This window comes from Bufo gargarizans, chromosome 4, assembly GCF_014858855.1.
Source record: "Bufo gargarizans isolate SCDJY-AF-19 chromosome 4, ASM1485885v1, whole genome shotgun sequence".
Lineage (NCBI taxonomy): Eukaryota > Metazoa > Chordata > Amphibia > Anura > Bufonidae > Bufo > Bufo gargarizans.
This window is the reverse complement of record NC_058083.1, coordinates 388551081-388623169: the sequence shown is the minus strand read 5'-3', so window position 1 is coordinate 388623169 and position 72089 is coordinate 388551081. Positions and strand designations below refer to the sequence as shown.

Genomic DNA, 72089 nt, shown 5'->3' with positions numbered 1-72089 from the left:
CCTTTGGGCAGTCAAGAGTTGTGTGGACAGATTTTTTAAAGGTGAAGGACAGAGTGTGATGTGTAAAGTGTGGTATCATGTCCCAGTGTGATCGAGCTTGTCAACTCCACAGTCATTGCACATGCTGCCAGGGTCCTGAGACATGGTGGCATGCCCTGCACAGTGACTGGGAGTAGCTTGGATATATAGGTAACAGGCCTCAACCGTCCTCCGTGGTCTTGGGCTAACACTGCAGCTATGGCTTTACAATTTTATTATGATTCTCATGTGTGCTTATTTATAGGAACAATGTCATTATCTCTAGCGGTTGATCAGGCGCACTAGAGACAACAAACACACGCTCCTTTCATATATTGTTCTCTTAACAAATGCATCCACGCCAAGCCAATAAATCTGAGTCTTGCGCAGGGGCCCTAGCCGGCGTCCATACATTCACCAAGAAAACACTGCTCCACCGAACATATCAGTTTTGCCCGGCCTACAGCCCAGCGCATAGCACATGGACCGTTTGCCAACGGAGACCTCTGCGCCCGGCAGCTGTGTATTAACCATGCTGCGGATGCCAGTTTACAAGACTTGCTGGAGAGCAGTGGAGAAAACTGCAGGTGCATCAATTATACCTTATGGCAATCTGCACCATGTCATTTGATGGCCTTTGAAGACAAATGCCATCATTGGCTGTGTCTTCTCATCGAACGGTACGCTAAAATATGCATTGGAGAGATCGACCACGCTGAAATATTGTGTTGCGGCTGGGATCTGGTTTTTTAGTGTAGTCATATCAGGCATCACAGGTGAAATGGGGAGGATGATTTTGTTTATTGCTCTGAGATCTTGGGTGAATCTGTAAGAGCCATCTGGCTTGATTACAGGATTCACTGGTGTATTGTATAGAGAGGTGATGAATTATAGCACGTTATGTTTGAGGAGTTCCTCAATCATTGGTGCTAGGGCCTTTTCCTTTGCTTTTTGGATGGGATACTGTTTCAGGTACACAGGCTTATGTGGCTTAACAGTAGCCTTATACAGTGTGCATGGGAGAAACCCAACATCAAATGAATCTTGTGCCCATGTCTCTTGTGGAATTTCCTCAAGAGAACTGGGAACAATTGCCTGCTCATAAGTGAGAGTATGTACACAGTCAATAGAGATTTTCCCTTCCTTGTTTTACAGGAGAGAGATGCCTAAATCTATCATTAAATCTCTTCCCAATAAATTTGAGGGACATGTCAGCAAAATAGCAAAAGAGTGATCTGTTAAAAGTTCCCTCCACTGATTATACACCTGAATGGGTGGGGTACGTCTGGTGGGTGTTAACACTCCGTTTATTCCCACAGAAGGTTCACCAGGATAAGTTTCTTTACCTGTCCATTGCCTGATGATTGAGATTGTTGCTCCACTATATCAATGAATCATCTGTTAAAATAAGTTTGACCATGGGCTTTTCTTCTGCAGTGCAGGTTAAATCATACATGGCGACGGAGTTTGGGCACCTTCATTGTGGGTTTGCTGTATTCATTCCCCACTGGATGGGATATTTAATCTGTGTGTGCCGAGTCTGTGTAGGCATTTGCTGGGCCTGGTCTGGGGGTGGGTAACTGCAGTCTCTAATAAAGTGCCCTGGTTTCCTACATCTGAAACACACACATGGGGTTTATCTAGGCCCTGTGTGCTGCTGAAAACCGCGCTTGTCTGTATATCTACCCCTATTGTCATGGTGAGGGCGGGGCTGGGAGAAATGTATACCATGAGCAGATTTGGTGATCTGTTTTTGGACCTCAAAACATCCTGCTGAATCATTTGCTGTGGCTTGCTTCATGGTTTGTGTTGGGGTTAGCGACTTCTGGCAGTAAATTTGCAACAAATGTCTGTGTGTACACCAATCCCATATCATCTGCAGTTGCCAAACCTGCCTCCCATGGATTGAAAGATGAAAAACAGCATGGGTTTACTTCAGGGAGATCATGTCAAACTAATCTTATATTTTTTTTTCTGATTGGGAGACTAAAATAATAGATGGCGGAGGTGCAGTAGACATCGCTTATCTAGACTTTAGTAAGGCTTTTGATACTGTCCCACATAAAAGGCTTATCAATAAATTGCAGTCTTTGTGCTTGGACTCCCATATTGTTGAATGGATTAGGGTTGTAGTCAATGGAGTATATTTAGACCATGGCCTAGTTACCAGTGGGGTACCTCAGGGATCTGTTCTGGGACCATATTGTTTAATATCTTTATCAGTGAAATTGCAGAAGGCCTCAATGGTAAGGTGTGTCGTTTTGCTGATGTCACAAAGATTTGTAACAGGGTTGATGTTCCTGGAGGGATACACCAAATGGAAAAGGATTTAAGGAAATGAGAGGAATGGTCAAAAATCTGGCAACTAAAATTTAATGTTGATAAGTGCAAGATAATGCACCTGGGGCGTAAAAACCCGAAAGCAGAATATAACATCAGTGATACAGTACTAACCTCAGTATCTGAGGAAATGGATTTAGAGTAATTATTTCAGAAGACTTAAAGGTATGCAGACAATGTCATAGAGCAGCAGGAAATGCTAGCAGAATGCTAGGGTGTATAGGGAGAGGCATTGCCAGTAGAAAGAGGGAGGTGCTCATGCCGCTCTACAGAGCACTAGTGAGACCTCATTAGGAGTATTGTGCTCAGTACTGGAGACCATATCTCCAGAAGGATATTGATACGTTGGAGAGAGTTCAGAGAAGAGCTACTAAACTAGTACATGGATTGCAGGATAAAACTTACCAGGAAAGATTAAAGGACCTTAACATGTATAGCTTGGAAGAAAGACGAGACAGAGGGGATATGATAGAAACTTTTAAATACATAAAGGGAATCAACAAGGTAAAAGAGGAGAGAATATTAAAAAGAAGAAAAACTGCTACAAGAGGATATCGTTTTAAATTAGAGGGGCAAAGGTTTAAAAGTAATATCAGGAGTTTTAAGAATGATAGAGGGAGGAAAAACCTTGGAATTAAAAATGAGCCACTGTTTAACAAATCTCCCACCTCCCTCAGTTCCACTCCCAACTCTTAGGATTAAATACGCAGCTCAGCAGACAGCATCACACATGATAGAATTAGATACATAGCTTAGCAGACAGTATCACACGGGATAGGATTAGATACAAAGCTCAGCAGACAGTATCACACAGGATAGGATTAGATACATAGCTCAACAGACAGTATCACATATGATAGGATTAGATGCATGGATCAGCAGGCAGTATCACACATGATAGGGTTAGATACACAGCTCAGCAGACAGTATCACACATGATGTGATAGATACACAGCTGAGCAGACAGTATCACACATGATTTGATTAGATACACAGCTCAGCAGATAGTATCACACATAATAGGATTATTTATGCAGCTCAGCAGACATTGTCACACAGGATAGGATTAGATACATAGCTCAGCAGACAGTATCACACATGATAGAATTAGATACACGGATCAGCAGGCAGTATCACACATGATAAGATTAGATACATGGCTCAGAAGGCAGTATCACACATAGAAGGATTAGATACACAGCTCAGCAGATAGTATCACACATGATAGGATTAGATACATGGCTCAGCAGACAGTATCACACAGAATAGGATTAGATACAAAGCTTAGCAGACAGTATCACACATGATAGGATTAGATACACAGCTCTGTAGGCAGTATCACACAGAATAGGTTTAGATAGAGAGCTCAGCAGAGAGTATCACACATGATAGGATTCGATACACAGCTTAGCAGGCAGCATCACACATAATAGGATTCGATACACAGCTCAGCAGACAGTATCACACATGATAGGATTAGATACAAAGCTCAGCAAGCAGTATCACACATGATAGGATTAGATGCATGGATCAGCAGGCAGTATCACACATGATAGTATTAGATACCCAGCTCAGCAGACACTATCACACATGATGTTTGGATTCTGGATTTAGTGTTCCTTTATTCTCATGTGTTTGACTTTCGCACACTTAATGTTCTGAATAGATCTCACCAAATCTTATAAATGTCTCATATCTGAGGCCAGCTTCTTTGTTATCTAAACAGAAGAAAAAGCAGCTTGAGCAATAAGCTAAATGTGGAGCACTCACCACCCAGTGGTTGTGATGTGTATTACAGTCATTTAGAGTTTAGTTACAGTCTTGCGATATTATGATGTTTTGCTGTCAGGACAAAATTGACACCACTTTCAGTTTGGAGATCAGGTAAGAGTGGACGCATCTGTAAATATATATATTTATATGTGTGTATATATATATATATATATATATACACCCTGTATACCCCTGTATGTACAGGTATATATATTTACTTATTTATTGTTATTGTTTATGAAAGCAGAGAAAACTGAGCTTTCCTATACAGTGGGCCCTTGCAAAAAAATATATACATATTGCAGTGCAGGGCAAAATCCTAAGGCTCCCAACAGCCTCCGAGCATAGTCTTTAGACCCCTGACCAGGGGTGTACATAGAAATCATGGGGCACCCATGCCCCATTCATAGCCCCTCCCGCTGCCCATTCCTGGCACGTCCTCTTGCTCCATGAACTGTACTTGCTGCTGCATGTTATATAGTATGTCATTAGGGCTGGACTGGGATTATATAACAGCCCTGACACACAAACCCCACCAGGCCACATATGATATTGTATAATAATGTTACAGTATGCAATGCACACTGCGGAGGTGAATTTTGTTTTACTTGGTCATGCCCATATGTAAACCATCAATACGAGAAAATAAAAGTGGAACACAAAAATGCCAGTCATGTCCCCAGGTTTATAGGAATGACGAGTGGTGTGGTGGGGCCCTAATAGTTTCTGTGCGTGTCACCGTGCTCCTACCTGGATACCGTCGATGTCCAGGGTTAGGCTCCAGAGCAATAAAGGGGAGAGTTGTAGGAGGTAGAGAACAAGTCGAGTTCAGACTTTGTGAAAGTTCAACAGCTTTACTTGAATAAGCTTGCACCCAGACAATATTCGTTCTTTCTCTTGGTTCCAGCAGGTTTTGGGATGAACTGGCAGGCAAACTAATATTCAGCTTTATCCTTCTGCTATGCTAAATTCAGGTTACCATTTGATTACTGGACTCTGTAACGGTTCTGGTACCTTTGGAGTGGGGTGTTGACCCCCTCGTGATACTGTCTTTTAATCTGTAATGATTCAAGGTGCTCTATGAGCTGCTTACTTTGGGAGACTCCTGCTGCAGGAGTGGGGCCTTCCACTCACTGCTCCATCTTGACTCAGAATGACTAAATACTTCCTGCAGCCCCTCTCGTGGTAAGAAGCAGGTGTAGCCCACTTCTGCCCAAACAGGGGGACAATGGAATAGTAAGTTTCATAGCAGTTACATAGCAATATTATGAATGCACAGTGTAGCAGGACCTGGAATAAATACACAGATTACATTATTCTTAGCCATTAGAGGCAGTAGCAGGGTGAAGAAATGGTAGTGCCACTCTGGGGTACTATACATTACCCTCAGCAACACATACCATTATAAAGCTCAAAATACCTCTTAGCAGCAGAAGTGCGAATATGAATATGCCTCTGATCATTTGGAATCCATTGGGTCTGATAAAATATCTTGACCTTTGTATGAAAGGAATATTTGTCTTAAAGGGTTTATCCAACACCTGAAATGCCCCCCATATGCCCGGGCCCCTCACACACAATTTACTTACCTCGCTTTTCGGCACCCCTGTCGTTTCTGGTCCCTGCACGGCCGCCGCTGCATCTTCCTGTCACCCAGATGAAAACATCAGGCATCACGGGGCAGCCAATGGCAGGCGGTGATGGGGACGAGCCTCCCTAGCCCATTGCCACCCCAAACACCCAGTGCCATAACATATTTACATTTTCATTTGGCTGCTGTCAGGGTCAAATAGGAGCCTCAGCTCTGCTTACTGTAGTGCATATGTATTCTTTCACATGGGACCTGAGGCATGTGCTGGATGCTCCAGATAGATTACCTCTGAGGTAAAAGGATAGGACATTACTAAAATTGCTCAGCTCTGCTCCCTGTTAATAACAAAGGGAGAAGTTGAGCTGTGAGACAGAGATCTAACGCTGTGGAGCTACACAAGATCTGTCCCAGGGGCCACATTGACCAGTGTGCACAGTCCTGCTGCAGTAATTAACCCTATAGGCTCTCCTCTGCTTTACACCTATCTAACAATAAATAAGACTTAAAGGGTAAGGCCGAGTTCATATCCCGTTTTTGCTATCCGTTTTTAATGCATACATACAGTGGCATCCTTCATCATAGAGTTTGAAAGAAAAATGTATATGTTAACGTTTAGGTTTTTTCTACTGGACTCTGCAGGATAGAAAAGCGTTGGGTGCTGTACTTTTCCCTCCCCCCCCCCAACATATACGTAAAAACATATGGCAACAACTGAACACTGAACACTGTGAACACTGTCACGTACCGGCAGGACAGGTAGTGGATCCTCTGGACCAGAGAGGCGATGGCGCGGGTTGTACTAAAGGACCGGTTCTAAGCAGTTACTGGTCTTTACCAGAACCTGCCGCAAGGCGGGATGGATTTGCTGCGGCGGTAACTACCAGGTCGTGTCCCCTAGTAACAACTCGACCTCTCTGGCAGCTGATAAGGCGTGGTACACAGGGAGAAGGCAAGAGCGTAGTCGGACGTAGCAGAGGTCAGGGCAGGCGGCAAAGGTTCAAAGGTGAGTAGACGGTAGCAACGGGTTCGGCAACAGGCAAGGCAAACAAACACAGTGGAACGCTTTCTCTGAGGCACAAGGCACAAAGATCCGGCAGGAAGCTGTGGGAGGAGAAGGTATAAATGGGCAGTGCACAGGTGCAGCCTAATTAAGTCAGCACTGCCTCTCACAAACCTTAACCCTTAATAACCCTTTTGGACCAGGCACCAATCACTGGTGCACTGGCCCTTTGAATCTAAGAGTCCCGGCGCACGCGCGCCCTAGAGAGCGAGGACGCACACGCCGAGACACTGGAGTGCTGCCTGGGGGCATACGCTGTGAGCGCTCCGAGGCCAGCAGGGGACCCGGAGCGCTCAGCGTAACAAACACAGCCTAACCTTTTATTTAACCCCTAATGTACCCCTCACCCTCACTAATTAGCTTTAATAATTTGACTTTTTATTGGGGGGGGCCCAATTCTGAGTTTTGCGATGGGGCCCCATGATTTCTATGTACGTCCCTGTCTGCAGAGTTTGTCTTGGGATTCAGATTTATTGTGGATCTGAGAACTGTCCACTCCAAGGTCCGAAATAATAACAGAAAAAAAAAGATATGCACAGTGACCATCATGGATTGCATCATCTCGTTACATTCCATTAGGGGGTGAAGTTCATTGGAAAAAATAGTATAAAAGCTGGACCTTTTCAGTTCAAAATTCACAGTTCATCTATGAGATAGACCAATCTGCGTAGAAAAATTTCTTCCCAATCAAGACTCTTACATTCGCTAAAATGGACTCCCCAGCTTGTGTGTTGCTGTCAGATGATGCTAACTCAATCGCAGATATAAGTACCTTCATTCTGGATGTAGTCAGGACTCTAGATGAAGTGTGGTTGTAATTATGTAATTAGCAGTTGTGTTTTGTCTTTTGTCTAACCTTTATTGTTTGTATGTTTTCTATTTGGTGTTGGTGTATTTACCGCATTTTGCTAAAAAAATAAAAAAAGAATATACATTTGCCTAGTTATCCTTATTCCTTTAATACATTTACTTACTAATTTTTACTATTCTTAAAGTGGTGTGTGTAGTCTCTCTTTAAGGCCTCATGCACACGACCGTTGTGTGCATCCGTGGCCGTTGTGCCGTTTTCCGTTTTTTTTCACGGACCCATTGACTTTCAATGGGTCCGTGGAAAAATCGGAAAATGCACCGTTTGGCAGCCGCATCCGTGAGCCGTGTTTCCTGGCCGTGAAAAAAATATGACCTGTCCTATTTTTTTCACGGCCAACGGTTCACAGGCCCATTCAAGTCAATGGGTCCGTGAAAGAACACGGATGCACACAAGATTGGCATCCGTGTCCGTGATCCGTGGCCGTAGGTTTTAGTTTCATACAGACGGATCCGAAGATCCGTCTGCATACAAGCTTTTTCAGAGCTGAGTTTTCACTTCGTGAAAACTCAGATCCGACAGTATATTCTAACACAGAGGCGTTCCCATGGTGATGGGACGCTTCTAGTTAGAATACACTACAAACTGTGTACAAGACTGCCCCCTGCTGCCTGGCAGCACCCGATCTCTTACAGGGGGATATGATAGTACAATTAACCCCATCAGGTGCGGCACCTGAAGGGGGTAATTGTACTATCATATCCCCCTGTAAGAGATCAGGGCTGCCAGGCAGCAGGGGGCAGACCCCCCCCCCTCCCCAGTTTGAATATCATTGTGCGGCCCCCCCTCCCCTGTTGTTAACTCGTTGGTGGCCAGTGTGCGCACCCCCTTCCCTCCCTCCCTCTATTGTTTTAATACATTGGGGCCAGTGTGCGCGCGCCCCCCCCCCCCCCTCCCTCCCTCTATTGTTTTAATACATTGGGGCCAGTGTGCGCACCCCCCCCCCTCCCTCCCTCTATTGTAATAATAGCATTGGGGCCAGTGTGCGCACCACCCCCCCCGATCATCGGTGGCAGCGGAGTAGAAGATTTTCATACTTACCTGGCTGCTGGCTGCTGCGATGTCTGCGTCCGGCCGGGAGCTCCTCCTACTGGTAAGTGACAGCAATGCGCCGCACAGACCTGTCACTTACCAGTAGGAGGAGCTCCCGGCCGGACACAGAGATCGCAGCAGCCAGCAGCCAGGTAAGTATGAATCTTCTACTCCGCTGGCACCGATGATCGGGGGGGGGGGGGGCACACTGGCCCCAATGCTATTATTACAATAGAGGGAGGGAGGGGGGGGGTTGGGGGGGCGCGCACACTGGCCCCAATGCTATTATTACAATAGAGGGAGGGAGGGGGGGGGGTTGGGGGGGCGCGCACACTGGCCCCAATGCTATTATTACAATAGAGGGAGGGAGGGAGGGGGGTGCGCACACTGGCCACCAACAAGTTAACAACAGGGGAGGGGGGGCCCACTGGCCACCAATGAGTTAAAAACAGGGGGGGGGGGTCTGCCCCCTGCTGCCTGGCAGCACCTGCCAGGCAGCAGGGGACAGTCATGTACACAGTTTTTTTGTATATTCTAACCTGAAGCGTCTCCATCACCATGGGAACGCCTCTGTGTTAGAATATACTGTCGGAAATGAGTTTCACGATGTAGCTCATATCCGACAGTATATTCTAACATAGAGGCGTTCCCATGGTGATGGGGACGCTACAAGTTAAAATATACCATCGGATTGGAGAAAACTCCAATCCGATGGTATAACAGAACTCCAGACTTTACATTGAAAGTCAATGGGGACGGATCCGTTTGAAATGGCACCATATTGTGTCAACATCAAACGGATCCGTCCCCATTGACTTGCATTGTAATTCAGGACGGATCCGTTTGGCTCCGCACGGCCAGGCGGACACCAAAATGACTTTTTTTTCATGTCCGTGGATCCTCCAAAAATCAAGGAAGACCCACGGACGGAAAAACGGTCACGGATCACGGACCCACGGACCCCGTTTTTGCGGGCCGTGAAAAAAAACTGTCGTGTGCATGAGGCCTAAAGAGTATCTGAACCTGAAATGGTATATTTGTTAGCAAGTTACCCAATTTGTTAGCAATACAGCAGCATCTGATACCAGTGTGTATTGCCAAATTACAGTACCTGGCCAACTCCACCATATAAATACAACATTGCAGCACAAAGTATCTCCTCACCATTACCAAATAAATGCCACCATGAAATCAAAATACTGCGCATTAATGTCCCCTGACAACTCCTCCCCCGTTGACAGCAGTATTGTCCCCATTTAAATGTTTCACCTCTGTGAAACAGAAGTAGTGAGGCTGAAGTTGGAGCTCTAGTAAAAGGTAGAATGGAATGGATAAAAGGAGTTGTGACGCGACAGGTCACATGTTGCCGACGGTCAGATAGTAAGAGATATAATAGGTGCAGTGTGGATAGATATATAGTATATACAGCAGTGTACTGATATCTGAAGTATGAGGTATAAATTAAACCTAATACCTCATATATCAGTGTACTGGTGTATATTATATATCTGTACACACTGCATCTATTATTCCTAATATCGTACATATCAGTTTACTGCTGTATATATTACATATATATAGCCACTGCATCTATTATACCTTGTACCTCACATATCAGTACACTGCTGGATAAACTATATATCTGTACCCACTGCATCTATTATACCTCCTTCCTCTAACAAATTACTGTATGTAACCCAGGAAAGGAATAGATGTCTTCTCGAAGAGGCATTTCTCAAATTTAGCATTTAGTCTGTTCTCTCGCTGATGTTGGAAGACGGTGTGGAAATGTCTCCAGTGTGATGTCAAGTCAAATGAGTAGAATCGTCAAGGTATACCACCACAGAGACATAAAGAAAGTCTTAAAAGATGTTACTGACAAGTTCTCGGAATACAGCAGGGGCACTAAGGGAGGCCAAAGGGCATGACAAGGTACCCAAAATGGCCATCGCAAGTGTTAAAAGCAGTATTCCACTCGTCACTCTCTTGAATGCAGATCAAGTTGAAGGATTCCCAAAGATCCAATTTCATAAAGAAAAGTTCTTTAAAAATATGTTTACCATAAAAATGTATTTTTATTGGAACCCGTCACCATGAAAATGCAGTGGAATCTGCAGACAGCATGTTATACAGTAGGAGGAGCTGCGCAGATTGATATATAGTTTTACAGGAAGATTCAACAAAACTTGTATATTTTTTTCATTTAAATCTCTGCTCATTCTGCGATTAGGGTCGTGTGGGTGGTGCTGGGGGAAACAGTAATAGCTGTCAATACCTGATTAGGACTACGCACATGACTCCAGAGATTTAAATCAATAAATTACAAGTTTTGCTGAATCCTTTCTCATAAAACTGTATATCAATCTGCTCGGCGACATCTGCTCTGTAATTCTCTGCCTGTAGATTGCACTACATTTTGCCGCTGTTCCAGCTTCCTTAACTCCTTCAACCACTGTAACGTTCCATGGTTGAGGGAATGTATGGAGCGGTCTGCTGTGGTAAGCCTGGTCCATACACGGCAGGTGCTGGCTGTATAATACTGATGAGGAACGGCAATCGTGCCAAACCCCGTCATTTAACCTCTCAGATGCCGCGATAAACACCAATCATAGCATCTGTGAGGCAAGGCAGAGGGATGCAGCTCCCTCTGCCTTCCGATCGCAGGTCCTGCAGTAAGATTGTAGGCCTCCTATCGGTTAACATAGCAGCCTGGACGCTTCTGAAGCTTCCTAGGCTGCCATGGTAAGCTTCCTACTAAGGGTTCTTTCACATCTGCGTTCTTTTCTTCCGGCATAGAGTTCCGTCGTCGGGGCTCTATGCCGGAAGAATCCTGATCAGTTTTATCCTAATGCATTCTGAATGGAGTGAAATCCGTTCAGGATGCATCAGGATGTCTTCAGTTCCGGAACGGAACGTTTTTTGGCCGGAGAAAATAGCGCAGCATGCTGCGCTTTTTACTCCAGCCAAAAATCCTGAAGACTTGCCACAAGGCCGGATCCGGAATTAATGCCCATTGAAAGGCATTGATCCGGATCCGGCCTTAAGCTAAACGTAGTTTCGGCGCATTGCCGACGTTTAGCATTTTTAGAGTGGTTACCATGGCTGCCGGGACGCTAAAGTCCTGGCAGCTATGGTAAAGTGTAGCGGTGAGCGGGGGAGCAGCATACTTACCGTCCGTGCGGCTCCCGGGGCGCTCCGAAGTGACGTCAGGGCGCCCCAAGCGCATGGATCACGTGATCGCATGGCACGTCATCCATGCGCATGGGGCGCTCTGACGTCACTCTGGAGCGCCCCGGGAGCCGCGCGGACTGTAAGTATACCGCTCCCCGCTCCTACTATGGCAACCAGGACTTTAATAGCTGCCATAGTAACACTGAAAGCATTTTGAAGACGGATCCGTCTTCAAATGCTTTCAGTACACTTGCGTTTTTCCGGATCCGGCGTGTAATTCCGGCAAGTGGAGTACACGCCGGATCCGGACAATGCAAGTGTGAAAGAGGCCTAAACTGTGCACGAGGCACAGCTCAGCATGGAGCGAGTATTTACCCTAATAGATCTCTATTAGAATTGGACAAGCACTCATAAGATCCCAGGTTGTAGCCCGCTAAGGGGGTGAAAAGTTTATTGTAAAAGTAAAAAATAAATTTAAAAAACATGAATATATTTAATGTTTAAATCACCCCCTTTTCCAATTTTACATATCAAAATATATTAACAATAAAAAAACATATCAGGAATCACTGAACTATTAAAATATTTTTTTTTTATTCCTGTGTGGTGAACGCCATAACAGAAAAAAAAATGAAAAACATATGATTCACCATTTTTTTGTCAACTTATTCTCCATAAAAAATTGAATAACAGGGATCAAAAAGTTATATCTACCACAAAAATGGTACTAATAAAAACTAGAGTTTATTCTGCAAAAAAGCCTTCATACAGCTCTCCAGACCAAGATATTAAAAAAGTTTTGGCGGTCAGAAAATGGCCATTCAAAGAAAATGTTTACTTTTTCAAAGGTTTTTATATTTTTATAAAGTAGTCAGACCTTCGTGAGGATGGGCAATGTCACACATAGACAGTGGCCAACTGACTACATAGGATGAACTTTAGCAGACACTGGCAGGCTCAAGGACTGGCCCACCTTCTGTTCAACTTATGTATGCAAGGCTGGTATGGCCTTTTTGGAGAAATGATGGCTTGGGACTCTCCACCTTGGCTCGGCACAAGCCATCAATTCTCTGAAAGTTGCAGAGTCCACCACATGGAGGGACTGTAGTACCAGCAACTTGGCCAGGAGCACGTTCAGCGCAATTGGATGAGTGCATGCATACTGATGTCCTTTTGCAATTGCTTTAGTGATCGATTGCTGACAAAACGAGTGACAAGGAGGAGCAGGAGCATCAGGACCAGTAGATGATAGGAAGAAAACACAGCCCCCTGCTGCTGGCCATGCTTCCCCTTCTGACCACAGAGTCTACAAATGGCCATGCTGACGTACTCCGGCAGCTTGATGAAAATTTCCCACTCAGCCGAATATGGAATTTTCCAACCAGCACTCTGTGCTGACTGCCTGCTAAAGCTGCCTCCATGACCATGATGGTCTACCACGGGCATGTTTGGCTCCAGACCTCACACTGCTGCCACCCTGCTAACTCAGCCACTGCCTCACACGTAAGCTGCGACCCTCTTCTCTGATGATTATGATGAAACCCCCCTCACCAGTCTCAGGGCCAAGTGCCTGACCGCTCGCAACACCAGCTTCCATGTGACTCTCATTGCCGCTACTTGCCTGCCTACCTGAGGAAGCAGCAGATCTCTCCTACACATCTTGGCTGGGCAGTAGCTCCTGACTGTCCTCGCTGAAAAGTGGAGCCGAGCCAACAGCATACAATACTTCCCAAGCAGAAGGAACAGAAAATAAAAGAGTTAGGTTCAGCACAGGTGGGAGCACAAAGCTTGTTCCCGGGCCATTGCAACAAGCGTGGTGTCAGAGGAACCCACTGACTCCTGGCTACGGGTGTCTGATGTCACTTGAGATGAAGTAGAAGTAGCTTGTCAAAACACGGCCGCTAGATGACACTGGCAGCTCTGGCTGGCTTGTCGCTTTGGCTGCTGCTACCACCCCCCCAACCCCCCCCCCCCCCCCGCCTGTCATGTCACCTGTCTGTCGGACATACTGTACTGTAACAGTCACTGTAAGTGTAAAAGAGCAGTAGTGTAAGGCAGCAATTTCACCCCCAAAACAAGGATGAATGGATGTACTTATATATGAGAACGTATGTACCCTAAAAAGTGTACTATCAGGCTGCAATTTTACATCAATTATACAATTAAGGATTAACAGATCGAATTATATATATTATATATATATATGTATAAAAGAATGCAAACAACCTAAAATCTGTAGTATTAGAACACTTTGTATACCCAATTAGAATAGCTCCTATTACCCAGGCTTTACACTGTGCAATTGTCCGTGCTATCTCCATATAGTGTGGATAATGCCTCCCTATCCTTTCCCTACACTTATGAATAATCTTTCCCTGAACTGCTCAATAGTAATTTTTGGTGAATATAGGCTTTCCTAACAGCTGTCCCTAGTGCCTATAACGTCTCTCCCTGCACTAAGTTCACTGTAAAAATACCAAGCAGGAGGAGACTTTTTATAGGGCTGTGACATCGCAGGGACTGGCTAGCTGCTGATTGGCTGTCTGCGTGGTATTATGGTTGATCCCTCGTTCCTGGTCTTCTTACTTCCTCTTTCTAAAATGTGCAGCAGCCATTTTAGAAGGAAGACGATTCGTTACCACGAAGCATAAGGAAATTCGACTTCGGGACGAATATAATGTTCCCTAAAAGTCGGATCGATTTCCACTTCGTCAACTTCAATTAGCTCATCTCTACTGTTCACTATACAGGGAACATTTCCCGAATAATGGGAAGGGGGGGACACCAGAATAACAACAGAAGGTGAGAGACAAATAACCAGACCTCAAGGCTAGGGAGAGGGGTACCATCAACTCCTAGGAAACCCCTAAAATTGGCCCTGACTCCTGTCAGTATGTATAGATCCTGAAGGTGGGAAAATACATACGCCGGAACCTAAACCCTAGGAGCCCAGAAATGCCCTAAAGGCAGTGACAGGGAATGAGACAACTGGTTCCTTCCCTAGTGAATGAACCAGTGTCTCCCTGAGGCCTAGTAAACAACAAGAACAAGGGAACAACCAAATACAAAGAGCAGTACAACTTATCTTTTAGAAAATGGATTAGCAGGAACACAGGAAAGGTCCACACACCAACTCTTCCAAATCCAAGCAGAAAATATTAACCGCATGAAATAAAGTGTGAGACCAAACTAAATAGGGAATGCAGTAACATAGTAACATAGTACATAAGGCCGAAAAAAGACATTTGTCCATCCAGTTCGGCCTGTCATCCTGCAAGTTGATCCAGAGGAAGGCAAAAAAAAACTGTGAGGTAGAAGGTAGGTTTCCTCACTTTAGGGAAATAAAAATTTGCATCCGTTTTGGCCATTTACATCTCTGACGGCAGTGACACAAACTGATGCTCAAAATAATGGATCCTTCTTGGATCTCTTCTGTGTTTTGGACCCACTCCTGCTTTTGGCTTACAAATATTGATCAAATAATGATGCAAAATACTGACCATGTGAAAGAGGCCTTATGCTCACTTTGCATCCGTTTTGGCCATTTACATCTGAAATCTTTTTTTTTAAAGGAAATAAAGGTTCTGCTTACAGGACTTTAATGGTCTCTATAACAAGGTCAGTATTTGGTCAGTATTTTGCATCAGTTTCTGATCAGTATTTGTAAGCCAAAAGCAGGAGTAGATCCAAAACAGAGATAAAATGTAATGGAAATATTTGCACCTCTTTTGTGTTTTGGACCCACTCCTGCTTTCAGCTTACAAATTCTGATCAAATAGTTATGCTAAATACTGACCAAATACCAGGCAAAAGAGGCCTTATGCTCCCTTTGCATCCATTTTGGCTATTTACATCTGAAAACAGAAAAAAAGGAAAAAAGCTTCTGAATAGAGGACTTTAATGGCCTTTATAACAAGGGCAGTATTTGGTCAGTATTTTGCATCAGCATTTGTAAGCCAAAAACAGGAGTGGGTCCAAAACAGGGATAAAATGTAATGGAAATATTTGCATCTCTTCTTTTCTCTTTTTTTTTTCCTGTTCTGTTCTCCTGACGGATCAGAAGAACTGAAATATAAACGGTGATGTGAACACGGACAATAGTGGCCCCATAAAATAGTGGGGTTAGGGGCCAACAGCTGTCGGCAGTAACAGGGACAATCATCGCCCCATGACAGAGTGGGAATAGGGGCCAACAGCAGGGGCAGTAACAGGGACAATCATGGCCCCATGACAGAGTGGGGAGGGGACGGCAGCAGTGGCAGTAACAAAGACAATAGTAGCCCCATAACAGAGTGGGGATACGGGCTAACAGCAGTGGCAGTAACAGGGACAATAGTTGCCCCATAGCAGAGTGTGGAGGGGGGCGTCAACAGTGGCAGTAACAGTGGAAGTACCAATACCCTGCTGTCCTGAAGGGGGCGCCAGAGCAGTCTCACCTCACTCTATCCCTCCTCAGGCTGTACTAGAAAGCTGTAATGGCTCCTGCGCTCCCCTTCCACTCCATTGTGAGGAGAGGCAGGACGTGCTTCCTCTCATGGGATTGTTGGGAGCCCTTGCTGACAGATCCCTGGGGGGTTAGTATTGGGGGTTACACTTCACCTGGAGCTGCCCCTCCCCTTCCTATACACAGAAGAAGAAGTCACTGAAGAGGCTGCAGATGATGAGTGTCCTGTCCTGTGCCAGTCAGTGTCAGGAAGAACATGGACTCCCAGTCTCCACCTGTCCCCTGTATGTCCGTCTACTATCTGTTTGTCTATCTATCTAATATCTAGCTATGTATCTATTTATCTATCTATCTATCTATCTATCTATCTATCTATCTCTCTCATATCTATCACGAGGCTGAAGGTTTCCTATTCATCAGGTCCTTATTGACATAGCTATTTATTTTTAATTTTTAAAGACACCTTATCTACAGTAATATTGCAGTAAGCAGTCCTTAATGTAATTCAATTGAAAGCGGCATTAAAATAAAAAAGATGGGCATCTAAGTGAGCACAAAAAAGGAATTAAATGAATTGGGGCCTCTGCCAACATACAGAGGGTGATACCCTGCATCAGATATAGTGGTGATCAGCCTTGCCCTGAAGAGGCCAGGCTGATCTCCACTATAGCTGATGCTAGGCATCACCCTCTGTATGTTGCCAGTGGCCCCAATTCATTTAATTCCTTTTTTGTGCTCACTTAGATGCCCATTGTGTGCTCATCTTATGTATTTTAATGCCACTTTCAACGCCTCACTGCAACCTTTGCAGTTACTATTGATAAGGTGTGCTCAAAATTCTTTTTAAAAAAAAATTATATGAATAAGAAACTGACTTCAGCCTTCAATTATCTAAGATAACCTGACAATTACAGCTATCACAAATCGTTTTCTTTTCTATGCCGGTCATCTACTGCCCCCTACCGACGAGTCGCCGTTATGCATACTGCAGCAACATTAAAACTTTCCCAAAGTAAAGATGGCTTCCGGCCACGTAGCTAAAATAGTCACGTGACTTGACGCTGACCTGACGCTTTCTTTCCAACCAACCAATGAATGTCAAGCCGGTCTCCATGCCAACGTGGTCCGCCCACCGGTCAGTGGCTTTTCCGGCCCCGGGTTCCTAAACATGGTAAGTGTTGTGTGTCCTGGTATGGAGACAGGGGGTTGGGATGCGGACGGATGTCGGCGACAGTATATGGAATAAATAGTAGAGCAGTTATTTTCATGCATAGACTCTTGAATTGCAGGCGTCACGTGGTGGAGTATACTTTCCCTTTAAGCTTCTGTATGACTGTCAGTGGCCCTTTAAAAGGACATCTGCTGAGACATGCTGTGATGTGTGATGTCCTTGAGTGTCCCTTATGTTTGTAAGGAGTTATCGTCCTGGCACTGGACATGGGTGGCTGGGGCAGTTTACAGTGCACAGCACCCCTGAGGGCCACCCCTGGTGCTTTGTGATCAGCCACCTCCAGGCTTCATCATGGCTGTGCATGTAATGCATGGATGTAGCAGCACTGAAGGGAACAGTGATATAGATTGGGGGGACATTAGCTCAGGTGGTAATGTTGTGGGACATCCTCATTAATGCATAATCACCTATAGTAAGTTGTCTCAATCATGAATGTAGGGATCCACACGTCTACGTCCGCTTATAAGATCGGGGGGGGGGGGGATCAAACTGTTGTAAAGGAAAACTGGCTTAGTTGCCCATGGCCACCAATCAGATTCCACCTTTTATTTTCCAAAGGAGCTCTGAAAAATGAAAGGTGGAATCTTGTTGTTATGGGCAACTAAGCCGGTGTGGTTTTCATAAATCTACCCCCGGGTTTTCATATAAATTCTATGCTGCCCGGAGGACGACTCCATCAGTATGTCCTATTAGGATATCACAGAGGCGAGCCCCCGATTGTGACTAGCCTCTCTTGGGGAAGGCAGCGGACTCCACCCTCCCCTATTACAAAGGGTGAAATCCACTGGGGAGAAGCACGGCATGCTGCAGATATCAAATCCTCACCGCAGGTCAATATAGGGTACTTTCACACTAGCGTTTTTTCTTTTCTGGCATAGAGTTCCGTCACAGGGGCTCAATACCGGAAAAGAACTGATCGGGTATATCCCCATGCATTCTGAATGGAGAGTAATCCGTTCCGGATGTCTTCAGTTCTGTCGTTTTCACTCATCAGGCAAAAGAGAAAACCGTAGCATGCTACAGTTTTTATCTCCGGCGAAGAAAGCTGAAGACTTGCCAGCATTTTACCCCATAGGAATGTATTAGTGCCAGATCTGGCATTCAAAATACCCGAATGCCAGATCAGTCCTTCCGGCCTGCGCATGCGCAGACCGGTAAAAATGTGGAAAAAAAATGCAAGACCGATCCGTCTGTCCGCATGACAAGCGGAGAGACGGATCCGTTCTTGCAATGCATTTGTGAGATGGATCCGGATCGGTCTCACAAATGCTTTCAGTCACACTCAGATCGGCGGATCCGGCGGGCAGTTCCGGCCCACCGGATCACACTGCCCTAAGTGTGAAAGTAGCCTTACACCGCGGTTTTTGTACATATCATGTGGTGCGATTCCTTGCCGATACTGTGCAAAACTGCGAGTATCCGCAACAGCAACAAATTGGCTTTGAAGCACATGTTGACAGTGTTGGGCCTGAGCGAATAAGATAAGACCCAGTGGTAGGGAGCAGGTTAGTATGCTTCTCTTTGCAGGTCTGGCCAGGTAGGGTCTGCCCAAGCACCCCCAAAAGGTGAAGAACCCCTTTACACAGAGAGCGGCTCCTAGTCTGTAGGACTTGGTGGGAGCACATTTATTTGGCTGGGGAGAGGAAGATAAACTTTTGGTAGACCTTGATGGGAGCTGCATATGTCTTGTAGAAAGTATCTGCTATTGAGGACAGAGGGGCTGCTGTCACCCACATTAGATTGTCCTTTGACCTGGACCTCATCTGTATGGCAATCGTAATGCCACTGTATGACCATAGTAAAAGTTCACCTAATGGAGATGCCCAGATTTAGGGTTGGAGAAGTCTGCCAACTTTCAGCTTAGTTTTGAACAATGCCCATGACCTTCTCATTCAGCTCAGCATGTTGATGGTCACAAGTTTCATATTAGCCATTGAACTCACAGCAGGGTCTTGTCTCCCCCATCCTCCCCATAGTAGTCACATCCAAGATTTGTTTCCACCAGTCCTCCATAGTGGTCTCAACAATGTGTTTTCAGCCTCCTCCATGGTGCTTAGCGGCCGCTGTAGGGAGACTATATGGTCAGACGTGGCAATAACAGCTTACAGAAGGCACTTTCCTTGCTAGGGCGCAGCCGTGCTTAGTTTTTAGAGGACAGGGCAAATTTTTGGCCATGTAAAAAAACATAAAAGAGTTTTTTGGGCCGTTGTTTTTTTTAGTCAGTTTACTTGCTTTTTTTTTCATGTAGAGAAGTCTGTATGAAAACGCCTGAAAAAAGGCCACACCAAGAGCATGCTGCGATTGGAAAAAAGAACACCAGTAAACTGTATAAAACGCCACACAAAAATGCCGTGTTTGGCCTCATCCACATTTGTGGACCCATTCATTTCTATGGGGCCGTATAAGATTCCATCCATGTGCTGACCGCAACCGTTTGGCCGCATGTCAAAAAGTATTATAGAACATGTTCTATTATTGTCCGCTTTACGGAGTAGATATTTTGAATGCAGGATGGGAAATTGCAGGGCGCACGCGTTCTGTATCTGTTTTTCAGATCTGCGCTTTGCAAAACACATACGGTCTTGTGCATGAGGCCTTTGCAGGACGTTTTAGGGTTTTGTATTGGCCCACGTGTAACAGCAGGTTTTTATGGTCTGAAAAAAAAAAAACATTTGTCAATCTTCTTAGTGGATTTTATATACCCACCCAGTGGGACCTGTCAAGGGGAGCGTACTTACCTGCCCCCCAACACTCTCTGTAGGTCCACTACTGTCTTTACTGTGCTACGGTTCCAGCACAGACTGGGGTCATGTACGCTGCTAAAGTCAATAACTGGCTGCAGCAGGTTACTTGCAGGGACTAAAGCACAGTGAAGACAAAGATGGACCCATGGAGCAGGTGAGCATGCTTTCCTTGACAGGTCCCTCTGGGTGAGAGGGTTATTTAAAATCCACGTAGAAGTTGTCTAACCCCTTTGCGCAGTGGTTTCTTTAGTTTAGACAGTCCAGGTAGTTACCAAATTTGCGGCATATGCACCCCATAACTGGATTACATGCACCAACATCATAGACTTAGTTCCTCAGATTGAGGAATTTGTGATATGAAAATATTCTCCCTTTTTTCTTTTCAGAACCTCAGACGGGTTGGTACTTGGTGACAGTAGACCTGTGAAGGAATAGCTTAGATATGTTGTAGCCTACAGCTGTGGGTTGTATTACTGTATTTTTTGCTCTATAAGACGCACCGGCCCATGAGATGCACATAGGTTTTAGAGGAGGACAATAAGAAAGAAATACTTTTTTATTAGCTCTCAGATCAGACCAGCAATCAGACCCCAATGTGAAGGACCGCCATGGCTCATATATCAGCCCTCAGCCTCATTGCAGCAGCCCCCAGCCTCATTAGTACCATACGCCTTACTGGACCACATACATCCAGGAGACCAGATTGTGCTTTATTCTGGATGCTTTATGTCATTGATCTTTCTGCAGCATATTCATCTGTTTTGTGTCTCTCACCCTATTCAGAAGACACTTTTATGCTTTTTTTTCCATAAAGGGGACCATCCATCTTTTCCGGAAGACACAGCGCTCACTTTTTGGCAAATTAACGCAGGAGTTTCGATTAGTGACATCTGATCGGAGGGTAAGTAGCTGGTAAGGGTAGAACATTTATAATTAGTGTTGCGCAAACTTGCGTTTTAAGTTCAGCGTCTAAAGTTCGGGTCATCCAAGTATCCCGTTATGGATTCTAAATTCTGTTATGGTCCATGGTAGCGGAATCCATAACGGGATAACGGAATTTAGAATCCATAACGGGATTCGTCGATAACCTGAACTCGAACTTTAGACGCCGAACTTAAAACACAAGTTCGCTCAACACTATTTATAATCACATTTTGCCTGTTCTCACTTTCCAATCATTTATTTAATGCATCTAGTACAGGGTTCCTCACCTCCGGTCCTCAGGGCCCACCTGCCGGTCATGTTTTCAGGATTTCCTTAGTATTGAGCAGGTGATTATAATTAGTGTCAGCGCATCAGGACTTACCACAGGTATTCATTCTGTGGGATGTTCTCATGACCGGTAGGTGGGTCCTGAGGACTGGAGTTGAGAAACCCTGATATAAGGCTAAGGGCTCATTCACACAACCGTGGTTTGGTTTCACATCCGAGCCACATTTTTTGCGGCTCAGCTGTGGACCCATTCACTTCAATGGGGCCGCAAAAGATGCGGATAGCACTCCGTGTGCTGTCCACATCTGTTGCTCTGTTCCGTGGCCCTGCAAAAATTAAATGCACAAAAAAATGCACAATTTTTCCGCACAAGTGCAAAACGTTTTAATGAGTTTTGCACGCGCGTGAGAAAAGTCTGCATGCTTGGTACCCGAACCCGGACTTCTTCACAGAAGTTCGGGTTGGGGTTAGGTGTTCTGTAGATTTTATTATTTTCCCTTATAACATGGTTGTAAGGGAAAATAATAGCATTCTTAATACAGAATGCATAGTACAATAGCGCTGGAGGGGTTAAAAAATTTTTTTTTAACTCACCTCATCAACTTGTTCACGCAGCCCGGCTTCTCTTCTGTCGTCTTCTTTGACGCCCAGGAGGAAAAGGACCTGTGGTGACGTCACTGCGCTCATCACATGGTCCATCACATAATCCATCACCATGGATGAGCGCAGTGACGTCACCACAGGTCCTTTTCCTCTTGGGCATCAAAGAAGAAGACAGAAGGGAAGCAGGGCTGCGCGAACAAGTGGATTGAGGTGAGATAAATTATTATTATTTTATTTTTTTTAACCCCTCTCCAGCGCTATTTTACTATGCATTCTGTATAGTAAAATAATAATGATCTGGTCCCCATCCCGATCGTCTTCTAGCAACCGTGCATGAAAATCGCACCGCATCCGCACTTGCTTGCGGATCCTTGCGATTTTCACGCAGCCCCATTCACTTCTATGGGGCCTGTGTTTGTGTGAAAAACGCACAATATAGAGAATGCTGCGATTTTCACGCAACACATAAGTGATGCATGAAAATCACAGCTCATGTGCACAGCCCCATAGTAGTGAATGGGTCTGGATTCAGTGCGGGTGCAATACGTTCACCTCACGCATTGCACCCGCGCGGAAAACTCGCCCGTGTGAAAGAGGCCTAAGGCTACACAGCTTTTATATGGCACGATCAATCCATTGGAGATGTGGATGAATGCAGCTCTGACAACGGATCCACCAAAGGTGCTGTACATTGTCTTGCGTGACTGCTTCTTCATTTCACTTGGCTACGTGCATATTTTCTGTTGGAACATGTAACTTCTAGTCATTTTCAGCATGGATATAAAAAAGTTGAAAAGAAAAATATGCATGAAAGCTATCCATGTAAGCTAACCTAAGAAGAAGGCACAGATGCCAGACAGTTGCACTTGTCACATGTATGGTCATAATTTACTTTGATATTTGGGTGTTCAGAGCTTCCAGATTGTGAGTCTCTCTGCAGAAGATATGCATATTGCATATTCAGGTTGTGAATGACTTGGTTGACTGGGTTTCCGTTTTAACAGTTTTGTCATCAGGTGATGGTTAAACTTTTGTTACTCAGTGGTATCGGACATAATAATGTACCTCAGCTGTTGAGGCCCCTATACACCCCCTGCTGAGAACGGCAGGTTCAGCTGACAATCTAATGTGTATGGGGAGAGAGAAGTTTTGGGAAAGCTGAAGTTTTTTTTGCCTGATAATTTTGATTTCCAAGGAGTGACCACTGCCGGATGCCTCTTCCCATTGACTGCTCTTCCCCTGTCCCACCTAACCCCATCCTGCTGGTCACTGCGTCCAGCATGTAAGCTGGCTGAGTTTATGGAAATGTCAAAGCTCGCTGTGCAACGCTGTTACGTGAATGCGAGTTATGGAAACCCAGGGAGCTAAGCTGTTTGTGGAACCTGTGAGATGCTTTTTGTGTAACTCCCATTCATTCAGTGAGCTCAGCTCTATCCTTAAACCCAGCCACCCCTGGCAGCCATGATGCTGCAGCCGGTGGGTTGGGCTCAAGGGACCCCCATTCTAGAGATAACAGGGACCCACACTTTTCAGACACGGTATCTGGGTTTTGCGAATCCACAATTTGCGGACTGCAAAACAGGCTACGGTTGTGTGCAGGCGCCCCGAGAGTTGCTCCCTCTCTTTCAGACCCTGCAGGTTGTTATTTGAATGGGTGGCAGGGGGAATGCATGGTCAGGCATAACTCCCCCTGGCCATAATAGCTGCTTGCCTGGTCTGCTTCTATTAGAAGGGATTGTCTTCATGAGACATCCCTTCAATGCCATGATTTTTCCCACTGAAGGCAGCAGTAAATACTGTCAACTACACACTTAATACAGTAAAAATAAAAGGTATACTGACATATATCGCCCGAGCATACGCCAGAAGATCACACTTGTGCTATATGTCAGCCTCTTTTACTTTCGTCATCCATTGCTTTTGTGTATTGTATCTATCCATTTAGAAATGACAATGTTGCAGTTGTCACATTGGCCATTAGATGGCGCATCAGTCTAAGGCCCCATGCACACGGCTGTGTTTCACGGCCGTGTGCGGGCCGTGGAACCGCGGCCTGGATCCCTCCTGAGAGCAGGAGCGCACGGCGTCACTGGTTGCTATGACGCCGTGCGCTCCCTGCTGCCGCCGCAATACAGTAATACACTGGTATGATCTATACCAGTGTATTACTGTACTGTGCCGGCAGCAGGGAGCGCACGGCGTCATAGCAACCAGTGACGCCGTGCGCTCCTGCTCTCAGGAGGGATCCAGGCCGCGGTTCCACGGCCCGCACATGGCCGTGAAACACGGCCGTGTGCATGGGGCCTAAACTTTAGAACAGTAAGTAAACCAGAGAGAACTTTACAGTAAAGTAAGACATATTATCGCTAGCAGTCGGAGGGGCAGTGACAGAATGACTGTTGTATTGGTTAACGCAGAATTTCTGAATGAATTGAAACCTTCCTGTACTAGTTATACTGGTTTAAATCATTTTGGACTTTCTAATTGCAGTCTTGGAAGATCTTGCTGTTTGGTGCCATAAATGTGGTTTGCACAGGATTCTTGCTCACATGGTGCAGCTCTACAAACAGTATGGGTATGTAATTACATGTAATTGTCTGTCATCCCATCGGATGGTAGTCGCATATAATATTAAAGGGGGCTGAGCTGCAGTATGCCACCACAGTGGACAGGGTCTTCATCTTCACAGTCCGTCCACTGTTATGTTTCTAGAATTGGTGGCTGCTGCAAGCAGCTGATCTGTACGGGTGATAACCGCCGAACCCGACCAATCTGATATTGACGATCTATTCAGAGGACAGGTCTTCCATATCTAATTCTGAAATGTTTTAGTGCCCTGAAGTAGTAAGGAAGTCACATAATGGATCAGTCTGCTGTCATCTTGTAGAGGAAGCTGTGGATTTATGTATTCTATATGTTAGAATCCTTGAAGGGTCACTCGGGTTCACAAAGCATTTGAGATGTCACAGATTTTTATCTGTGGAGGTCTGAGTGGTGAGATCCCCACCTTCCCCGCAACGGAAGTGAAATGGGCCCATAAACTTTCTATTGAGTCTGTCTCGTTCTTCCCCTGCAGTGCGAGGAGAACAGCGTGCTTTGCGAGCTCTTCTCTCTCTTCATTCTAGAGATCAGCGGGGTCTCGAAACCTTTACTATATCGGTATGACATATCAAAAGCTTTGTGAAACCTCTTTGACCATTTAAAGGCTATTTAACCTTTGGGGGCATTTTTATATTATTGCATTGTACCTATTTTGAGCTAAAATCGTTTTTTTTTCAATTGGTCTTTATTACAAATATGGAGCCCTTTTTTCTGTACAGAGCTGACATGCTCTAATAGAGGGATCTGAATTTCCTGTCTGCTGTCAGCCAACTAATCAGGCTCCTTATCTCTGCTCTCTGACATTATAGCTGTGTTCTTATCTTACTGATAAGAATGTGGCTTGAAGTGTTTATGACCTCTCAGTAGTGTAAAGATGAGGATTATTAGATTACCGGAACAAAGTGAAAGTACCAGTCACACAGTTAGAAAAACAGTTAACCCTTTGTGACAGAATGGCTCAATATTAATAAGGGCCATTTGAAAATATGATTTTTAGACAAAAATGAGTAAAAGGCAATCATAAACAAAAATTGCCTTTAATGACTATTAATGAGTGACCGTTGTGATTAAGGGTCATTACAGTGTGATGTATAGGAAGACTATTACCTTCTCATAGTTCACAATATATTTTATCATTCTGACATGATTTGTGCTAAAATAAAAATAAAATAAAAAAGGATTTTGGTTAAATAAAAAAAGCTTTAAACTAAACCAGCCCATTGTGATACTCTATTTATTTTTCAGCTTTGACCGCTTATACCTACCTTACAATTTTTGACCTCTTCAGGTAAGTCTTTAATGAACTTGGGGCTGCGTGAATTTACATATTGCATCAAAAGTCTGACAGTCTTGTATCTGGAGTATGGACAGATCTGTGCTACTTGCCATTTCTACTTCTATACTATGTCTATAAAAAACAAAAAAAGATATTAATTCTGTGTACAGCTTTAATCACTCATGTGACTGTTTTCTAAATTTGTAGGGCTCTTGTCCGATTTCCCTATGTTAGACGCACACATTTTAAAGGGGTTGTTATCCCACTCTTTGTAACTGATGACCTATCTTTTGGATAGGTCATCAGCATCTGACCGGTGGGGGCCTAACACCTGAGATTCCCACCAGTCAGCTCTTAGAGAAGACCATGATACTGTGAGCTCCACAGCCTTCTTGCTGCTTACCCTAGGCCAGTGACAGGCCACATGACTCATGGTCATGACATCACTTGCCTAAGGTAAGCAGCGAGAAAGCCATAGCGCTCCCAGGAAAGCCAGCCAGGGGTGTCGGACCCCCACAATCAGATGCTGATGACCTATCTAGAGCATAAGTCATCAGTACAAAGAGTCTGCTAACCTCTTTAAGGCCAAACTGCTTGAAAGCTAATTGAAATCTTAGTAATTTTTGGAATGTCAAACGTGTGAAACCCAGGCAAACAGACACCCATGGACCCAGTGTTTTGTTTTTGTTTTTCTAAATTCGTTCTGTGTTTTTGGACCTGCACCTGCTTTTGGCTCACAATTAGGGTGCATTCACACGACCGTATTTTTGGCTCCGCATCCGTTCCGCAATTTTGCGTAACGGGCGCGGACCCATTCATTTCAACGGGGCCGCAAAAGATGCGGACAGCACACAATATGCTGTCCGCATCCCTAGATCCGTTCCGTGGCCCCGCAAAAAAGATAAAGCATGTCCTATTCTTGTCCGCGGACAAGAATAGGCATTTCTGTCATGGGGCCGGCTACATTCACACGACTGGTATGCGTGTGATCCGCAAGTTGCTGACCGCAAAACACATACGGTTGTGTGAATGTACCCTTACTGGAAATAACTAATTAAATAACTGAAGTGTGAACTTGGCCTTATACAGTACAATGCAATCAATATCATGTTATCAGCCTGACCTGGGACAAAGGGGTTATGCCATTAAGGCCAGACACACACAAGCAAGTTCATTGCGAGAAACTCCCAGAGTGTGTCACTGTGAGGTCCTCTTCTGACCTCCTCTCCTCTGACGTAATGCTGTCATTGTAATCCAATAGATTCCAGGACTCCCTGGGTCACAGCATTATAAATCATTATAATGCTGTGCGATCCTGTCAGAGGAGTGGAGGTCCGAACCAGACCTCACGTGTTGTGTGTGTGTGTCTGGCCTAAGACAACTTACTCCCTACACACAGGATAGGGGATAAGCATCTGATTTGAGTGGTATCTGATCATTGGGGTCTCTTTTCTTGCTATTAGTGCTCCCTGTTTAAATGGAACGGCATACATACATGTGTGTCTGCCTCTTTATTCATCTCTATGGGACTGCCAAGTACAAATGCTCAACTATCTCCTGCAGCCTCATATAGCTTAGTGGAGCGGTAGCATGCATGCCTGACCACTGTTCCTTTTAATAGAGGGATTATCAGATCCCATTCTTGGGCCCCCCTCTAATCACATCGGTAGAATCCCTGCTATCAGACACTAGCATTTATCATGTAGAGAAAATTATTACAAGCCACTTACTAATGTATTCTTATTATCCATATTGCTTCCTTTGCTGGCTGGAATAATTCTTCCACCACATTATACACTGCTCGTTTCCATGGTTACGACCACCCTGTAATCCATCAGTGGTGGCCGTGCTTGCACACTATAGGAAAAAGAACTAGACTATATGCACTCCCACGGTCCCAGCCACCAGAGAGGTTGGTTTTTTTTTTTCTTTAGTGTGCAAACACGCCCACCACTGCTGGATTGCATGGTGGTCGTAACCAGGGAAAATAAATCCTCTTTTATAGGAGGATTTTTTAATAAGAGGAGCTGTCACCTCTCCTGACATGTCTGTTTTAATAAGTACTTGCATTCCCCCTGTAATATCAATTCTGCAGCATTTTTTCTTATAACTCGACATTGTGTCATTGCTCTTATTTTTCCTACTAGAAATTTCTGAATTAATTTACATTGGGGCGTTACCAGCTGCGATGTGTTTCTACGCTCTCGCACTGCCCAATCTGTGCCGTCAGTGTTTGCTGAGCCTTATACATGATATTGAATGTCAAATATATCTTCCCCTTGTTTGATGCATCCTGTAAATCCTGGTCACTTCCTGTTGGCGCTAAAACTATTTTCTGTCTTTATTTTGCAGTTTACTGACATGTTTGATAAGTTATTGGGTAATGATGAAAAAACAAAGCCCGACATATTCCTTTGGGTATGTACTCATTGCTTGTTATTGCCATGCTTGTTTTAAAGGACCTCAACACAACCGCTGCGCAAGTTACTACAAATCTACTCCCCGTAAGCAGAGGGGACTCTCTTCTGAAAATATTAAAGGGGTATTCTCTTATTATAATGGTATGGCATATCACAGTAATTGCCTCTGATCTTGCTGGCAGCGCTACTGGTTGCTGATCAGGAGGATGGGGTGAAATGGGAACCGGGCAAGCCAGTGATCACTGGAGGTTCCAGCGATCTTGGTCATCACGTGTCCTGTGGATTTTGGGAAAACTCCTTTAAAGGGCATCTGTCAGCAAGTTCCGACCCTATATTAAGCAGGGTCAGCCCTACCAGGCATTGTATCTGGGTTTGCTGACAAATGCTTTTTAATTGGTTCTTTCTTTACTGGTTCCCTCATGTACAATGTCTCCAGTCGTTTGTTAGGGCTCAATAAGTGGATCTGACATGACTAGCCAACGTTAAAGGGTATCTGTCATGAGAAATACCGTTATGTAGCTGACGGACATTAGCGATGTGCTAATGTCAGCAGTACATGACAGTATGCTTTATAACTCCCTGCCTGCCGCCGTTCTCTTAAAGTAAAGACTTTTAAAATATGCTAATGAGCCTCTAGGTGCTATTAGGGCATTGCTTCGGCACCTAGAGGCTCGGTCTACGCACCCTTTGGCACGCCCAGGTCCAGTTGATTGACTTTCGAGTTCTCGTCAGTGTCCTGTAAATCCCGCGCCTGCGCTGTCCCGTTTAGTATTCGGTGCAGGCGCAGGGAGTGAAGGATGTGCTCCTGCTGCTGGCTTCCTTGCTGCGCCTAAGGAAGGAAGCCGGCAGAAGAAGCGCGTCCTTCACTCACTGACGGAAACCCTTTAAGGTTTAATAATCTGTAAGGCTCTATTCACATCACATTTAGACCCTGGGTTATCGGTGTCAGATTAGTGGGGATCTGATGCCCTGCACTTCCACCGATCAGCTGTCCGTGAGTAGCACTGATGCAAGAAACAGGTACTGAAAGAACGTAATCCCTTCCACCATAGCACTGTACCCATTCACTTAAATAGGAGCAACGCTCCAGTAATCGGCTCCATCCTCGACACAGTGGATGGAGCTGTGTAATTCTGGTGTCTGTCTCCAGCACCTTAGCTACTCCCATACAGCTGGGGGGGGGGGGATCGGACACCCTCCAATCTGATATCGATGACCAGAATTTAATGAACTGTAGACTTTACTATCATATGAGATGCATTTAAAGGGGATCTCCAGGGTTTAACAATTAATAACCTAGGGTTAGGCCATCAATTGTTAAATTCTGGAAAACCCTTTTGAATCATCTCCTAAAATTCAGTAGAACTTAACATCACAGACCTAAACCAGCCTAAAAACCCTCTTGTTTATTATTTGTTTTAATAATGATTGCAAACTTAATTTTTAAAATGTTTTTTTTTTTTTCAGGTTTGAAAGATTTGAAGTTTTAGCAGTTTTTGCATCCACAGTTCTAGCACAATTGGGGGCTCTCTTCATTCTTAAAGAAAGGTACGTGCGTCAAATGTCCAAATGTAGATTCTTAGTTCTAACCTCCGCAGCGTGAAATTTTCCAGCCCATGACATTTGTGGGATTGTGTATGGCATTTTGGTCAGTTACATTGGAAATTGGCTAACACAACCAATAGGTCAAATACATGTATACGCATAGCAGCTGTAGACTGCAGTAGGATTTTTGTGGCGTTTTCATGTTGCATCGGAGCAGTAAAAAGAATTTAGTTGCAGAAGTGTTCTTGGCCTTCGACAAATACAGTGATGAAAAAAAACCTGAGTGAGTAGAGCTGGTCGTTAATTAGGGGATCTTGTCCTGTCCCTTGGTTATGTCACAATCTGCCTACAATCGAATGTTCATCCGGTCAGCTGCTGCACAATGAAACCATGGTCAGGACGGTTGGATAATATTCGATATCCTGTCTGATTCTTTCTTCCCAATGGGCGATGAGCAGAAGTAGATTGTTTTTTCAGCAGCTTCACTTCTCTTTATAGAGAAGCTGTGAGGTATTCCTATAATACCAAATGATCTATTATCCACTGGATTTTTGGATAACTGGTAGATTATTGTGGTCCACAAGAATTTAGTCCCAAGTCCATCATTTTACTGGTGCGGCTGTCGAGCATAGGCACAGTCTATGGGACTGATGAAAATAGCAGCATACAGTGCTTTGCTGTTTGGCACTGCCATGGTGCAGTGGTGCTCATTCTCAACCCTTGCTCCATACATAGGTCAGAGTTATCCTAAATTACTGAACATACTGATGTACAGAGAGGACAGACTGGTAGGGATGTGGCTAATGAGCAGCAGCAGTTGTAGGCAGTTGGTTCCATTACCACAGCCCCACATCACCACAGTCTGTCCGATCTGTCCTCTCTGTATTTCATGTCTCCTCATGATCTCCATTCCTACAGAGATTCAGCTGAAGATCGTATCAGCTGTATTCAGGATCATAATCCCTGACAAGCAGAGCAGAGAGGAGGACGATGCAGTTCTTTACCTCAGTGTTGTGAAGTAACGTGTCCTGCTGTGTGATTAGGACAGGTTTTGTGTGTACTGATAGGATGGCGGAGGGGGCGTGGCCTGGCTAGCGATGTGAGAAGACGCACGCTGCTGAGCTCCTGAGCTGCATCGAACTTATCCTACGCTATCCTGAAACTGGGGCCATATATTCGACAAGCTGGTGCTAGAGGAGACACGCTGACACTCTACGGACCGACTCCTGCAATGACCCCTGCGGGTAAGAAAGAGAAAGAGTGCAGAGAGGGCCCGGGCATGCCGGCGGTGAAACAAGATGGCGCCGCAGCCAGAGCGGCAGACGCAGAGGCTCGTCTGAAAAAATTTCATAGAACTCCTCGGACTGAGGAGAACATACCAGCGACTAGCTCTGGTGCAGATGAGCTCCCTGTAGCTACTGATCAGGCTGACAGCAATGAAGCTGTAGGGGAAGATGGTTTGGTGGAGAAACAGGCCAGCGCTGAGGTACATAAGGCCCCACCTGAAAGAGAAATCCCTGACCTTCCCCAAGAGACCGAACCAACGGCCAAAGATATTTACGCGGTAGTGCAGCAATGTAATACTACGCTAGCCTCCCTGCACACTTCTATAGGCTCCCTCCAGACAAATGTGACTTTTATACGGCAAGATCTTAAGAAAGTCAATGAGAGGGTAGCAGAAGTGGAACACCGCGTGAGTGAATTGGAAGACTAACTTCCTCCTGTTAAAAGAGACATGGCTAAGGTTATTAATAACATCACTCTTCTTATCAATAAAGCAGAGGACCTTGAAAACAGTTCTTGGCCGGAATAATCTTAGGCTGGTGGGGGTGCCGGAAAGAGCTGAAGGTTCTAATGCCCTAGTGTTTTTCGAAAAATGGTTTACAGAAAAATTTGGTGCCCAGGTCCTATCCCCAATATTCGCCATCGAGAGGGCACACAGAGTACCATTTTGTCCTCCACCACCAGCCTCCCCGGCCGATATTGGTCAGGATCCTTCACTTCCAAGATCGTGATGCTATCTTGCGTAAAGCTCAGGATTTATTGGACCTTACTATTGATGGCAATAAAATTTCCACATTCCCGGATTTTTCTGCGGATGTCCAACGGCGACAAGCCAGATTCCTGGAAGTCAAAAGACGTATGCAGATCTGAAATGTGCAATACTCCATGTTATATCCTTCAAAGCTACGAGTGATTGCGGGAGGGAAAACATATTTTTTTTTAATCTTTAATCACCAGACGATGCCTCCGCTTGGTTGGATCTACAGGATCTGCATAAGGCCTCCACTAAAGATCTGGACTGATGACCAGGGCTGTTAAAGATCACGAAAGATGTGATCATGAATGTCTTCGTTTTTCAGCCGTTTGATTGATGAGTATATTCTATACTTTGTTCCATTTATGTGCTGTATTAATCCCAATTTTTTTAATAGGGTGTCTATTCATGTTGGGACGTTTCAGTTTGCTAATATTATATTGTCATACATACGGGCCTGGAAACGTTCGTACCAGCCTATATCACTAATAAGCTAAATGTATACTACCTGTGCCTTTAGTTTTAGAACTATATTTGTGATGCTTAGCTCAGGACTCTTCTGTTTATACTAGAATACTTGCACTATAGTATCATTACTGAATGCTCATTTTTGTGAGTGCTAGTTTCAGGAATTTCTTGAGCCTCATGTTTTTGTCTAGGGGGGATATTATCCCCATTTTGTTTGTTACAGTTTTACTGTGTCGTGCATTGCTCTGCTATGATCAAGTACAATTGTATTGGGGAGGAATGTGCGGAGGGACGGCTTACTTACATATGTTAGCGTGCTGTATGGATTTTGTCCATCATGATATATGGCATATCCTGTTTAATATTGCCATGTTGAAACATAATGTTGGCTAAAATGCAAGTATTAGTGTGGACTGTTAGGGGGATGAGAGACAGTGTCAAAAGACAAGCTATTTTCAATGCAGTCCAACACCATCAACCTGCCATTTTATGTTTTCTGGAGACACATTTGTCTGCACAGGACCATAATTTGCTACACAAGCCATGGATCTCTTACTCTTATCGTTCCACATTCTCTACTCATGCTAGAGAGGCTAGCGTCCTGGTACATAAGACTATACCTTTTGAATGCTATAACTCTATTATAGACCCGGATGGTAGATTTGTCTGCCTTCACTGTTCTAGATACAATAGGCCACTTTTTCTTGTTGCTTTGTATATACATCCACCGTATTCGTGTCAGGTGATAAAGCAAGTCATAAATATTGTAGCTCAGTGTCCAATAATACCAGTACTTATGCTAGGAGACTTTAATAAATATCTAGACCCTATGTTGGATAAGTTCCAACATCATCCTTTCCCTGGTGAGATACGGGAGACTTCACTGGCCAAATTGATGAGGGAATTAGATCTCATAGTAACATAGTACATAAGGCCAAAAATAGACATTTGTCCATCCAGTTCTGCCTGTCATCCTGCAAGTTGATCCAGGGGAAGGCAAAAAACCCCTGTGAGGTAGAAGCCAATTTTCCTCACTTTAGGGGAATAAAAATTCCTTCCCGACTCCAATCAGGCAATCGGAATAAATCCCTGGATCAACGACCCCTCTCTAGTAGCTATAGCCTGTAATATTATTACGCTCCAGAAATACATCCAGGCCTCTCTTGAATTCCTTTATTGTACTCACCATCACCACCTCCTCCGGCAGAGAGTTCCATAGTCTCACTGCTCTTACCGTAAAGAATCCTCTTCTATGTTTGTGTACAAACCTTCTTTCCTCCAGACGCAGATCTCTGTACTGACCCCTGATATATTTATACATATTAATTAGATCTCCTCTCAGTTGTCTTTTTTCTAAAGTGAATAACCCTAATTTTGATAATCTTTCAGGGTACTGTAGTTGCCCCATTCCAGTTATTACTTTAGTTGCCCTCCTCTGGACCCTCTCCAGCTCTGCTGTCTGCTTTGTTCACTGGAGCCCAGAACTGTACACAGTACTCCATGTGTGGTCTGACTAGTGATTTGTAAAGTGGTAGAACTATGTTCTCATCATGGGCATCTATACCCCTTTTGATGCAACCCATTATCTTATTGGCCTTGGCAGCAGCTGCCTGACACTGTTTTTTGCAGCTTAGTTTGCTGTTTATTAAAATTCCTAGATCTTTTTCCATGTCAGTGTTACCGAGTGTTTTACCATTTTAATAAGTACGGGTGACTTGCATTATTCCTTCCCATGTGCATAACTTTACATTTGTCAGTGTTAAACCTCATCTGCCACTTATCTGCCCAAGCCTCCAATCTATCCAGATCCCTCTGTAGCAGTATACTGTCCTCTTCCGTGTTAATTACTTTACACAGTTTGGTGTCATCTGCGAAAATTTATACTTTACTGTGCAAGCCTTCTACAAGATCATTAATAAATATATTGAAGAGAATAGGGCCCAATACTGACCCCTGAGGTACCCCACTAGTGACAGTGACCCAATCTGAGTATTTACCATTAATAACCACCCTGTTTTCTATCACTGAGCCAGTTACTTACCCACTTACAGACGTTTTCTCCCAGTCCGAGCATTCTCATTTTATATACTAACTTTTTATGTGGTACAGTGTCAAATGCTTTGGAGAAGTCCAGACACACGACATCCATTGATTCGCCGCTGTCAAGTCTAGAACTTACCTCCTCATAGAAACTGATTAAATTTGTTTGACATGATCGATCCCTCACAAAGCCATGCTGATATGGCGTTATTTGCTTATTTCCGTTAAGATGCTCTAACAAAGCATCTCTCAGAAAACCTTCAAACCGTTTACCCACAACAGATGTTAAACTTACCGGCCTATAGTTTCCAGGCTCTGTTTTTGGACCCTTTTTGAATATTGGCACCACATTTGCCATGCGCCAATCCTGTGGGACATTCCCTTTCAGTATAGAATCTGCAAATATCAGAAATAAGGGTCTGGCTATGACATTACTTAATTCCCTTAGGATACGGGGGTGTATGCCATCCGGTCAAGGGCGATTTGTCTATTTTAATCTTTTTAAGTCGCTGATGTACTTCTTCCTGGGTCAGACAGGACACTTTTTTAATGGGGAATTTATTTCAACATTCTGCATGTCATCTGACAGATTATTTTCGTCAGTGAATACATTGGAGAAAAAAATATTTAACAGCTTTGCTTTCTCTTCGTCGCTCTCTGCGACTCCCCCCTCATTACTCTTTAACGGGCCGACACCTTCAGATTTATACTTTTTAACATTTATATAATTGATTTATATAATTAATCTCTATGATCTTTGGAGAGTTAGACACCCGGATGCTCGTGAATACTCCTGTTTTTCTCCGGCATTTAACTCCCTTTCCAGGATTGACTTGGTCATTGGATCCTTGGAACTGCTACCTCTTATTTCTCACATTCAATATCTACCACGTAGTTTGTCGGACCATTCTGCGCTTCGTGTAGAATTGCAATTCACTAATGGGAATAAGGGTCCTTATATGTGGAAGCTTAATCCATTTTGGATAGACCTCCTTGATAGAGGGGAACCAATTACGGAAAAGATTAAGGATTTTTTTTATCATTAATCAGGGCTCAACATCTGTTGGGGTTGTCTGGGACGCCATGAAGGCGTATGTCCGAGGTCTTTACATCCTAAAAATTAAGAGGAAGATTTCCGCTACTAGGGAGCTTACAGATACCCTGCAGAGGGAAGTAAAAGTTTTGGAAGCAGACTATGTATGGCACCCCTCACCTCAAAAGGAATTACAGTGGAAGGAGGCACAAGAAAATCTAGGGAATCATTTTAATTCCAAAATTTTTTATTGAATTTTCATAATTCAAAAGTGCAAGCACATGAGATAGCAGTTTACAATTGACATTGTGTGCATGCATATCATCATATACATTGAACATAGTCAACTCAGCGGAACCTTAACATGAAAGTCCAGTATATAGTTGTCAATAAAGGTATGTATTGCATAGACAAATAGCAACTTACAGTTGTCAGTATAGACAGAAATGATGACTTGAAAGTGCAAATCTCTGAGGTAACAACTCATAATGGACAATATAAGTACGGCTAGCGTCTAATACAATATGCAAAATACAGAGACGCCATACTATGAGAACTACATTTATAATTTTCATTGCAAGCAAACATGACATCTTGTATGTTATACGACTTCTACTTGCACCTGAAGCCAAAAGTGGTATATGCAATGTTATAACACATCAGCCAAAATAGAGAAATAACAAGAAAATAAAAGAGATAAGAGGGGGGGAAGGAGAGGTAGGGATTGGGGGAAGGTGAATGATTGCAGCACACGTTTCGGCACCTCCTGAGAGATGTACCTCACCCTCTAAGACATCGAGGAAGAAGGTGGATAAGCTACCTTAAGTGGATTGGATGCCTCTATATGCTACCCAAGGGTCCCACACTTTTTGGAACTTATGAGTGGATCTATTCTCCCAACCTGCTATTTGTTCCATTCTATATATATATCGTCACATCTAATTTCCCAATTCTCCAATGGAGGGGGGAGTGTTTTCCGCCAATTCACTGCAACTAGTACTCTAGCTGCTGCCAGTAGTTGCGTGATGAGGCGTTTGGTATCTACCGAACACTTTATCTGGTCTAATAAGTTGAGTAAACAGATCTGTGGAGAAGGCTGCAAATCAGTCTTGCATACCTTTGTAATAACTAAGCAGATCTGTTCCCAATACGTTTTAATTATCTCACATTTCCACCATATATGTAGAAAGGTGCCTTTCCCCCTTTCACATCTCCAGCATCTCTCGCTTACCTCGGGATACATTTCATGCAAAACTTCTGGCATGTAGTACCATCTGGTTAATATTTTAAAATAGTTTTCTTGCAACCGCACGCAAGTTGAAATCTTCGGGGTCAGTGAGAGACACCTGTGTAGAGACCCTTGACCTGTATCTAAGCCTAAATCCAATTCCCATTTCTGTAAATAAGGGTTAACACCCGGGCTTGTAAGTGCGAGTATCATATAGTATAAAGTGGAGATTTTTTTAACAGGTTCCTTTCTCTGAAGGACTAGTTTCTCAAACCTCGTTGGGTCCGACTTGTTTATAGGTTTAATTAGCTTTAAGTAATCCCTGACATAAGATTTTTGTAGAAAAGATAAACAGGAGACAGTTTCCCCACTATCCCACTCTTTTCTCAGCGCGCCCCACTCGTCTAAAACATCCACTATTGGCTTAGTGATAGCTTTAGCCTCTCCTGAGAGAGTTTGTATAAATTGTGGAGATGCATCCTGTAGGATATCTCTCAGTTGTGTCAAGGGGGATAGTGTAGCAGTGAGAAAGTTATTTTTCAATTTTTGTCTCCATATCCGTGTCGTATTTTTAGTAATGGGATTCCCAATATTTGTTTCATTAACACATTTGTCGTGTAGAAGTAAGGGTCGTATTGAAGATCGACTGATGGCAAACTCAGACTGAATATCAAGTCTATCCCCTTGATATCGTAGCCACTCCAGACACCTCATCCCCTGAACTGCCAAGTAATATCCATAAAAATCCGGCATCCCCATACCTCCTCGTTTGACGGGTAAAGTAGTGTATTGTCTAGTAAGCCTGGGTTTCTTCTTGTTCCATAAAAACTTAGTGATAATTGACTCTATTCTGGTAAAAAATGAGCGGGGTATAAAAATGGGTAGGGTTTGAAGAAGGTATAGAACTTTAGGTAATATAATAGTTTTGATAAGTGATCGTCTGCCGAACCATGATGTAAATGGTATCTCCCATGAGTCCAATGTACGTCTAATATCCTCGGAAACGCCTTGATAATTTTCCTCAAATATCCGAGCAGGATCGGATGTGAGCTTAATACCCAGAAACCTAATGCTTGAGGCCGACCATTGATACGGGGTACTGAGCTCCAGTCTTGTCTGCCACTGCGTATCCAATGTCACATTTAAAACTTGAGACTTTGTGGGGTTATAGGGAATCATTTTAGATTGCAGACCATAAACGCTTCTTTATGTCTCAGAAATATTTCGAAGCAGGGGAGAGTGCAGGTAGTTTACTAGCTAGAATAGTTCACTCACAATCCGGATCTTCTCAGATAATGGCTATCCGAACGACAGGGGGAATCTTGTCAATAGATGACTTGATGTTATTCTTCATGAATTCTATTCCTTTTACAGAGACCTATATACATCTAAACTTATGCTGGATAACAATAATATAAGGTCATATCTTGCAAATATTCTCCTGCGGAAATTATCGTCAGAATCTGCACATTATTTAAACGAGCCTATAGAATTAAAGGAGCTCAAAATGGTACTTGGGTCTTTCTCCAGTGAAAAAGCCCCGGGATTTGACGGATTACCTAGTGAATAAAATAAAAAATACCTAAGATGATATCCTGCCAAAACTTCTTGAAGTGTTTAATGACTCTTTCAGGGAGGAATACTACCGGCTTCCATGAGAGAGGCTGTGGTGGTGGTCATACTAAAACCGGGTAAAGGTCCGACATTTCCGGAGACTTATAGGCCCATCTCCCTCCTCTCTGTAGATGTTAAAATTTTAACAAAAATATTGGCCATACGCTTAAACAGAGTTATCAATACTTTAATACATGATGACATGACCAATCAGGATTTATGCCCGATAAAAGTACGGCTATCAACTTAAGGAGGCTTTTCCTTAACCTTCAACGGCAAATGGATACGAGGGGGTGTAGGGCGGTGGTTTCTTTTGACGCCGCCAAAGCATTTGACAGCTTCGAGTGGGACTACCTATGGGAGACCATGAAAATTATGGGGTTTGGTCCGTTTTTTTTTATCTTGGGTGAAACTCCTATATAGATTCCCACTGGCTAGAATTAGAGCCAATGGACAGCTTAGTCCGCAATTCTCGTTTCACCGTGGGACTAGACAGAGATGCCTTTTGTCCCCACTCTTATTTGCATTGGCCATTGAACCGCTAGCATGTACACTGCGTGCATCAACGGACTGGATAGGGTTTCCATTAGGTTCTCGTGAAGAACGAGTCTCCCTATACGCAGATGACCTGCTTCTATACATGGGTGACTTGGAACTCTCGATTCATCCGGTGATGCAACACATTACTGAATTTGGTCTCCGATCAGGGTTACGTATCAGCTGGGATAAATCAGTGATACTTCCACTTGATGCGCTCCCACTTCATGTGGATTGGTCAAAGGTTCAATTGCAAATTGTCGATAAATTTAAATACCTCGGCGTCCTGATTACATGTAAGGTCACAGATTATGTTAAGCTTAATATAGACCCTCTGTTAACTAAATTTCTGGACAAGGTCACTGCCTGGTCCAAGCTTCCACTCTCGGTAGTGGGGAGATGCAATCTAATTAAAATTATCCTGATGCCCCAACTGTTATACTTCCTACATAATTCACCTGTCTGGGTTATTCTATAAAATTCAAGGCATTTTCAGATCACTTATATGGAAGAAAAAACAACCTAGAATTAAGCTGGAAACATTGCAGAGAGGTAAAGAGGAAGGAGGTCTGTCAGTACCAAATCCTTGGGCGTACTTTTTACAATTGAGACGTGCATATCAAGTGCAGTTTACGGGGCATGCAAAGGTTTTAGCTATTCCAGCAATTATACAACAGCTATTAAGTAAGGGTAATACGAAAGGGCTGATTTCCTTATTATACAGTCATATTAATAGCACCATTTCTCCTTCAGGGACTCTTCCGGTTAAGGATAAGTGGGAGGCCGAAGTAGGTCAAATCACTCAGGAACAATGGAAAGATATGCTCTCCCTAACGCCCTCTTTGACTCTCAATGAAGCACAGCATCTGTCACAACTATATTTAATACATAGGGTGTACTGGAAAATGAAAAATGCGTCTTTAATACACATGTTCTGGACATGTCCTAGACTTGAAAGGTTTTGGAAGGAAATAGTGAGGCTCATTAAGCGAGTTACGCAAATAGACATTCCATGTAACCCTAAAATATGTCTCTTGGGCCAATTGGATGTGGAAACCCAGGGTAATGACATATTTCTTTGTATACAAAGAATGCTCTTTCAAGCTCGTATATTAATAGCTAGGAATTGGATCACACCTGAATCCCCCACGAGACGGGAAATCGTCAACAGATTTAGGCTCCATTCGCACGTCCGTGGTGTGTTGCGGATCCACAACACACCCTCCCGGCACCCCTATAGAAATGCCTATTCTTGTCCGCAGATGCGGACAAGAATAGGACATGTTCCATCTTTTGCGGAGCTGCGGACCCGAAGATCGGCGCCGTGCTCCGCAATTGCGGATGCAGACAGCACACTGTGTGCTGTCCGCATCCATTCCGTCCCCATAGAGAATGAATGGGTCCGCACCCGTTCCGCAAAATTGCAGAACGGTTGCGGACCCAATTTGCAGACGTGTGAATGGAGCCTAAACGTTATTCTGCGATATGAAAGAGGTATTTACCTGAAAAGGAAATGTCCAAATAAGTTTATGGCTGTCTGGGGGGGGGTTGGGTGTCCGATTCTGGATTAGTTTCAAGGGCACTAGCTGAAGAATGTATCTGAGATCAAATGTCTGGATTAGGTAGATTACAATAATCCTGAGTACACGTTATAGTCCATAATGTATTGTGATGAATAGCTGAGAAATAGAGTTCGACTCCGTAGATTGTTCCATACTAGTGAATATAAGATATGCTCTGTTAAGAATGACAGGGAGCTGTGTAATGTTGGGTTGGCCGTCTCACCGCACATTGTAATGTATTGTAAGGTGATGTAATGATGTACTACACTAAATAATGCAATGCACTTTTTGTTATGGGTTTGGGTTGTGGTGGGTGGGTAATAAAAAAATGGGGGGGGGGGGGGAATAAGAGTTTAAAAAATTGTGTTGTCAAGCATATAAAGGAATGAAGACAATAACGAATGGATATTGCAATATCGATGCACTTTATTGTATAAACAAATGTTACTTGCTGATTGTCATTTGGCTGCAACTTGTTTGACAATAAAAAATACACAGATTTAAAAAAAAAATTGGACGGCGGCCATTTTGTTTCTCCTAATGATTGCTCTCTAGACAAAACCAACCATTATAACTAATGACAGGTATTTGGGAATATATTTATATTAAAGTAATATTTTAAGTATTTTCAGAAATCGTATTTCATTAATTCACAGATAACCTGGGTATTAAGTGTTCCTGTGATTTACTTACTTTGAAGGCACAATGCCGACTGTATGTTGTATTAGTTACTGTTTTTTTTCCGCTGATCGTAGGACGTATCTAGCTTTTTGAGGAAAATTAGAAAAAAAAAAATCTGACCCCAGATCAGACCCCCAATCCTCATCAGACTTTAGATCAGACAGTAAAATAAATAAAACAACTTACATCCTACACGGGACGGTGCTGACACTCTGCAGATCCAGCTCTTCCTGCATACGCTACTCCCGGATCTTCTGCTGGCACCACGCTGCACTGTGATATGATGTCGCACAGTGTCAGGTTATAGGGCACGCCCACACCCGCTACGTCCTGACAAATGCAGGCAGGGCACAGCTCAGCGCGGCACCAGGGATAGGACAAGGGAGCGGTGAGTACAGCCAGCGATTACAGCACTCTTTAAAGGGGTTCTCCGGGAAAGATGAGGAGGAAAATACTTTAAAAAAAAATCATGTTATTACAAAAAAACTTCTAAATGCCTTTAATTATTTAGAATGGCTCGTTTAGTCTAGGGCAGTGTTTCCCAACCAGTGCCTCCAGCTGTTGCAAAACTGCAATTCCCAGCATGCTTGTACAGCTTTTGGCTGTGTGGGCATGCTGGGAGTTGTAGTTTTGCAACAGCTGTAAGCACACTGGTTGGGAAACACTGGTCTAGGGGACAATCGGTGGAGGAGCTAAAATGGCGACTCTTAGATTTATGACCATAAAATCCGTCCTTCACGTGACACTGCAGGCCAGCCGGTGTGATATAGCAGAGCACAGAGCCCTATGTAAAGTCTGCCAGTCTCAGCACTGTGAAGCTGTTATATAATGGGCAGATGACAGCTCGTAATCGCAGGCTGAAGTGTTTTCTAATGACGCTCCTCCCCCACAGCAGCGCGTCTGGTCCTCATTCCTACCCTTCAGCCTCTGAATATGGGGTGAGGTAAACTCCTTTCTGGGGACACAGCAGAGCAGTTATCTCAGCTGCCATCTGCCCATTATATACAGCTTCACAGTGCAGAGACTGGCAGACTTTCATAGGGCTCTGTGCTCTGCTTTATCACACCGGCTGTCCAGCAGTGTCACGTGAAGGACGGATTTTATGATCATAAATCTAAGAGCCGCCATTTTAGCTCCTTCACTGATTTTACGCTAGACTAAACAAGCCTTTCTAAATAAAGGCATTTAAGAGTTTATTTATAACATGTTTTTTTTTTCCCAGAGAATCCCTTTAATTCCTTTAATATTCGCTTTATGCACTGCCATTTACTCCACTCTTTTTGCATTTTTTTATAAAGTGAAAAATACAGTAATTCAAGTCATTCATATTGCATGTCAGTGTTGTCTTCAATGTCGGGTCATTTTAGCACAAAAATCATCTGCATTATATGTGTAATATATTTTTATTTTTGTATTTTTTTTAGTGCTGAAAGATTTTTGGAACAACCTGAGATTCACACGTAAGCAATTTCTTAGGCATACACACATTTGGTATTTCTATACACAATGGGCTATATATACTTTTATTTTTATTTATTTTTTCATATTTTTCTTTCTCCCAGGGGTCGTCTGCTTGTGGGAACCTTTGTTGCCCTGTTTTTCAATTTATTCACTATGCTTTCAATCAGGAATAAACCGTTTGCCTATGTTTCAGAAGGTAAGTCTAATATCTACCGGCAGTTCTCCTTTGAGCAGCTGTGAGCATCTGGGTCAGAGGAGGAGGTATTGATACAGCCCTACAAGGATGAAGATGCTCACACTGTTTAGAAACCTTTTATCATTTGTGCATCCCCTTTAGTTGATTTCAGTGTATTATTGCTAAAATACTGTTACTGTACTATAGACCATCCGGGTCCAATAAAATAAGCCACTGTATGCCACATAAACATTTTGTAAAGTTCTCGTTAATTCTCTGATTTCTTTCCATCCTCATCTGTTCTTTGTTCTAGTACTTTAGTTTTATCTTGTTGAAAGTTCTAATGTTTCATGATACTGGATATGTTTATGTAGCATGGGAGATTAATCAAAATGCACCAGAAAGATGGCATACATGCTTTACACCATATTTATTAGGTATTTTAGACTCTTTTAGAGCCATCTTCTGCCTCATATTACAAAGGACAGGGCTTATTGAAAAATGGGGGTGGTTTTCATATAAGGTGAGCGGCTTAAAGGCTATGTACACCTTCAGAGGCAATATTGGTATGATAGCATTCTACTCTTATGTGGCAAAAATTGTATTTATTTTTTTCAATTGGCCTTTATAAAAAATATTGAGCCATTCTGTCACAAATGGATAGCTGTTTTTCTAACTGTGTGACTGGTACTTTCACTTTGTTCCGGTGATCTAAGGCCTCTTTCACACTTGTGTTGTCCGGATCCGGCGTGTACTCCACTTGCCGGAATTACACGCCGGATCCGGAAAAACGCAAGTGAACTGAAAGCATTTGAAGAGGGATCCGTCTTCAAAATGCGTTCAGTGTTACTATGGCAGCCAGAACGCTATTAAAGTCCTGATTGCCATGGTAGTAGTGGGGAGCGGGAGAGCAGTATACTTACCATCCGTGCGGCTCCCGGGGCGCTCCAGAGTGATGTCAGAGCGCCCCAGGCGCATGGATGACGTGCCATGTGATCACGTGATCCATGCGCCTGGGGCGCCCTGACGTCATTCTGGAGCGCCCCGGGAGCCGCACGAACTGTAAGTATACCGCTCCCCACTACACTTTACCATGGCTGCTAGGACTTTAGCGTCCCGGCAGCCATGGTAACCGTTCAGAAAAAGCTAAACGTCGGATCCGGCAATGCGCCGAAACGACGTTTAGCTTAAGGCCGGATCCGGATCAATGCCTTTCAATGGGCATTCATTCCGGATCCGGCTTTGCGGCAAGTGTTCAGGATTTTTGGCCGGAGCAAAAAGCGCAGCATGCTGCGGTATTTTCTCCGGCCAAAAAACGTTCCGGAACTGAAGACATCCTGATGCCTCCTGAACGGATTTCTCTCCATTCAGAATGCATTAGGATAAAACTGATCAGGATTCTTCCGGCATAGAGCCCCGACGACGGAACTCTATGCCGGAAGAAAAGAACGCAAGTGTGAAAGTGCCCTAATAAACCTTATCTCTAAACTACTAAGAGGTCATAAACTCCTATTTAAGCCACATTATTATCAGTAATATAAGAACTGAGTTATAATGAGTGTTTGTTTAGGAGGTCAGAGAGCAGAAATAAGGAGTCTGTCTGCTCCTGGTCTGATGGAAAAGACAGAAAATCCAAAGGGTGCTGCAACAGCATGTCAGCTTTGTACAGAAAAAGGAAGCCATATTTTTAATAAAGACCAATTTAAAACATTTTTAGCTCAAAATGAGTACAATGCAATAATAAAAAAAATGCATCAACGGTGTACATAGCCTTTAATGTGCACTAAAATTCTGGAGTGAAGCAAGCCAACTAATAGGCTGTATAAACTTTGACTAGACTGTCCAAAGGTGCACCAGATTTATCATCCAGCATCAGGTACTCATCTGTTTTTAAACTGTCTGTCTTAGTTTACACTGTCTTAGTGTTAGACTGTAAATCTGCCACAGTGTGTCACTTTTTATCTACCATGCATTTATATATTCAGTTATGTTGTAAAAGCAAGAGAGAAGAACTTTATTCTAGGAACAATTTAGTACACCTTTCATTTCTTATTGTATGTTATTAATCTTTTGCCTTCTATATTTTGCAGCTGCTAGCACAAGCTGGCTTCAAGAACATGTAGCAGATCTGAGCCGAAGGTACAGCACCTATGATTCCACCATATCGAGCCATGGTGCCTATTGTCGATCACAGGGGCAGATTTATCCTAGCCTGGTGGCGAGTGCTGGGCTGTGATAACCTTGAGTACACCTCCTCATAAATTAGGCACAGCATTCGGCAGTCTGTGCTCCTGTACCTCAAAAGTGTGGCATTAAAAATACAGCTCTTCCAACCAACCATAACACAAACCATCCTACAGCAATGTCATCTTAAGAGTTATGGCTCTCAGAAAGCAGGGATGCAAAAGCCCCCCCCCCCCCCCCAAAAAAAAAAATTAATCGCCCATCATCAAGGCCAAAACTAGCTGTGACGCCAAATAAGGATGAAAGTAAGCAGTGGGTGAACTTACCTTTACTGTTTGTCAATCTGCGGGGTATTCTACATAATCCTAAAACATCCATAGCATTTGTCTAAATTCCTATACCTCCCTCTCCGAGGACAAAGGGACACACTGCTCTGCTGTACGCTTCTGCCCGTCTGTTTTAGGCTACTTTCACACTCCGGCAGGATCCACCAAAAAAGCTTCTGTTACTGATAATACAACCGTCTGCATCCGTTATGAACGGATCCGGTTGTATTATTTTTAACATAGCTTAGACGGATCCATCATGAACTCCATTTAAAGTCAATGGAGGACGGATCCGTTTTCTATTGTGGCAGAGAAAACTGATCCGTCCCCATTGACTTGCATTGGAGGTTATGCCGGATCGATCTTGCTCCACATCCCGGGACAGAAAGCAAACTACAACATGTTGCGGTTTGCTCTCCGGGATGGGAACGCAACTAAACGGAACGGAATGCATTTTGGAGCATTCCATTCTGTTCCGTTCAGTTTTGTCCCCATTGACAATGAATGGGGACAAAACTATAAAACGCTACTGTGAAAGTAGCCTTAGGGTTGCATCGGGTATCGAAATTTCGATACCCAATCGATACTTTTCTGCCAGTATTGATTCGGTACTGGGATTTGCATTATTGCGATACTAGGCTGCGCATCCTAGTATCTCCTCAGTGCCCGCTATGTTCTCTCTGGCCGGACAGTGGAGAAGGAGGGAGGGAGTCCCTCCCTCCTATGACACAGCCGCCACTGAAAGCAGTAAAAAGAGTGGGCTCTGAAGCTGCCCGCACCACTGCCACCAATGTATGTGCGGCTAATTAAAGCCGGGGGAGGGATATGGGGTCGGGAATAGACTGCTGCGCCATCTGAGCTAGTGAGCTCGGCGAACAGCAGGAGCAGCCTCCTCCGTAGTGTCCTGTACTTTCCTGTCCTCCTCAGTGTCAGCCCGGGCCCCAGCCCCAGAGTGTGTGCATTAGTGCACTGAGCAGCCAGCATACCAGGTACCCCACCCCCACACAAAAACATATGTATCCGGCAGCCAGTAAGATTGGGGTTAATGGGACTGAGCTACAGATATTGATGAACTATCTTCAGGGTAGGTCATCAATTTCGGATCCAACTCTTGCACCCCCTGATCATCCGTTTGAAGGGATTCCGGTGCTGTTGCGAGCGATTCGCCCCCTAAGGCCTGGGCTACACTGCAACTTTTTGTAGCGCGACTGATTGATTTGAACTATTGAACTACAACTGTAGTCCACAAGATTGCATTCCACTGAATACATTCATTTAGACTGCAGCTGTAGTCTAATAGTTAAGATCAATCAGTCGCGCTACAACAATTCGCGGCGTAGCCCAGACCTAAATGTTTACCTTGTCACAGTGGAACAGTGGAATTACAGCTTTCTCTCCCATTCAAGTGAATGAGACAAACAGAGATAATTACACCGCATCACCGCTACAATAGACACTTGCACACAGCACTCACAGGAGCACCGCAGACCCTTCAGGGTGCCAGGGGTGTATCAATAATTTTACTGTCAGTTTCGTTCATATGAAATGTATAGATATACAGACTGATTTATGTAGCTGAAATATTAATATATAGGTATAAAAAAATGTATTTAGTGTTTTTATCAGTACCTTTCTAGATAGCAGCTGAAACGCAGTGCAAGCTGAAATAATTGTTTAGCATTTTTATATACCTGTTATTAGGGGTGGGCGATATGGCCTAAAATCTATATTGCGATATAATTTTAAGCATGTGCGATATGCGATATATATTGCTATATATTGTTTTCTATATTGGGGGGGGGGGGGTGTTTAAATTTTATTTATTTTTTACTTTTTATTTATTAACTATTTGCCTCCTTAAGGGCTAGAACCCTTGTCATATTCACCCTAATAGAGCTCTATTAGGGTGAATAGGACTTTACACTCTCCCTGCTGCCCTGTGCATAGTGCACACAACAGCAGGGAGCTGACCATGGCGCCAGCCTCTCATGTGCTCCCCCAGCCTCTGATCTGCCCCCCCCCAGCCTCTGATCTGCCCCCCCCAGCCTCTGATCTGCCCCCCCCAGCCTCTGATCTGCCCCCCCCAGCCTCTGATCTGCCCCCCCCCCCCCAGCCTCTGATCTGCCCCCGCCAGCCTCTGATCTGCCCCCGCCAGCCTCTGATCTGCCCCCCCCGCAGCCTCTGATCTGCCCCCCCCGCAGCCTCTGATCTGCCCCCCCGCAGCCTCTGATCTGCCCCCCCGCAGCCTCTGATCTGCCCCCCCGCAGCCTCTGATCTGCCCCCCCGCAGCCTCTGATCTGCCCCCCCGCAGCCTCTGATCTGCCCCCCCGCAGCCTCTGATCTGCCCCCCCGCAGCCTCTGATCTGCCCCCCCGCAGCCTCTGATCTGCCCCCCCGCAGCCTCTGATCTGCCCCCCCGCAGCCTCTGATCTGCCCCCCCCCGCAGCCTCTGATCTGCCCCGCAGCCTCTGATCTGCCCCCCAGCCTCTGATCTGCCCCCCAGCCTCTGATCTGCCCCCCCAGCCTCTGATCTGCCCCCCCAGCCTCTGATCTGCCCCCCCAGCCTCTGATCTGCCCCCCTTCCCCAGCCTCTGATCTTCTCCCCAGCCTCTGATCTGCCTCCCTTCCCCAGCCTCTGATCTTCTCCCCAGCCTCTGATCTGCCCCCCTTCCCCAGCCTCTGATCTTCTCCCCAGCCTCTGATCTGCCCCCCCTTCCCCAGCCTTTGATCTTCTCCCCAACCTCTGATCTGCCCCCCTTCCCCAGCCTCTGATCTTCTCCCCCAGCCTCTGATCTGCCCCTTCTGGTAACGCAAACCCCCCCTCCCTCCCCAGTATTAATCATTGGTGGCAGTGGCCACAGGGTCCCCCTCCTCCCCCCCATCATTGGTGGCAGTTTGCAGTTCCGATCGGAGCCCCAGCAGTGTAATGCTGGGGCTCCGATCGGTTACCATGGCAGCCAGGAGTCACGCTGCTGAAGTCCTGGCTGCCATGGTATGTTAGTGAGCAGAGAGCAGCGCATTATACTCACGTGCGCTGTGGCCGCCGGTCGCTCCTTCTTCTCATAGGTCTGTGCGGCGCATTGCTAATGCTGTAAGCATTAGCTATCCGCCGCACAGACCTATGAGAAGGAGCGACCGGCGGCCACAGCGCACGTGAGTATAATGCGCTGCTCTCTGCTCACTAACATACCATGGCAGCCAGGGCTTCAGCAGCGTGACTCCTGGCTGCCATGGTAACCGATCGGAGCCCCAGCATTACACTGCTGGGGCTCCGATCGGAACTGCAAACTGCCACCAATGATGGGGGGGAGGAGGGGGACCCTGTGGGATATGGCCGGCACATTCATTGGTAGCGCAGTGGCCACAGTCCCTCCCCTCCTCCTCCTACTCTGTCCTCATTGGTGTTCAGCGGCAGCCGCGCACAGTGGGGAGGGAGGGACTCCCTCCTCCTCCTCCCTCCGCTGTGCCGGCCGGCTCAGGAGAAAATGATCATATCGCGGTCCGGCGATATAGGCGATATGGCGAAAATCCATATCGTGGCCCAAATTCATATCGCATATCGCCTATATCGCCTATATCGCCCACCCCTACCTGTTATATATTTATATGGAATAGCACAGATTGACCAGCAACTCCCTATTTTATTGTGTTCCTGCAGTTTATGCGGAATTATCCCAGGACTGAGCAGTGTTTTCTTACCTCGGATGAACCCTTTTGTGCTGATTGACATTGCTGGAGCGCTGTCCCTTTGCATTACTTACATGTTGATTGAAATTAAGTAAGTATGCTGCTTGTTAAAAAAAAACACACACACAATCAACCAGCCCATTGATGTCTACTCAAAAAAAATCCAAATAAAAGCATTCTCACATTTTAAAGCAAGTAGGCTATGCTGTTCTGTACCATTAAAATGGTATCCAATTACTTTTATGATATACAAAAGTGTGTTGGACATATGGGCTGAGCATTATGTGAACATATAGGGGAACGGCTGAGTTCTAATTGGATCACCCAGAGTTATTCTGATAATTTTATTTGGTAGTTATGCAGTCCCCTAATATAACCTCTAAAGATGAAGATAATGTGTCCTCTAAAGGACAAGAAGTGCAGATATATAGCAGGTAAGTGCATACAGTGATTAGATGCAGTTATATAAACCTCCTTAGGGCTTTTTCACACGAGTGGAATCCGCTGCGTGCAAGGGAGCCAAGCCCCGTTCTGGACAGCAGAGTTTTAATATGATTAATGATGCTCCGTGCCTCTCTGTGACCTTTTTACTGCAAAATCACAGTGACATCTTTATCTCACTGTGATTTTGTAGTAAAAAGATCACAGAGAGGCATAGAGCATAATCATGTTAATGCTACGTGTCTCTGCTGTCCCGAACAGGGCTTGGCACTCTTTCACACAGCGGATTACCCACACAGGATCCTTACTCGCACTGCCTGTACTTTCTGTGTGTGCTGACTCTCCAGTGTAGTCCTATGAGATATAGCTACCCACTGGTCTCCCTTCCTTTTGCATTTAAGAGCTGAGAGGGCAGATAGGCTCAAACTGTATCACATAGCAAAACATGGAAACCCTGTCGTGTGAGAGGAGAACAGTCACTGATCTGTCATGGCTGTCCTTACACACTTTATAGGAGTATGTGTTTGCAAAGCCAGGCATAATGGGAAATGTAGGATTCATTAGCAAAACCATATCTAAGGGAAAGAAGGAATCAAGATGGCAGGCAACCTAGAAATGGCACATCAAATAAAACAGGTATACACAAGATCCTCTATCTCAGGGATGGCCTACCTGTGGCTCTCCAGCTGTTTTAAAAGTACAACTCTCACCATGCCCTGCTGTAGGATGTTAGCTGTAGGCAGTAGAGGCATGTTGGGAGTTGTAGTTTTGAAACAGCTGGAGAACCGCAGGTTGGTCATCCCTGCTCTATCTTATTTATTTGCCTGTCCTGCACTATACAGACAAAAAAATAAATCTTGAGTGCTTCTTTAACCCTAAGTTCAGACCTGAGCGTTTTACAGCGCGTTCCTACGCGCTGTAAAACGCTCAACAAGGAGAAACCAATGATTCCCTATGGGAATGGTTGTCACCTGGGCGTTTTACAGCGCGTACGATCGCTCTAAAACGCCCGACGCTCAAACAAGTTCTTGAGCTTTTTTGGGGCGTTTTGTCACGCGTTCCCGTACATAGATATTCGGGAACGCGCGACAATGTGTGTTCGCTTGTTTCTGTATGCGCGATTGTAAACGCCCGTACAATCGCACATACAGAGCGCTCCTTTCAGAACGCTCAGGTCTGAACCCAGGGTAAATCTTTACCTTAATGCTCTATCTAAAATTGGTGGCTGCCCAAAAAATGGAATTGTTCTTATTGTCATGAACAGACTGTGTAACTGGGACAGCTCCTTCATTTCATTGATTAAAATACTTGTTGTCAATAATAAATGACATAAATATGGATAATATTACAAAGTACTAAGGCTAGTTTCACACTAGCGGCAGGACGTATCCGACAGGCTGTTCACCATGTCGGATCCGTCCTGCGGCTATTTCGCCGTGCCCGCGGACCGCTGCTCCGTCCCCATTGACTACAATGGGGACGGGGGCGGAGCTCCGGCGCTGCACGGAGAAAGCCGCCGGACTAAAAAGCCTGACATGCAGTAATTTTAGTCCGGCGGCCTTTCTCCGTGCAGCGCCGTGCTGCGCCGGAGCTCCGCCCCCGTCCTCATTATAGTCAATGGGGACGGAGCGGCGGTCCGCGGGCACGGCGAAATAGCCGCAGGACGGATCCGACATGGTGAACAGCCTGTCGGATCCGTCCTGCCGCAAGTGTGAAAGTACCCTAATACTCATGTTGTATTTGCAGCAACTACTTTGCGGTGGACACTGCATCCGCTGTCGCCATTGCGCTCATGACGTTTGGCACCATGTATCCAATGAGTGTTTACAGTGGAAAAGTTCTGCTTCAAGTAAGGTTTTGTCTTCTGTTACAATATACAGTTTGTTATAACATTGTATTACTTTACTCTTTTGTTTCTAGATATGTTGTGTTAAAGGGGTTATCAAATTTTGTTAAAGGGGTTGTCCTATCTCAGACAATGTGGGTATATCGCTAGGATATGCTCCCATTGTCTTTATAGGCATGGGTCCCACTGCAGTTTTGTGTCCGGTTCCAGCACTAAAAACAATGTAGGTCAATGGTGCCAGATTAGTTTTTTTCAGACAGAAAAAAAACTGATCCGCCGCCCCTTTGAATTACAGTAGTGTTAGTGCTGGATCCGGTAACTTCACTTTCGATTTAATACAACCGCATTCGAACGGAACAGATAAAGCCGGTTGTATTAAATCAAACTGAAGCGTTTTCCTCCGGTTTTGAGATCCTCTGCCAGATATCAAAACCGGAAAGGAAATTGCATATGTGAACGTAGCTATTTGACAGTGCCTGATGCTGAATGATAAATCTGGTGTACCTATAGACAAGGAATGCTCAATTTGCAGCCCTCCAGATGTTGCAAAACTACAACTCCCAGCATGACTGGACAGCCTACAGCTATTAGGGCATGCTGGAATTTATAGTTTTACAACAGTTGGAGGGCCGATGGTTGAGCATCCTTGCTATAGACTGTCTAGTCTAACTTTACACCACGTTTTTGTTTTACGCCAAAACTTTGTTGCATTTTTTTGGGGTACATACACACAATTAAACCACTCCTCTTTCCACTAAGCCACACCAAAGTTTTTGGTGGACAGATTTTTGGGGCATTGGGGACACATTTTAGGCTCAGTGAGACAGAATTTTGGTGCATTGAGGTTGAGTTTCAGGCATGCGGGTACATTTTCAGGTGTTATAAACTAGACTAGGCAATCTAAAGATGCACCAGATTTATCATCCAACATCAGCCGCTATCAATAATTTGGGCCATTTTAAGACTGTCTGTCTACAAATTAGACCGGATTAGTAAAAGTGGGCTATTGCCACCTACCCTCAGGTGAGCACAGCATTCATATTGGCACCTAACCCCACTATGAGCAAGAGCAAACTGCTGTTTAGTAGGGATGGTTATCGCTCTGTGAACCCGGCCAATTCCTGTATTGTTTTACCACGTTTACACGGTTGTACAAACGTTTCCCAATTGAGAAGCGGCTCAGGTTTTATGAACCAGAACTGTGGTGATCAGCTGAGCGTTGGGTGGCTTGTTTTTAGAGGAGTGTGTTCCCTTTTATATATTTTTTTATTATTTATTTATTTAGATTTTTATTAGGTTTTTCAGTACGACAATTAATGAGATGCTGTTCAAACATTACAATGAACAAAAGAGAAAGCATTTAGCATTCTTGTAGTTTGTACAATGTTTAGAGCTATATTAAACAATCAATATTGTTAACAGATAATAGGACAAGGTGATCCATGAGAAAATAGTGAACATCGTTGTTGTGCTACAAGGCACTTTACTAAGGAACAACACCAGTAATCGTGATATGCCAGAACCGCTCACCTAGATCTCCCCCAAACACTCTTCATTTGTTTTTTGGAATATAAATAGTTGTATGATATATTTCTCATAAGATTGTCTGTGGAATATGGGATGCATACGAGGACATGCACCATAAATCCCATCTCTGCAACACTTGCAGCATATACATTCATGCTGCACATATTTATTAACAAAGGCTATCAATTCTGAAAATCTAGGAGTGACAGGTAATTTCCAATAGGTAGCAATTAGTTTCCTTGCCGCCGTTATTATCCCCGCTACTACCCAAGGATGGGTGTATGGGAGGGTCGCAACCCCAATAGAGAGTATAGCTAATGCCGGCGACGGGGGGAAGGGAAATCCAGCAACTTTAGACATAAAAGAAAGTGATTGGGTTGGGCGTCACTCAAATATCAGGCAAACATACAGTACAGACCAAAAGTTTGGACACACCTTCTCATTCAAAGAATTTTCTTTATTTTCATGACTATGAAAATTGTAGATTCACCCTGAAGGCATCAAAACTATGAATTAACACATGTGGAATTATATACATAACAAAAAAGTGTGAAACAACTGAAAATGTCATATTCTAGGTTCTTCAAAGTAGCCACTTTTGCTTTGATTACTGCTTTGTACACTCTTGGCATTCTCTTGATGAGCTTCAAGAGATAGCCACCTGAAATGGTTTTCACTTCACAGGTGTGCCCTGTCAGGTTTAATAAGTGGGATTTCTTACCTTATAAATGGGGTTGGGACCATCAGTTGCGTTGTGGAGAAGTCAGGTGGATACACAGCTGATAGTCCTACTGAATAGACTGTTAGAATTTGTATTATGGCAAGAAAAAAGCAGCTAAGTAAAGAAAAACGAGTGGCCATCATTACTTTAAGAAATGAAGGTCAGTCAGTCTGAAAAAGTGCAGTCACAAAAACCATCAAGCGCTACAAAGAAACTGGCTCACATGCGGACCGCCCCAGGAAAGGAATACCAAGAGTCACCTCTGCTGCGGAGGATAAGTTCATCCGAGTCACCAGCCTCAGAAATCGCAGGTTAACAGCAGCTCAGATTAGAGACCAGGTCAATGCCACACAGAGTTCTAGCAGCAGACATATCTCTAGAACAACTGTTAAGAGGAGACTGTGTGAATCAGGCCTTTATGGTAGAATATCTGCTAGGAAACCACTGCTAAGGACAGGCAACAAGCAGAAGAGATTTGTTAAAGAACACAAGGAATGGACATTAGACCAGTGGACATCTGTGCTTTGGTCTGATGAGTCCAAGTTTGAGATCTTTGGTTCCAACCACTGTGTCTTTGTGCGACGCAGAAAAGGTGAACGGATGGACTCTACATGCCTGGTTCCCATCTTGAAGCATAGAGGAGGAGGAGTGATGGTGTGGGGGTGCTTTGCTGGTGACACTGTTGGGGATTTATTCAAAATTGAAGGCATACTGAACCAGCGTGGCTACCACAGCATCTTGCAGCGGTATGCTATTCCATCCGGTTTGAGTTTAGTTGGACCATCATTTATTTTTCAACAGGACAATGACCCCAAACACACCTCCAGGCTGTGTAAGGGCTATTTGACCATGAAGGAGAGTGATGGGGTGCTGTGCCAGATGACCTGGCCTCCACAGTCACCGGACCTGAACCCAATCGAGATGGTTTGGGGTGAGCTGGACCGCAGAGTGAAGGCAAAAGGGCCAATAAGTGCTAAGCATCTCTGGGAACTCCTTCAAGACTGTTGGAAGACCATTTCAGGTGACTACCTCTTGAAGCTCATCAAGAGAATGTCAAGAGTGTGCAAAGCAGTAATCAAAGCAAAAGGTGGCTACTTTGAAGAACCTAGAATATGACATATTTTCAGTTGTTTCACACTTTTTGGTTATGTATATAATTCCACATGTGTTAATTAATAGTTTTGATGCCTTCAGTGTGAATCTACAATTTTCAGAGTAATGAAAATAAAGAAAACTCTTTGAATGAGAAGGTGTGTCCAAACTTTTGGTCTGTACTGTATATATCACACATATAATACAAATAACATGTTGCATAATACTATATACTTTAAAACAGCAATTTTAAAAAATCAGGATTAAAAATGGATGAGTAACACTGAATCAATTATGCCAAATTAATTTCAAAGTTTGTGACTCAAAGGAAAAAAGTCTCATACAATGTATGTCACTATAAGGCTGTATCACCGTGACCTTAAGTTCCTTCCAAATTTGTGGCCCAGAGAGGTGGAATCTCATACAAATGTATGACACAATGGACTAACCGCAAAAGTCAAATATTTGTAATATACTTAACGGTGCTCAAGCATATATCAGGGTACTTTACCACTCCTGCGTCTTCTATGATCGTGGGATCGCTTGTACACCTGGCGCTTCAATCCAATGCTCTGTTGTGAGCTGCAAAGACCTGCACATAGGATTTCCCAGGCTCTTAAGTGTGCGTTGTAGCGGTATAGCTTTATTCCACCGCTCTGACCTGCCAGGACCTGTGTGGCATCCCACGTGGTGCACTAGGTGGTCATGTGATTTATCCTTCCAGGCGGGGATTTCAAATTACCTTAGGTGCAGGTGATTTGCTCCAATGTTGCTTTAAGTCCAAAATAGGAGCATGCAGTAACAAGCGCTTCTTTCTTGGTGGTCCCTCACTGTCAATACCATACGTGTTTTGGGGTAAAAAGACCCCTTCTGATGCATGATTAATGCAGTTGGATCCAGCCAACGCCCAATAGAAAGCATCTGGACATTCATTAATGGTCCATTTAGAGGAGTGTTTTCTTGATTAAACTATTCCCCCCTTTAAATTATAGACTACTGAATTTTGTGAATTTGTAGCTATATGAAGGAAAGCTGGGATTTGAAACCGAGACCCATCTAAAGACACATTATAACATTATTCACCACAGAATGTTGGACTTGGCTGACTTGGAAAAAAAATAACGGTACACTTAATAATCTATTTATATTGCGCCAACAGCGCTTTCAGAGGTTCATGTACAAACGGTCATAAATAACATAGCAACAGACAAGTCCTGCTCAACAGAGCTAAAAATCTATGAGGGGAAAGGGGTGACACAAAAGGTAAAAGTGTTTGTTTTATACTGTGGTCCAGCCATCTTGGGAAAATAGTGGAGTAGGTATAAAGCTGCGTGAGCCGGTCACCAGCCAATATCTGTAGTGCTTTTTGGTGCATGGGCTGCTGTGGAGAGTTTGGTGGAAGATCACTTAAAGAATTTGTTACACTGGAAAAGTCCTTTAAATGGGTTTTCCAGGACTTGCCATATTTTTCAGATTATAAGACTCACCTAGGATTTAGAAGAGGAAAATAAGAAAAAAAAATATTTTTCATCAGACCCCCAAAGCTCCATCACACCTCAGATCAGACCCCCAAGCTCCATCACACCTCAGATCAGACCCCCAAGCTCCATCACACCTCAGATCAGACCCCAAAGCTCCATCACACCTCAGATCAGATACCCTCAACAGCCTCAGATCAGACCGCAAGCCAGATATAAAAAATAAATAAACTAAACTTGGAGATGCAGTAGAGTTAACAAACATTCTTAACTAGATGCGTGAACTAAACTAGTTGTGTTAAGCCGACACCTTCAATTGTTTTTCATTGAGTTTTGTTACAGGATATCATGATGAGTTTACAAATTTGAGTTAAGAGTTTAAATGTTAACTCTGGTAGAGCAGTACCTCGCTTGCTCCGGACAACACAGCTACCCTGCAGATTCAACACTCACCCGCCCCACTTTATTTATTTTTCTCTCTTTCCAGCCAGCGCTGCACTGTGACCTTACCATCCACAGCATCGGGTCATAGTAAATGCCTACATGCACTACATGTACAAAGTCAGGTCACAGTGCAGTGCGGCGCCTAGAAGTAGACCGTTGGAAGGGATGAGTACAGCCAGCGCAGCACTTCCCTCAACGCTCCCCTTGCCTAATGCATACTAATTGAAGAACGGCAGCCGGCAGTTGCTATTCAAAGTATTCTTTAATTTTTGTCAGAATATTATGTCTTATGACACGTTTCGGCCTTTAGTGATACACTGGTGACGTCGGACGCCCAGCTACGGGAGCGAGTGAAATAGCACCAATCATCAGCGTGGTTTCACTACAAAACACAAGTACTGACAAATCAATGAAGAAATAGACAAACTGAAAATTAAATAAACTGAGATACCGTGTCCTTCATCCGCAGGGTCAGCGATAAGATGTCTATAAAACATCATGATACAATGATGAGATTCAGGGATCGAAACAATGTTACAAACCCATAATCTCCTAATCGCGATTCAAACCTCTAGGGTGCAGGGTGTCCAAGGTAGGAATCCAGTATGCTTCTCTCCGTAAAAGGAGCTTCTTAATGTCACCACCTCTCCTAGGTCTCTTGATTTGATGTCACCACCTCTCCTAGGTCTCTTGATTTGCTCTAATACCTGAAACCTTAATTGTGACTGATTCTGTAAAGTTAACTGTTAGGATGGATGAAATAACTGATAGGTTCATTGAGAGGGGATACCCCAAATCCGACTTAGAAAAGGTGAAATCAGACTTACAGTCCCCAACCACAGCAAGGGTTAAACCAAAAAAGGATCCCATTTGTGCGGAAATTCCATCCATTCAATACAGGCTTTGACAGAATAGTGAGAAAACACTGGCATATACTGACTGACGCATACCCAGGGTTTGAGGAATTTAAAAATCCTCCCCTGATTTGCAATAAAAAAAAATAAAAAAAATAAAAAAAGTTTTCGTGACAAATTGGTACGTGCGGATCTGGGCAGTCCCAGAGGGACTATAAGATAGAGCACATTGGGAACAGTGAGAAGGGGCACGTTCCCCTGCCTCCACTGTTTCCAATGCTCTAATATTATCAAGGGCACAGAATTTTACCATCTACATACAGGACAAGCCTTTAAATCAAGGGGCTTCTTTACATGTTAATTCACTAACGTTATTTATATGATGAAGTGCCCTTGTGGTCTAGCATATATAGGCGAAACTATACAGGCAGTTAGGGATCGGATAGGGAAACATAAGTCCGCTATTAGAACAAAGAATGTATTGTTACCATTACCACATCGTTTTGACAAATGCGGATACACAGTGTCACAATTAAGGTTTCAGGTATTAGAGCAAATCAAGAGACCTAGGAGAGGTGGTGACATTAAGAAGCTCCTTTTACGGAGAGAAGCATACTGGATTCCTACCTTGGACACCCTGCACCCTAGAGGTTTGAATCGTGATTAGGAGATTATGCGTTTGTAACATTGTTTCGATGCCTGAGTCTCATCATTGTATCATGATGCTTTATAGACATCATCTTCTCGCTGACCCTGCGGATGAAGGACACGGTATCTCCGTTTATTTAGTTTTCAGTTTATTTGTCTATTTGTTCATTGATTTGTCAGTACTTGTGTTTTGTATGCACATAGTGAAACCAAGCTGCTGATTGGTGCTATTTCACTCGCTCCCGTAGCTGGGCGTCCGACGTCGCCAGTGTATCACTTGCAATTGTTATATAAGAAAGGTACTGAACACTTGCATGTAACTTTGTTGATAAAGGCTGTTGAGCCGAAACGCGTCATAAGACATAATATTATGACAAAAATAAAAGAATACTTTGAATAGCAACTGCCGACTGCCGGAATCCTTTCTTGAATTACACAAGGCGTTGTACTCCTTCCCGCTGCAGCACGAACGCCGTGGTCGAGTGCCGGCAGATTTATACTAATGACTGCTTCCGTAATAGAAACAGTCATTAACATTTGGACTATAAGATGCGCTGCCATTTTTCCCTCCCCTATGGGCAAAAGAGTGCGTCTTATAGTCGGAAACATAAGGTACTAATTGATGACATATCTTTAGGATAGATTGGCCAGTGTCCTACTCCCAGGCGCCCAAATTAACTTTTTTCCAAGCTCTGGTGCTAGGCTTTGAACTTGCATAGCTCCATGCACTGTGTAGTGGCTGTGCCTGATTGCTGCAGTAAACAGGCACCACCGCACCGTGTACAAAAGCCTTGTAGTTATGACTCTTGTGAACACAGGTGAATGGTGGGGATTCTGGGAGTCAGACTCCTACCAATCTAATATTGATGACCTGTGCCAAGGATTACTTTGGATTCCAGATGTCAAGCAGCGCTGGACGGAAGATTGGTACATGCTACATTTTCCTGTAGATGCTGGACCGGTGCACTGAAGTGAGGTACACTTCTATCTATGTTAGTTGTATCTGGCTCCTGGCCGGGCACAACTGATGTATGTGAAGACTGAGATAAAACCATGAAGAGGGAGGGTCCCCCCAGACTGAGATTGCCGTAGCGTTCCTCTCTGGCTAATAGACAGGGGTCTCTTCTATTACTTCCAAAATAGGAAACGTGGGTAGGGGGTGTCTGTTAAACATCTACAGTAAGAAATTATTATTATGCAGTATGTGGAGAATCCTTGGCTTGATTGACGGATGTCTTCATGTGGATAGCACATTCTCGCATTCTACCTTCCTTGGTGTAGCTGCATTTTGCAATGGGGGAGGGGTCACAAACGGGGCCAGAAACGTTTAACCTGCAGGAAAAGAGCGAATCCAATCTAGATATTTTACAGCATCATTGATTAAATAAAAAGTGTGTATGAATGGTGGTGTTGCAGTAAAAATGTACGGTAATTCTTTCACATATAGACACTTGGCTACTACGGTGGTCTAATGGTAATATTGCTTTCTTTTATGCTTCAGATTGATGAATCCGGTCATGGTCGCATGTAGTTGAGTTTATTTACCCTTTTCCAGACATTGCAATCTAAAGGGTGAAATCTGTGTCGGATGCAAATTGGCGTTTAGGTGCACAGATGGTGGGACCGAGCCACTCTGTGCACCCTTGCTCCTGTTTTTTCTGCTTCTCTCCCCCCCCCCCTTCCCCCTTTGCAGGAACCTGATCCTGGCTTGGGCCCACCCTCAGTGCATTTAACTGCTCATTTACATATGGATAAAAATTGCTTTCTATTCAGAATGAAGTAGTGGATCACTAAGTGACAAGTGACAGGTATCATCACATTAAGGTGAGCTAGCCCTACAAACATTGGGGTTCATTTAGGGGGCGATTATTTTTATTTTTTTTTTTTTTTTTTTTTAAAAGGGGCATTTTCTACGCCTGTTTTAGAAAAAGGTCTAAATGTAAGCCCGCTCGGAAGCTGTCTTGCATTTAGACTGGCACTGGATATGCGGAAGTTATGGAGAGACCGGCGCCACTTCATAACTTCTGTGGATCCACCGTCAGTTATAGAGGTTATTAAGACCAGCGTCTGGTGTATAGTGAGTTTCCTGGTGACAGATTCCCTTTAAAATGGTGAACAGTGGTGACGAACATAACAAATCTTAAAGACAAAATTCAGCATCTTAGGTGATAGTGGTACAGTTTTTTGATAACTAAGGCTGACACCATCTTTGACAGTTTTTAGGACTCGTTTCCATGGTTATGACCACTCTCCAATCCAGCAGCAATGGTCATGCTTGCACAATATAGAAAAAAAAAAGCATGCACCTCTCTGGTGGACAGGACCATAGGAGTCCACATAGGCTGGCACTTTTTACAGTGTGCAAGCATGGCCACCGAAGCAGGATTAGGCTACTTTTACACTTGCGTTTCGGGTTCCGCTTGAGAGATCCGTTTGAGGGCTCTCACAAGCGCCCCCAAACGGATCCGTTCATCCCCAAAGCATTCTGAATGGATAAGGATCCGTTCAGAATGCATCAGTTTGGCTCCGTTCCGCCTCCATTCCGCTCTGGAGGCGGACACCAAAACGCTGCTTGCAGCGTTTTGGTGTCCGCCTGGCCGTGCAGAGCCAAACGGATCCGTCCTGACTTACAATGCAAGTCAATGGGGACGGATCCGTTTGACGTTGACACAATATGGTACAATTGCAAACGGATCTGTCCCCCATTGACTTTCAATGTAAAGTCAGGAGTCCCTATTAATATACTATCAGATCTGAGTTTTCTCCAATCCGATGGTATATTTTAACTTGAAGCGTCCCCATCACCATGGGAACGCCTCTATGTTAGAATATACCATCGGATTTGAGTTAGATCATGAAAACTCAGATCCGACAGTATATTCTAACAAAGAGGCGTTCCCATAGTAATGGGGGCACTTCAAGTTAGAATATACTAAGAACTGTGTACATAACTGCTGCCTGGCACCACCCGATCTCTTACAGAGGGCTGTGATCTGCACAATTAACCCCCTAATTGTGCAGATCTCAGCCCCCAGGCAGCAGGGGCCAGACCCCCCCTCCCTCCCCAGTATTGGCCCAGTGTGGCCCTCCCCAGTATTAAAAGCATTGGTGGCCAGTGCGCCCCCCCCCCCCCACTCCCTCCCTCCCAGTATTAAAAGCATTGGTGGCATTGGCCACAGGATAACAAACCCCCCCCCCCCCCCAAATCATTGGTGGCAGCGGAGCGGCATTTCCGATCGGAGTCCCAGTTTAATTGCTGGGGCTTTGATCGGTTACCATGGCAGCCAGTACGCTACTGCAGTCCTGGCTGCCATGGTTACTTAGCTTATACTTACCTGTGCTGTCTGTGGCCGGCCGGCGCTCCTCCTACTGGTAAGTGACAGGTCTGTGCGATGCGCCGCACAAGTTTGAGGTTTGCCGTGTATACACTAGACATATATAAGATGGAGGGATAATGTCTGGAAGTGTTGTTCCCATAATGAAGCATGGGGGAGAGGGTGTGATGTGTGGTTTGCAGGTGACACTGTTGGGGATTTGTACAGAAGTGAAGGATATGCCATAAAATTCAGCATGGGAATATCCCTTTAAATTGAGTGTGTCACCAGATTTTGGGCAGCATGAACTAGTGTCAGAGACCCTGATTCAGACATCGGGTCTATCCCTTTTTTTCACGCTGTAGCTTTCATAAAATCAGCAACAGGACCCGAGGGCTGAAGTTCCCTCAGTGATGTGTGTGCCCCCTGGGTCCTTGTTATTCGCGCACTGCCGGGTCCTATGTCGGTTATCCGTTGGAGAGGGTGAACACCAGAACTCCAGTGCTCGGACCTCACTGTAGCTGCTCAAAAGTGAATTTAACCCCTTAAGGGTCTATTCACACGTCCGTTGTTTCTTTCCTGATCTGTTCAGTTTTTTTGCAGAACAGATCTGGACCAGATCTGGACCCATTCATTTTCAATGGGTCCTGAAAAAAAAATCTGACATTGTGCTGTCCGATTTTTTTTTTCAGGACCCATTGAAAATGAATGGGTCCAGATCTGTTCCGCAAAAAACGGAACAGATCAGGAAAGAAACAACGGACGTGTGAATGGACCCTAAAGGGCCTCTATCAGCAGATTTGTACCTATGACACTGGCTGACCTGATGAATGTGCGCTTGGCAGCTGAAGGCATCTATGTTAGTCTTATTTTCATATGTGCCCACACTGCCGAGAAAAATTAAGTTTTAATATATGCAAATGAGCTTCTAGGAGCAACTGGGGCGTTGCTGTTACACTTAGAGGCTCTGCTCTCTCTGCAACTGCCGCACCCTCTCTACTTTGAGAAAGAGAAGGAAATCCAGCTCTCTCTGGTGAAAAAAATGAGAAACTTTAATCCAGCAAGTTTAAAATCCATACAGGTGTACAAAAAACAGTCAACGCGTTTCAGACGCAGGTCTGAAACGCGTTGACTGTTTTTTGTACACCTGTATGGATTTTAAACTTGCTGGATTAAAGTTTCTAATTTTTTTCACCGGAGAGAGCTGGATTTTCTTCTCTTTCTTATTGTATATACCGCACCCAGGAGCGGCATCTGTGCAGCTCTGGTGATTCTACTATTGCAGGTGAGAGCTGCCTTACGTTTTTTACTCTCTACTTTGAGGTATATAGATAGGTGTGCCTGTGTGTTTGACTGGTACAGTATATTCCACCGCAGTGTCCTGAGTGGCTGGTAACATTAGTAAACTTTGTATTTCTCACAATGGAAATAATCTCTTAAATTCAAGGTATAACTACTGTTCCAAACGAGTTGTTAATGTCCCATGTACTTCTGTGTCCAGCACAACTATGTATCACTTGTTGGTGTAGTTAGCTGTATCAGTAATTGATAGGTCTGACAGACACTTCTGTATATTGACACTTATGTAATATTGTCTGAGTGTCACCATCCTTCTGCAGTCAATAGGACATGCTGGTGAACTGTTCATGTGTTTATATAACAAATGCCTTTGTGTTTTTCTGTTTTCCCTCAGACTACACCACCGCATGTCATTGGCCAACTGGATAAACTGCTTCGAGAGGTAAGAAAAGAAAAAAAAAAAATCATACTTTGAGTAATTCACATAAATCGTTTTTCTTTTGAAAAGTGTACATATAAGCCAGTGATCACTGAGAGAAAAATGTTTGTATAAGCGGGGCTTCTTAACCACTTACCGGTAACTTTTTTCCCCAGAGTCCAGCTCGGGCAGTGGGAAAAGTAGCTAACAGGAAGGGGGAGGGCTGCTTTAGATGCAATTTCCTGAATGGAAAGATAGCAACTGATCTTGTTTGAAAGCTGACATACATTCCAGGATTTTATACAAGACCAAAATGACCCAAGCAACTGTTAGAAATCGAGTCGAGAAAAATTCACTTTCAGGTCTATTCACAGCATCCTGATTTCTATCAGTGATATCTTCCCCTGTACTAAACATATTGCTGTCATTCTGGTTTTGTCTGAAAGCCTGGAATGTCAGATTTCAAACAAGACCAGCATGTTTCTAGCTGCTACCATTCAAGAGATGGCAGCATCTAAAGCAGCCCTCCCCCCTCCAGTTAGCTATTTTTCTCTCTGCTGGAGCTGGACGGGCAAAACAGTTAGGTGGTTAAGGGGTTGGCCCATCTGGGACCTGCTCCTGTCTAGAGAACGGGTCCCCAAAGTGAAGGAGAGCCCACTGCGCATGCGCAGGATGCTCTCCATCTATTGCTATTGAAGTACTGAAAATGGCCAAGGGAGCATGCGCTGCTCTTTTTTGAGCGCGCCCACCTCTCCATTCACTGCTATGGAAGTGCTCGAAATAGCTGTACTTTGTTCACTTGTGAGCTCAGGTTCTAAAGATAGGAGCTTGTCCCAGATGTGGGACTCGCACCTGTCTGACTTTGATGGCATACCCTAGTGCAGGGATGGCCAACCTGCTGCTCTCCAGCTGTTGTTAAACTACAATCCCCTTTATGCCCTGCTGTAGATTGATAGCTGTAGGCAGTCTGGGAGCTGTAGTTTTGCTGGAGAGCCGCAGGTTGGTCATCCCTGCCCTAGTGATATTCCATCATCATCCTAGATGAGAATACCCATTTAAAGTAAAATCTTTGCATTGGTGAACAATTCTGCGGGTTGCTTTGGGTAGCAAAGTCCCCCCCCCAGTGCTGATATCATGCCCACCCCCTCTTTGCGCATTAACTAGGTTGGCAAAGGAGTCCAGCTGGCGGTCCTATACAGTGATTGATAGCCATTGCTGTATGAGTGTGCATACTGAGATCAGTCACTAAGTAGGCCCTCCCACTGGACTAGAAAATGTATTTAAACAAAACGGGTTTTTTTAGGAGTAAAATATTTATGACCCCCTCCTCAGGATAGGCCATCTATATCTGATATTTGGTGGTCCGACTCCCGGCACCTTCTGCAGATCAGCTGTTTGAAGAGGTGGGAACGCTATAGCGAGTGTTGCGGCGTCTTCCTAAGCTAATCATGTCACTTTACCAGTCATATGGCCTTTGTGCAGCTTAGCCCAATTCATTGGCCTGGGCTGCAATACCAAACACAGCCACTATACAATAAATGGCGCTGTGCTTAGTATGTTGTGTAGGCACCACAGCCTCTTCATACTGCTGATCAATGGTGGGGTTCCAACGCCCGGTACCTCCAATCAGATATTGATGACCTATCCTGTTATCAATATTTTTCTCCTGGAAAACACTTTTTATATGCTACTAGTTATAGAACATTTTTTAGAAGAAATAATAAATAAAAGAGATTGATTGTACAACACACAGTTAAAAGAAAAGATGCCCCAGAATTGTAATTTCATGAGGAACACAATTATTTGCTGTTAGTAAAGCTGACATGTACTCTTTAATATCTGTAATGGAGTTTTTATAATATGCATTATCTTTGTGTTATTACTTAGGTGTCTACATTAGACGGTGTTCTTGAAGTCAGAAATGAGCATTTTTGGACTCTGGGATTTGGGACCATGGTACGTGTGATGCTGGGATATGTGTTATTTACATAAAGATATATATTTTTTTTATATTGGGTTTTGCTATTTCAGACAGGCTCACTTCATATGCTCTATAGGGGTCAGTTTTTAAGGGGTTGTTCCACTATTAACACTTATCCTCAGTCCCGTGGATAGGGGATAAGTGTTGGATCACTGGGGGAATGACCTCTGAGACTGCCAGCAATCACGAGAACGGGGGTCTGCAAGTCCCATCGAACTGCCACATGAGAATAGACTTGTAGAGCACATGAGCGTCCCCTGCCCCATTTACTCCTTTGGGGCTTTGAAGGGGTTGTCCGAGCCATACAAAAATAATATAGCACTGTAAATCTGATGGTCAACAATAAATAACTAAGCTAAGCAAGTTTTAGGCAAATTATTTTTTTTATATTTCCTCATTTCCCTGGTTCTGTTCTGGCCCTTTGTTTACCTGCAATAACAACCATCTCTGAGGTTTTCCTCATGAATATTTGTGCCCCTCCTCCTGCTCTGCTAAGGGAGTGAATAAGTCTGCCCTGAGTGACATGCCTGTCTGCTGGGATACTCAGCAGCATGTTGTATGTGTGGGACTACAAGTCCCAGCTGTACAATGACACTGCTGATACACACAGGATCTTCCCCCTATCTGTTCTTGTGCATTGATCTGCAGAACTCCTCCAGTCTGTCAGCTCCTGTGCCCAGCATTTGTCTCCTGTCTCCTCACTGCCTGCAGCTACTCAGTAAAGCCTTTAGCCCTGAGTCTGTGCTACTGAAAGGGTTAAAGTTTTTCCTGAATAATTCAGTGGGAGAGAGACACAGGGCAGACAGCAGCAGCTCAGCCAGTGCGGGGGGCGTGGCCAGCACAGTGACGTCTCCTGTACAGGCACATATCTGCTCTCTCAGGCTTGTGCACAAAAAATTACAGGTCATGTGATCCTCAGTGAAATCTAAGAAAACAGCAACTGTCGATGCCGTAAGTGCATGGTAAAACTGTTACATTTGATTAGTTAGAAACATACAAAGAACAAAAAAAATAACTCGGGCAACCCTTTAAAGGGGTTTTCCGGTGATAATTGATTTTTAGCTAATTCCAGTAGCCTGCCTCAGTAGGCGGAAGATTCATAACTACCTGCTCCCCAGCACTTCGCTATGTCCATGTTCTGGCCCCTAGCATTGTTTACTTCCGGTGCAGCATAGACATGGTCACATGTTCCACTGTAGCCAATGACTGCTTCAGTGGTGATGTGCCAGTTGTGGCCATGTCACCGTTGAAACCAGCCATTGGCTGTAGCAGAGAACTTGACTATGCCTATGCTGTGCTGAAAGTGATGGGGAGCAGGTAAGTCTGAATCTTCCACCTACTGAGGCAGGCAATGAGCATTAACCCCTTAAGGACCCTGCCATTTTTCATCTTAAGGACCTGTCAATTTAGAAAATCTGACATGTCAATTTACATGTTAATAACTTTGGAACGCTTTTACTTATCCAAGCCATTCTGAGATTGTTTTCTCGTCACACATTGTACTTCATGACAGTGGTAAATTTGAGTCAAAATATTTCATTTTTATTTATAAAAAAAAATACACAAAATTTACCAAAAATTTAGAAAAATTCATAATTTTCAAAATTTCTATTTATCTGCTTTTAAAACAGATAGTAATACCTCCTAAAATAGTTTACTTTACATTTCCCATATGTCTACTTCATGTTTTGGATAATTTTGTAAATGACATTCACTGGTCACACAGTTCCCCAAACATAGCACTAAGGAAGGGCTATGGATGTGTGAGGAGTACTGAAGGGGTTAACTCTGAGGCTGAGGAGGAAGGGCAGGCTAATCCACAGCTTTGATCTCCTCAGCACTAGAGAAGGAGAATTACAAGTAGCTCAGTTCTTATCAACTGTGTGTTTACTCACAGTGACAGTTTTACTGCAGGATGAAATTGTTCCTCCTAGTGGTTAAGTACCTGCAAGTTAGGACAAGCATTCTCGTCCAAGGTCCTAAACGCGTTAACTAAAAACTAATTATTCCCGGACAATAAATACTCAACAATTGTACGTGTGTATACGTCCCTGGATATATAATTAAAAAAACTGCCTGATAGGGAAGTTAACATAAAATATTTTATTTTAACAATCCTATCGGGCAGTTTTTTAATTATTCCCGGACAACCCTTTAGAACCCTAATCCATCCAAATAGTTTTCTCATCTCTTTCTCCCACTATTATGAAATGGGGATATATGACAAGAGAAGGAGGTATCCATTGAGAACTGTGGGGGCAGCTGGTGGCTCAGTTTCTTCACTTTATCTAGTATTTTATTTAGGCAGAGCTGTAAGCGTCTATGAACAGAGGTTGTGTTTATTATTAATTGTTCATCAAAATTTACAATTATGGTTACTAGCTATCTTTTTTTTTTTTTTTTTTCATTTTAGGCTGGATCAGTTCATGTCCGGATTAGAAGAGACGCCAACGAGCAGTTGGTGCTGGCTCATGTTACAAACAGACTCAGTACATTGGTCTCTACCCTGACGGTTCAGATCTTCAAGGACGAATGGGCCAGGCCTGTCTTGTCTTCCAGTGCTATGCCACCCAACATGCTGAACATTTCAGACCATCACGTAATTCAGATGCCGTCTCTGAAGTCTGTAACTGATGAATTAAGTCCTTTGACTTCAACGCCCTCAAAACCCAGCAGCCCACCTCCTGAATTTGCCTTTAATACACCAGGCAAAAATATCCATCCTGTCATTCTTTCAAATGCACAAGCGAGGCCATATGGCCTAGGACTTCAATATGGTTCTGCACCATATGGTGCCACGTTTACCCAAGGACTTGGAGTGCCTGGCATTGGCAGCACACAGGGTTTGAGGACTGGTTTTACAAATGTTGCCAACAGATATGGAACATACACTCCTGGACAGTTCACACAGTTCAAGCAATGACTTAAATTTTTTGTGGTAATTTTGCTGCCATTTTGGGAAGTCTCTGTTTCTTGACAGTGATATCAGGACATTCGGACCTCTCTCATTTTTAAACTTTATTATGCATTTGAATGTCACTGATACATTCCATTTTTGTTTTCTTTCCTTAAAGAGCATATGTCAGCATGATCAACCTTATTAAACCAGGCATATAGTCTAGTAGGGTTGATCATGCTGACAAAAACGATATCCTGATTATGTATTTCTGGTTTACCATTATGAAGAGAAGTATGTTTTTATTGATATGTAAATTAGCTTACTGAAGCACCGAGGGGCGAGCCAGAGCCCTTGGAGCACCAATTAGGACCACCCCTTTTCCTGGATTGACAAGGCTAGAATCTGGTCTAGCTCTCTCTTCGTGTACGTGCACCGTGTCTCCCAGTCTCTGCGCTTGCTCAGTTGGAATCTGCTCTTCTTGTAGAGCAGCAGCAGATTCAGTTAATCTGGGAGAAGGGGGGAGCTCTGGCCAGCCTCTCAGTGCTCAAGGAAGCTCATTTACATATCACTAAAAATTTGCTTTTTTCGGGAATGGGAAACCAAAAATACACATGGTATTGTTTTTGTCAACATGATCAATCCTACCTGGTTATATGTCTGGTTTAATAGGGTTGATCATGCTTTTTAAAATGCCTTCAAGTGTTTGCAAAAAAAAGGAACAAACCTATTTTAATAAATGAAATGACCACCCCGTTGCTTTGCTCATGTTTTCCCAAATTCGCTTTGGATAACATTGTAATATAGACCTATGATAATTTACACATGTACTTGCACACTCCAGTGGATCAATGAACAGATTATACAAGGGTGGAGAGAACTCTTGATCCTATCTACAGAGAGATTATATAGAACAAAGTGTACACACCTTCAAGAGGTCCCCCTTATGTTCTCTGCTGGCAGCAGGCCCGTCGCTAAGGGACAGGCAAAACAAGCAATTGCTTGGGGCCCCGAGCTGGTTGGGGCCCCAAGCTGGACGGGGCCAAACAGAGTAACTCAGAAGATTCGATGGTATATTCTAACCCCTTGCCTGGGGGTTAGAATATACCATCGGATCTGAGTTTTACGAGCTCAGTGAGATCGCAAAAACTCAAATCCAATGGTATATTCTAACCCCCAGGCGTTCCCATGGTGACGGGGACGCTTGCCTGGGGGTTAGAATATACAGGGCCACGCCGCTCACAGCAGTATATTTTAAACCAATCAGTAACTACTTTAACTTTATTCATTGCTCATTGCTGAGCTCTTAACTTGGATTATTTGGATATCTCTTACTTTGTCTTCGCTCCGGTAACTAACAGCGGGGGGCGGCGCTCACTCACTGTCACTGACGTCAGGCGCCTGCTCCTCCCACTAGGCGGCGCAGGCGCGTGACGTCAGTGAGTGAGCGCCACCTGCACTGCCTGCTGTTAGTTACCGGAGCGAAGACAAAGTAAGAGATATCCAAATAATCCAAGTTAAGAGCTCAGCAATGAGCAATGAATAAAGTTAAAGTAGTTACTGATTGGTTTAAAATATACTGCTGTGAGCGTCGGGGAGGGGGATCTGTGGATGGCAGTGCCATCCACAGATCCCCCTACAGTGCCATCCACAGATCCCCCCTCCCCTAAACAGTGCCATCCACAGATCCCCCTACAGTGCCATCCACAGATCCCCCCTCCCCTAAACAGTGCCATCCACAGATCCCCCTACAGTGCCATCCACAGATCCCCCCCTCCCCTAAACAGTGCCATCCACAGATCCCCCCTCCCCTAAACAGTGCCATCCACAGATCCCCCCTCCCCTAAACAGTGCCATCCACAGATCTCCCCCCTAAACAGTGCCATCCACAGATCTCCCCCCTAAACAGTGCCATCCACAGATCTCCCCCCTAAACAGTGCCATCCACAGATCTCCCCCCTAAACAGTGCCACCCACAGATCTCCCCCCCTAAACAGTGCCATCCACAGATCCCCCCCCTAAACAGTGCCATCCACAGATCCCCCCCCTAAACAGTGCCATCCACAGATCCCCCCTAAACAGTGCCATCCACAGATCCCCCTACAGTGCCATCCACAGATCCCCCTCCCCTAAACAGTGCCATCCACAGATCCCCCCCTCCCCTAAACAGTGCCACCCACAGATCCCCCCTAAACAGTGCCATCCACAGATCCCCCCCTAAACAGTGCCATCCACAGATCCCCCCTAAACAGTGCCATCCACAGATCCCCCCCTAAACAGTGCCATCCACAGATCCCCCCTAAACAGTGCCATCCACAGATCCCCCCTAAACAGTGCCATCCACAGATCCCCCCTAAACAGTGCCATCCACAGATCCCCCCTAAACAGTGCCATCCACAGATCCCCCCTAAACAGTGCCATCCACAGATCCCCCTAAACAGTGCCATCCACAGATCCCCCTAAACAGTGCCATCCACAGATCCCCCCTAAACAGTGCCATCCACAGATCCCCCCTAAACAGTGCCATCCACAGATCCCCCCTAAACAGTGCCATCCACAGATCCCCCCTAAACAGTGCCATCCACAGATCCCCCCTAAACAGTGCCATCCACAGATCCCCCCTAAACAGTGCCATCCACAGATCCCCCCTAAACAGTGCCATCCACAGATCCCCCCTAAACAGTGCCATCCACAGATCCCCCCTAAACAGTGCCATCCACAGATCCCCCCTAAACAGTGCCATCCACAGATCCCCCCTAAACAGTGCCATCCACAGATCCCCCCTAAACAGTGCCATCCACAGATCCCCCCTAAACAGTGCCATCCACAGATCCCCCCTAAACAGTGCCATCCACAGATCTCCCCTCCCCTAAACAGTGCCATCCACAGATCCCCCTACAGTGCCATCCACAGACCTCCCCCCTAAACAGTGCCATCCACAGATCTCCCCCCTAAACAGTGCCATCCACAGATCTCCCCCCTAAACAGTGCCATCCACAGATCTCCCCCCTAAACAGTGCCATCCACAGATCTCCCCCCTAAACAGTGCCATCCACAGATCTCCCCCCTAAACAGTGCCATCCACAGATCCCCCCTAAACAGTGCCATCCACAGTATTTGCACTGTAAACCTCCTTTTTTATTTATATAAAGTGTGGGTGAACTTAAACTGTATGACTATACTGTGGTTCCTGTAGGCTTTGCGTGCGTAAGGTGGGGAGGGGGGGGGGGCCTCCATGTCTATTTTGCTTGGGGCCCCCAAATTTCTTCAAACGGCCCTGGCTGGCAGCATAATGTAGTGACAGACAAGATGATTTTAGTCACTTGTTATGTATGTGTCTTTATGTAGTAGTTTTACAGAACTTGCATGTTAATGTGGGCAGCGCTGCAGAAAGGAGTCCAATGATATGGGGGCCGCTCCACCTTACAGCCACTGATTGACAGGTTTCTCTCCATTAGGGCTCATGCACACGACCGCATGTATTTTGCTGTCCTCAAAAAACGTATCTGCAAAAAATACGGATGACATCCGTGTGCTTTCCGTATTTTGCGGAACGGAAAAGCTGTCCCTTAATAGAACAGTCCTATCCTTGTCTGTAATGCGGACAATAATAGGACATGTTCTATTTTTTTGTGGAACGGAAATACGCACATACGGAAACGGAATGCACACGGAGAAACTTCATTTTTTTTTGCAGACCCCTTGAAGTGAATGGTTCTGCATACGGTTCGCAAAAGAAACTGAACGGACATGGAAAGAAAATACATTTGCGTGTACGAGCCCTTACTGTGCATTGAATAAAATCAGTTGCTGGAGGGAGGAATCGGCAAATCATTACACTCCTGGCTGGAGTGCTGGCTGGGTGCTGCACAGTTTAAAGGGCATCTGTCAGCAGATTTGTACCTATGACACTGGCTGACCTGTTCTATGTGCACTTGCCAGCTGAAGGCATATGTGTTGGTCCCTTGTTCATATGTGTCCGCATTGCAGAGAAAAATGTTTCATATATGCAAATGCACCTCTAGGAGCAACAGGGGTGTTACCGTTACTCTTAGGGCTGTTTCACACGAGCGAGTCCATTGCGGGAATCACGCTCCGTGTGTGAGTGTGATCCTCCGCTCTGGACTTGCGGGAGCGCACGGCATTATCATGAGTTATAATGCTATGT

The 72089-nt window shown here is 44.5% G+C and overlaps 1 protein-coding gene across 1 annotated transcript; it reads left to right on the top strand.

Moving 5' to 3' along the window:
- Positions 1-17400: 17400 nt before the first annotated feature.
- Positions 17401-68671, top strand: SLC30A6 (solute carrier family 30 member 6). The gene is made up of 14 exons (XM_044290403.1): positions 17401-17468; positions 21087-21173; positions 24578-24662; positions 25934-25976; positions 28317-28382; positions 29852-29932; positions 42555-42590; positions 42693-42787; positions 44857-44905; positions 48934-49053; positions 51150-51252; positions 63021-63068; positions 64932-65000; positions 67439-68671. The coding sequence occupies exons 1-14, from the start codon at positions 17466-17468 to the stop codon at positions 67946-67948; spliced, it is 1395 nt and encodes a 464-aa protein (XP_044146338.1). The 5' UTR covers positions 17401-17465; the 3' UTR covers positions 67949-68671.
- The last annotated feature ends 3418 nt before the right edge of the window (positions 68672-72089 follow it).

Coding starts and splice junctions, on each gene's coding strand:
- SLC30A6 (XM_044290403.1), top strand. Junction 24,663..25,933: donor CAGCTCTACAAACAGTATGG/GTATGTAATTAC, acceptor TTTATTTTTCAG/CTTTGACCGCTTATACCTAC. Junction 49,054..51,149: donor TACATGTTGATTGAAATTAA/GTAAGTATGCTG, acceptor TTGTATTTGCAG/CAACTACTTTGCGGTGGACA.